Source organism: Miscanthus floridulus, chromosome 4 (assembly GCF_019320115.1).
Source record: "Miscanthus floridulus cultivar M001 chromosome 4, ASM1932011v1, whole genome shotgun sequence".
Classification (NCBI taxonomy): Eukaryota; Viridiplantae; Streptophyta; class Magnoliopsida; order Poales; family Poaceae; genus Miscanthus; species Miscanthus floridulus.
Window position 1 is genome coordinate 100,025,115 of NC_089583.1, and position 69,831 is coordinate 100,094,945.

Below are 69,831 nucleotides of genomic sequence, written 5' to 3' on the forward strand. Positions count from 1 at the left end.
TGGAGAGCAAGCTCATAAACTTGATCGGTGCATTTAAATGTGCATTTCATATGTTTGCTTGCATAGCACAAGTTTTTAAATTAATTTTTCATGCTTGTGTGGTGGATGCTAGTTGTAGGTTTGACTTGATAAAATAAAAAACTAGCATGCATAGGTTTAGTAACTAGACTTGAGTTTATTTTAACTAGACCCTTGCTTCTAATGTTGATCTCATAGGATATTCTAGTTTTTGTGGATGCCTAGTTACCAATGGTGCTAAGAATGATATATTTGGTGCACTCTGATTGGTATCACTGCTTCAAAGGTCCATCTCTTATACCTTAGCATCATTTGGTAGACATTACTCTCCCGCAACTCAAATCCATGCATATGTGCAATCTTTCAATCCAAACTATGAGCACATATGTAGGGGGAGCAAAAGCTACCAATGGGGGTTCATGAAACTTATCCAAATCCTTTACATATGGTAAAAATGCTTGGGCAAGTAACATGGATTTAAATTTGAATTTATTTCATATCTTTGTGAAGGTTGTCATCAATTACCAAAAAGGGAGAGATTGAAAGCTCTAGTTTGGTTTTAGATAATTGATGAAACCTAGTTGTACTAATCTTTGCATATAAGTGTATGATTAGATAAGATAGTTCAATCCAAGTGGAGGAGCTAGGTGGCACTCATGGATGAAGATGGCCACATGAAATGAAGTCCATGTTGGTGGCGTGGACATGTGATGATGATCGAGCTCCTGGGACTTGGAAAAGAAGAAAGAAAAAAACAAACTAGGCTCAAGACAAAGGTGATATCCATAGGGCCATTTTTGTTTTTGGTGTCCAAGACACTAAAGAGAGTGTGATCACATTTAGGATAGATGGTCATACTATTAAGAGGAGAGCTCTTATTGGACAACTCGATTATCTAGTGCCACTAGGTGTTAGAAAACATGCATATGCATTTTAGGCCTAGTGCACAATCGGTGAGAAGTGTTTAATCTTTGAAAAATAATTGTGAAAATGCTAACACACTTGCACGTGATGGTGAAACACTTGGAGTGTTAGCCCATTTGTAAAGGTGGTGAGAAAGGTGAAGAAATGGAGGCAAAACTCCGCTTAAGGTGCTGCCACTAGGGCACCGCCACCCCTTGTTCAGTGCACTACCACCCCTATGGTGATGACCGGCTAGGAGGACGAGAGCAGTGGGTTGCCCTGGGGGCACCGCCACCCCTAGGGCAGTGCCCACCTAGACATGGCAGAGCAAGGCTAGAGCTGAGGCTGGCAGCGGAAGGGGTGGTGTGCACCGCCACTGGTAGGATGGTGCACCGCCTGGTCACCGCCACTAGTGAGGCGGTGCCACCGCCGCTTTTCACCCGAGAGCGAGGAAAACCGAGCTGGTCACCGCCACGGGCACCGCCACCCTGATGGCGGATGCACCGCCATAAAAATCAAGAGATGGGGGGTTTTTGGGTAGTTGGTCGGGTGGTCACCGCCACCCTAGGGGCAGTGCCACCAGCCACCCTATCCGGTGCCCCTTGAAAAATGATCGTTGGGAGGGGCACCGCCATGTCCAGTTCCAGACACCGCCGTGTCCAATGCCCTCACAGAAAGCTGCTCCAAAGGGGTAATGGCTCTATTTGCTTGTAGGCATATAATAGAGCTAGTGGTCGGCCTTGGTCACTCTCTTGGCATTTCTAATAGCTGAATACACCCTTTGAGAGCTGAGCACACCACTGCACTCACTTGCACACTTGATTTCATCAACTTGAGTGATATTGGAGAGCCTCTAGTATATTGCTTAGTGTTCTAGCATCTTGTGGCACTAGTTGGACATTTTGGGCTGGTGTAGTTCTTATTACTCTTGGTGTTTGCCGACACCTAGACACCCCGATGATTGGTGGATCATCGAGCGGAGGAAGGTGATTGTCTCTGGCTCAATCATTGTGATTGTGAGGGGTGCTTGTGCCTTTCCTAGCGGAGCATCAAATGCAACTCTAGTGGATTGCACGTGGCGTGTGGATCCTCATCTTGTATTGGTTGTGCGGCACCTAGTTACGGGTTAGGCGTGTGATGCCTATTAACGCGTGAACCACCAAGTGAGTGAATCGCCACAACGGAGACTAGTTTGCTAACAAGCAAGTGTACCTTGGAGGAAAAATTATTGTGTCTTGACTTGTCTCTTCGGTATTCATTGATATTCCTCGATCGATCACTTGCCACGGTGGTATATCACAGTCTACCCTTCTCCCTCATTACTTTGTATTCACCTTGTGTAGCGCTTGTAGCTTGTGTAGCTCTTTAGTTGTAGTTATCTAGCTAGCTTTGTTCACCTAGGTATAATTTAACGACATAGTTCTTGTATGATATACTAGATATCATAGAAATTAGAATTGGGTAGGTGACTTACAACCCCAAGTGTAGTGCTAGTGCAAAATTCGCTTCGCCATCTTATTGACTAATCACTTGCTTTAGTGTTGTTGTAGAAATTTTTAATGGGCTATTCACCCTCCCTCTAGCCATTAGGATCTTTCACTTCTCTCTCTCTCTCCGGCCTCTCCAAATCTGGTAGGCATAGAAGGGGTTCTAGGGGAGGCAGGCTAGCCAGCGGTGGAAACAGGGGCAGGCGACTTCGGGTCCTGGCAACAGTGGAGGTGGCCAGACCAGGCCAGGCGGTGGTGTCGCGGCTGTGCTCGCCGGAGTTAGAGAAGATAGTGGAAGCGGGAGGGGGAGAAGGGAAGAAGGTGGCTGTTGCGCTACCGCGCCGTCGTGGGTGGTGGAGGGTGGGCGATAGCTGGCGGCTGGCGCAGATGCGAGGGGGAAGAAAGCGCGCAGACACAACAAAGAAGAAGAATAGTGTTAGGTTCATAAACCTGGGGTCCCTCATGGACCGGCTTTCTAGCAAAGGCTCGGCCCAGCAGACGACGTTGCGAACGACAATTAACTCCCGGGCCAGCCCAAATACCTAAACGATAGGCCAGAAGGGTGATCCAATCTCCAACTGGAAGGCCTCGCTAAGGAGAAACAACGCTCGCTTCTGACTTCGGTCCGCCTCCTCGACCAGAAGGCCTGGCCAAACACCGCTACCAACTTTGACCCGCTCTCCGACCGGGGATGCACCGAACCTCTGCTTACAGCTCTTCTTCGACTAGCGCAGTCTGAGCTGACTGGGACCAACCGATCGGGGACGCCCGCTCGGTGAGGACCAGAAAATGGACGGAGCAAGTAATGAAGGGCACTCAAATCGACCGTGATACCGAGGATCATACCCTACACACCTGCAGGACAGTAACCGACAGAACATGTCAGAAGGGTGCACTGCAACCTTTCAGGCATGCCAGAACCCAACCAGTGTTGTGAGCGTCGATATTTGCCCTATAGTGTTGTAGGCGTCATCAACTTCCATACCGGACAAACACAGTAAGGCTCCCCCCACATGTCTCTGGACATCAATAGTGTTGTGGGCGCCGTCATTTATCTTACATGGTGAATACGGTAAAACCTCCCACATGCGTCTGACAACAACAGTGCTATGGACGCCTACTATCATCTTGTACCCGACGGCGTGAGCAACAAGACTTAGTAGCATACTTACTCTCTCTCGCTTGTAAGACTATTTCCTTCATCTATAAAAGGGGATGCGCTCTCTCCCAACAAAGGGGATCAGTCCACGACAACTCGAACAACACACACGAGGATCTCAACGAACAACAAACATTCGAACACTTAGCACATAGCGGAGCTCTCGTCACTCTCGGCCCTTCAGACCAGAGTCCGACCGGACCTCCTGTACCCCTATCTTTCTCCCTTCCGTTGGTAAGCCCACAACAAACTTCGAGCACCTGGACTCAGGAATAAAGTCACCGACCAACTCAAACTGGATAGTATAAACCCCGTGTCATTGAGTGCTAGACCATATCCGATCACAACGTACAACAAAACTATAAATATTTATGTGTTGATCATTTTCTGCACCGACAAATAACTTACGAGCTAATCCAGCCATAAGGTGAAGATCTTGCAGCTGTGAATCGTCACGTGAAAGGAGGAGAAAATTCAGATGCCTCAATGTTAGCCCCCTCTTCTTCAGCACTACTCCAAAGGTAATTTTTAGTGAATAAATAGTATTTTTTTCATAATAAATTAGCAATGGCTAAATTTCAGCGAGACAAACAGTGCCGGCAAATCCCATAAATATAAATAAACAAACAATGCACGATTTATCAAAAAAAAAAAAACTAACAATGCACGAGGCGAAAGACGCGCTGCGCAGCACAAGGCTGAACCGCTCAAAGCCTTGACGTTGACGTGCTGCGATTGCGACTGCAAAGAAATCTGCTCTTCTACGACAGCGGAGCTCATCTCTTTGACCTCCACTGCAACTGCACTTACCTGCAGCACTCTGCTGCGCCTGCCGTGCCGCCCAGCCCAATGGAGAGGGCCGCCTCATTCCTCTCCTCGCTCCTCGGCGGCGGCGGCTCCGGGGCACTGGTGGCAACGGTGAAGTCCGTCCTCGTGTACCCCATCAAGTCCTGCAGGGGGATCTCCGTGCCCCAAGCCCCCATCACCGCCACGGGTACCTTGCCTCTGCTAGCTGCTCTTGTTCCATTGGTCGCGCCCTCTTCACCCCCTCGCTCGAAAAGATGCGCTTTTCCCTCGCTCGGGTTGAAATCTAAAATCTTGGCAAGCAGGGTTCAGGTGGGATCGCCAGTGGATGCTCGTCAACTCCAAAGGGAGGGCATACACCCAGAGGGTGGAGACAAGGCTTGCTCTGGTTGAGGTCCAGATGCCGCCGGAGGCCTTTGCCGAGGACTGGCACCCCACGCCCGACGACCACATGGGTATTTCTTGATTGCTGATCGTTTCTCTGATTCTAGCAGTACCTGCTGAGTTGCTATAGTTGAATTTAACTGCAGATTTCTTCAACAGTAAGAATAAATAATTTTTGAAAAAATGTTTCACTTCACAGCATTAGTAGAAGAAATTGTACTTGTACTACAACCTTGCTGCCTGAAATTGAAACGTATATGCAAAAAATGAGAACCGAAATTGTACTACAACCTTTGCTGCCAGTTAATTTGTTATTGGTCAAAGCAGTGTGAGCCGTTTTATTTTATTTTATTTTTCAGAGAACTGTTCTAAAGTTGCGATTTATGTTCAACCCACTACATGGTGCAGTTATCAGAGCACCTGGAATGGAACCGCTGAAGATCCCTCTTTCTGTGGAATGCGCCACAATCAATGATGTCTCTGTGTGGGAGTGGGCTGGCTCTGCTTATGATGAAGGAGCTGAAGCAGCTGAATGGTTTTCCACTTTTTTGGGGTGCCCAACTCGACTGGTGCGCTTCAACGAAGGTGCAAACCTTTGTTTCTTACAGGCCTTTCCATTTACCTGGAACTGGAATATATTGCTAGATGAGATCTTCTGCGTTACCTATGGAGAACTTTGATTTTACTGTATCTTTTAACAGATTCGGAAACTAGGCTGACTGACCCTGACTATGCACGGGGTTACAAAACCATGTTTTCTGATGGCTTCCCTTATCTGATAGTCTCTCAGGTGTTGTCTTGCATATATTTCATGATTTTCAGATAGATGCTATCTGCAACTCTTGCTAAACAAAGATCTTTACCTGACAATGCACAGCTGTTTTCAGGGCTCATTGGATGCACTAAATGAGATACTCAAAGAGCCTATACCAATTAACCGCTTCAGACCAAAGTGAGCTGCGCATAATGTGCGCTTGTGTTTGATCTACTTTCTAAATGACTTATTTTGGTTTAGTTGTTGTGGTTGTGGACTCTTGTGGTTGATAATAACAACTACAGTTGCCAAGCGAGAGCTTTCACCTGCCAATAGACAATAGTGCAATTGTTGTGCTTGCTTTAATTTTTACAGGAATAATTTCTTTTGACAGTATTTTAGTGGAGGGGTGCCGCCCATATGCAGAGGATTTGTGGAAATCAGTAAAGATAAACAAGTTAACATTTCAAGGTGTGAAGTTATGTGGCCGTTGCAAGGTAAAAATACAAGGCCAGGGTCCCAGGATCTGATCTCAAATATGTTCTTTGCTGCGTGGTTAGATCATCTATTGATTTATGTGATAAATTTATAATAAAGTAAATCAATAGTTTACAATAGTTAGTCGGCTTAGTTCTGCTCATGAAGTAATCTTCGTAAATTGTCATATAACTCATGGCAACTATAATTTCCAGGAACATTGAAACCAAATAAATTCAGTACTATGATGTGCACTGTTAACTTCAGCAAGCCAGTAAAATCTTTAACTATTCACTTTGTGCTGGCCGATTCAGGTGCCTACAATTAATCAAGACACTGGAATACCTAGCCCTACTGAACCAACTGAAACTCTGCAGACATATCGGTCTGGTGAAGTGCTGCTTCCTAGCCACAAAAACAAACGGCAGGTGATTGTTGCATGCGTCTTATCTGTGGAACTTGGTACTCCACATGCTGGCGAAATAGATTCATAATGGACTCTATCATTAAAACTCATGCTTCTGTCGATTTTTGTAGGTGTACTTTGGGCAAAATGCAGTCTGCAGGGAATCTCTGTCACTGAATGGCAAAGGAAGGATCGTCAAGGTCGGGGATCCAGTTTATGTTACACAGTCGTTCTCTTCGTCTGATGAAGTGCCAGCCTGAGTGACTGAATCAGGACCGGCTATGTAACAGCCACTTGTTCTATGTTGAGCGTGCAAAGACCATGAACTGGTTGGGAAATTGTTGGTATCAACAGCTGTGCTTACCCAATACGGATCGTACTGATGTACTACCTGTTGTCGTTCGGCAAGCGATGCCTGTCTGACAAAAGTTCGGACATGCTGACTGCTCAAAGAAATTCAGATGATTAAACCTGTTATGGAGTTGAGCAAAGCACGAGATACAGGTGCGTCCATGGCCGTCGGCGCCTCGGCCTCTTCCTTCCATCTCCCTCTTCCATTGCTTGTGTGAGTCGTGAATCGTCATGGCATTTTCTCCTCGGCTTACAACGCCGGCTTACTCAACAATCCTGGTCGTGACAGATGGGTGGTTTGAATTTCTCGAATAACAAAAGTTGTATGACTTGGGACGCACGCCACGATGCTTTAGTGGGCTTCTACCGAGATTAAAATAAAATCTATCTTTTATAACAAATTTCAATTTCTTCTGCAAAATGATCTTTAGAGACCGGCCACGTTACCAACCGTCTCTATTAGTCGATTTTTAAAGATGGTCACACTAACCGTCTTTCAAAATTGATTTCTAAAATCATTAATTTTAGAGTAGAGATGATCTCTGTATTATAAATAAAAATCTGAATTTCAACAAAAACAGTGGCCTTGTGTCCTGGGGCGTGAGATGCTGCACACTGCCCAGCCAGGCGTCACCGACTCACCTTCGCCCGTCGATAAGTAGGACAGAAAGAGAGAAACATTTTGACGCGTCAAGACACAAGCGCACTATTTTTGTTTTCTCTGAATGTTACTGGTGCTCGTCATCTAGGCGGTGTAGCCAAGAGGATGTGGACGGCCTATTGACGTGTCATGGCGAAAACCACAGGTCAGGCAAGGCTCTGTTCGGCTGATACGTAAGCCAGTCGATAAGCCGGCTGAAGCTGTTTTGTTGTGAGAGAAAAATATCATTGACTCTAGTTGATAAGCTGGCTGATAAGATCAAACGAATAGGGCAATATATATGTGGGTACATAATAGCTTTATATGATAACGTGGATAGCACAACATGATAGCTTTACATGATCTTGAAGTGGGTACATAAGACTAGCTGCTCTATATCGAATAATAGTGTTCCTCTCCTTTTCTATTAAAATACAAAAATAATATATTTAAACTAGCTCATAAATCATATTAGAGGTGCTCTAAGGAACGTTGACTTCATCGGTGACATTGATGACTGACCACATCATCTTATTTGATTAGCTAACTTAACTTATAATAGGCCTGGTTTAGTTTCGCCCCTAAAGTTTAGTCCCTATCACATCGAATGTCAGGACACAGTATTAAATATAGACTAAAAAATAACTAATTGTACAGATTGCGACTAATTTACGAGGCGATTTTTTAAGTCTAATTAGTCCATGATTTGACAGCGTTGTGCTACAGTAACATGTGCTAATGATGGATTAATTAGGCTTAATAAATTCGTCTCGCGGATTAATGAGGACTTTTGTAATTTGTTTTATTATTACTATCCGAACACTTCCACGTGACACTCTTATGGCCCTGTTCGCTTCTCTTATAATCCATCTTTTTCAGCTTGTTTTTTTACCCGGAACAGTATTTTTCTCTCACAACAAATTAGCGGGAACAGTGTTTCGGCTTGTTTTTTCAGCGAAGTAACACCCGATTTGACACTCTTAAACTTTAGCCCCTGAATTTAAACACTATACTCATGTAAGGTTTTGTGTGGATCAAACTTTAAGTTCGACTAGATTTATGAAAAATATTAGTAATATTTATATTTCTAAATAATTTTATTATAAAAACATATTTCATAATTAATGGATACTATATCTCGACCGGGGATTCTAGGGTACTCCTTTGTTTATCTTTTTCATACAAAAATGTTACTCCCTCAATTCCAAATTATAATTCATTTGACTTTTTTGACCCACCGCTCGTCTTATTCAAAAAAAAATTATGCAAATATAGTCAAATTCAAATCATTCTTGAAGATTTTTTATTAACGAGGCAAGCCACCACAAGAGAAGTAATATTTAGCATAAATTTTTAAATAAGACAAAAGGTTAAATTTAGAGAAAAAAATCAAACACACTATAATTTAGAACCGATTTAGTACGTACATATTTTTATCGTTTATAGTAGCCGAGCAAAACAAATAGTGAAATGCCGCCACGCCCATACCATCATCCTGCAGCTGTCAGGCAGCCAGGCATGGGTAGGTTTCATCAGCTCCCTCGTCATCTGCCGCAGCACTGCTAGCCAGTACACTCCGCGAGTACGACTCACGCCATCTTCCACTCCACCGACGCAGCTGCAAGCCATGGCCATGGAGAAGGCCGCCTCCTTCCTCTCCTCCCTCCTAGGCGGCGGCGGCGGCGGCGGCGGAGAGCCGGCGGCGACTGTCAAGTCTATCTTCATATACCCCATCAAGTCCTGCAGGGGTCTCGCCGTGCCACAGGCGCCCATCGCCTCCACTGGTGCCGTACCGTGCCTCCCCTCCGCTACCTGCTCTGCTCCATCCTCCATCTTCCGTCCATGGCGTTCTCTTCCTCCCTGGGACGATGCCCGTGTCTAATCGACTAATCTGGTGCTCCTCCGGCAGGGTTCCGGTGGGATCGGCAGTGGGTGGTGGTGAACGCCAAAGGGAGAGCGTACACCCAGCGGGTGGAGCCCAAGCTCGCTCTGGTCCAGGTGGAGCTGCCGCCGGAGGCCTTCGCCGAGGACTGGCCGCCCACGCCCGACGACCACATGGGTATTCCTGGATTCATTTATCCGATTAATTATTCTCTCCGCAACCTGTTTTACTCGTTTTGCTGGCCGTAATGGAATTAACTGTACAACCTGAATGGAACCAATTGATGCAAAAGGGAGAGCAGATTCTGCCGCTGCTTTCCCTTGCCATTTGTTCTTATACCAATTTCAAGTGCTTCTCACCCTTCATTGGGAATTCATGCTGATCGATCAGCAATTGTTAGCATTCATGTGCTGAAAAAGTTTCTTGCTCTGTTACATGCTTGCCAAGAGTTTATCAGTTCATGGACATGGCAAGCACAGCCTCAGGATGTGCACGATTTGCACTTTGGTTTCCATGTTTATGTTTCAGAGGACACTCCGAAAGACATAATTCTTATTCACACCTCTCAAATTCTTGCAGTTATCAGAGCACCTGGAATGGACACATTGAAGATACCTCTAGCAGCCGAACACACCACAATCGATGACGTCTCTGTGTGGGAGTGGTCTGGCTCTGCGTATGACGAAGGGGCTGCAGCGGGCGAATGGTTCTCCACTTACTTTGGGAAGCCAAGTCGACTAGTGCGCTTCAAAGAAGGTTCAGGCATTTACAATTTCCCCTGGAATAGGTTTGCACGGTTAGATGATCTTCTCTGTTGCTTATGGACAACACTTTTGCTGCTTTTTTTACAGCATCGGAAACTAGACCAACTGATCCAGATTTCGCCCAAGGTTACAAGATCACGTTTACCGATTGCTTCCCATTTCTGATAGCCTCTCAGGTCACTTCATACTTCTATTCGATTTTGTGACAAATGCCCTGTGTGAATGTTGCCAAACACAGAACTTGCACATCGTAATGCACATTTAGTTGTACTGCAGGGCTCACTGGATGCACTAAATGAGATTCTTAAAGAACCTGTACCAATGAACCGCTTCAGACCAAAGTGAGCATCATGCTTGTGCGCTTGTAGTTGTGTTTCCTGAGTACACTTTTTTGCTGGGTTATTCTATTGAGATTGACAGTTAGCTACTTACTACTTGTGTCCTTACCTTCTTACTAAGCTGATTCCTTTTGACAGTATTTTAGTGGATGGATGCCACCCATACTCAGAGGACCTGTGGAAAACCATAAAGATAAACAACCTAACATTCCTAGGTGTGAAGTTATGCAACCGTTGCAAGGTAAGATACCCCCTCGGATATTCGCTGTTACTCTTCTAGCTTCGAAGGTGATCATGCAGTTTATGTCTCAAAGGGAACATGATAGCTGATGAAAATAAATCAGTGGTTCAAGAAGGTGGCTGTATGGTCTGATGTTGAACTAATAAATCAGTGGTTCAAGAAGGTGGCTGTATGGTCTGATGTTGAACTACTTAATTGTGTGATAATCTAATACTGATCAACTTTTATGTCTACACATTGTCTATTAAGTACTTATCCTGTAAGTCAATTTATCCTAGCTGTAGACTTTAGTACGGTTATTAGTTTATTTATCTGTCAACTTGAAGTGACCTTGTAAAATTGAGAAATAATTCGCTGCAGTGGTGTTTCTTCCCTGGAACATAGAAATGGTACACATTGGATACAAATCATACAATGATGTGCGTGTTTACTTCAGCAAGCCAATGCATGCAAATTTATCGTTTGCTTAGTTATCGTGTTGGCTAATTCAGGTGCCAACCATTAATCAAGAGAATGGAATACCTGGCACTGAACCAACTGAAACTCTATTGACATTCCGGTCTGACCAAGTGCTTCGTCCAAGCCACAAAAATAAACGACAGGTATTTGTCTTGTGCATCTTCCTCATGTTATCTGCTTAGTCTGTGGCCTTGCAAGTTGCTAAGATCATCAGGATCACTGACAACGGAACGTTTTAATCGATTTTTCTAGGTGTACTTTGGGCAGAATTTAGTCTGCAAGGAATCTCTATCAGGAAAGGGAAAAAGGAAAGATCATCAAGGTTGGCGATCCAGTTTATGTTCTGCAGGCGTTTGCTTCTTCTAATGAAGCACCAGCCTGATTCAGGGCTAAAATTAGTGACAGTGTGTTCAAAAGAAGTGAGTTTGTTATGTGCCCTGGAGAAACAGAATCAGTAGGCTGTTAAAACTAGTCAGATGAGACAATAAAACACTTCCCGCTGCACACTAGTTATGAATTAGCTGTACCATCATCAGGGACTTATTTACCACTATGATATTAGTATATTACATACCTTATTCATCAGAATAATACAAAAACAATGAGTACCAAAAAAGGGTGGGAGTTAGAAGACTGTCTAAATAGGATGGAATGGATGGCTGATGGAGTCTTTTATACCCTATACAAAATCAGTGATCCACTGCAAGTTCCTTCAGTAACATCAGAACAGCATGTACCTCTAGTTCATGGGATCTTCAGGAAATGTTGTATCCTACTTCCAAAGCTTTTCAGGGCTTTAGGCCACAGTTGATAGCTAAAGAAATTGTCACAGGAACAGTGCAGTCACTTCCTTGTCGGTGGGACTAGCCTGATCACATCAAAATGTAGTGGCAGCCACCATAGCCTGAAAAGTAGAATGCATACATAGTTTACATTACATGCATTGAGCTGAAGAATTTGTGAAAATTTTATTGAATTTAGACGCAATGTGCATTGCGAGTAATCATCTAGAACAACGTTGGATGCCGCCGAAGTAAGGAGATGACTTACTGGGGTCCTTGGTGATGAGCATGGCGGTGCCGCCGAAGTCGCAGGTGGCGCCATTGGCCTTGGTGCGCTGCCAGTAGCTGTTGAAGGCGTAGGAGGCATGCGCCAGCATGGTGTCCGGCAGGAAGCACGGGCCCGACGGCAGGATTGAGTCGCAGTCCGCCCCCGAGCCGCAGGCGTAGTCCATGGCCTGCTGCACGATGGGGTCCGGCACCGACGGCTTCGCCACGCACCACTCCGAGCCCGTCGTCCCCGGCGGCGACGGCGTCGCGAACGGGGGCGGGAACACCACCGGCGGCAGGAAGCCGCCTCCCGGGGAGGGGACGGCCGGGGGGCCCGGCGGCTCCGGTGCGAACTCTGGCGGGCCAGGCACGGCCCCCGGCGGCTCCGGCGCGTACTCCGGCGGGCTCGGGACGAACCCAGGTGGTTCTGGCGCGTACTCCGGCGGGCTCGGGACGATCCCAGGCGGTTCCGGCGCGTACTCCGGAGGGCTCGGGATGATCCCGGGCGGATACGGCGCGTAGATTGGCGGGCTCGGCACGTACGTCGGCGGCTCTGGTGCATACTCTGGCGGGCTCGGCACGTACGTCGGCGGCTCCGGCGCGTAGTACGCCGGTGGGCTCGGCACGTACGTCGGTGGCTCCGGTGCGTACTCCGGCGGACTTGGGACGTAGGATGGTGGCTCTGGCGCGTACTCCGGCGGGCTTGGGACGTAGGTTGGTGGCTCTGGCGCGTACTCCGGTGGGCTCGGCACAATGCTTGGCGGCGTTGGTTCGTAGCTCGGTGGGCTTGGCGAGATCTCCGGTGGACTCGGTGCGACTTCCGGCGGGCTCGGTGAGATCTCCGGTGGGCTCGGCGAGATTTCGGGGGGACTGGGACTGGGATAGGGCGCGACCTCTGGTGGGCTGGGCGTGACTTCGGGTGGGCTTGGGTAAACGATGGGCGGGAGCGGCGTAACCGTGGGCGGTGGGCTCGGCGCGATCTCTGGTGGGCTCGGTGAGATTTCTGGTGGGCTCGGAGCGATTGCCGGTGGGCTGGGACTGGGATACGGCGCGACCTCTGGTGGGCTGGGGGTGACTTCTGGTGGGCTTGGGTAAACGATGGGCGGGAGCGGCGCAACCGTGGGCGGCAGGCTTGGGCTGATTTCTGGTGGGCTTGGGCTGATGTACGGCGGAGGGTATTCCATCTCCGGCGGCGGCGGGGACGAGTAGACGAAGGCCGGCGCCGGGACGGCGGTCGCCTTCGGAGGAGGCGGCGGCGCGTCCGGAGTGAGGACGCAGTTGGGAGAGCCGGGAGGAGGAGGATGGGGGTTTGTTGGTGCGAACACCTCGGCGTAGGGAGGCATGACCGGCGTGCTGTAGTAAGAGTAGTGGCCAAGCAGTATCTTCTCTGGCCTCAGCACTCTTGCACCTGCCCAATCAAATTTACTGTTAGTCACTTAGTCATCTGATAATCCATACTCCTTGTCACCAAATCAAAGAGAAGAAAACGTATGGAACGAGCAAGCAATGGTTGAAGCTTGCTTACTCAAGGAGTGATACTAACGAACGAATCTTTTGACGCTCATGTCAGAGTAGGCAGTGCAACAAGGTACAGTAGCATGTAGGTACACTAGCATGGAAGAAGAAGAAGAAGATGGAGCCTACATACCACAGCATTGCGCGAGGAAGGCGAAGAAGACGAAGAGCAGGCGCAGTGGTGGCAGCAGGTATCCAGTGCTCTCCTCCATGGCGTACATGGGGCTCTCAACGGATGGACGCATGGCGGCCGTGCGGGCCGTAGCTCCGGAGTTGTTATAGTGGCCATGCCCCAGCCCCGGTTAAACAGCGGCGACAAAAAGCGCGTAAAGCAGAGCTAGATGCGAGTGACGCGAGCAGTGAAAGAGTGACCGAGACAAAGGCATGTGTGAGCTTTCCTCATGTTGAGCTCGGCGAGGGCTGGGTAAAAGCGTCGTCCGAAAGGAGTCAAGGAGCATGGAAATGATTGGGATCCGCTGGTGATACTGAGGTTTTGGATTCGACTGCCAGCAGGTCGCCCTTTTCTCCTTTGGCAATCTTGGCACAGATGCTTGCTTCGTGCTCGTGCCCAGAGAATTGCAGATTGGGAGGCCTTGCTACCCCTTTCCATTTGCTTGGGTCTCACTCAAGATAGGCCCCACTCAGAACCGAGCACAGCATGCTGGGTGTACACGTTGTGACTTGAGTCTCTAGGATGTGACTTTCAACGTTCTTGAAAGATACCTGTAGCCATTAATCAATTCAAATAAATAACCAGCATATTCAAAAAAATAATAACCAGCATATGCCACTGCGAAAAAAAAATTGTTCTGCCATGTTAACGGTTGAAGAACGAATAGCCAAAGTAGTGGAAGGATATTCCAAGATTGCATCATACTCAATACTGTAGGGACAGAAATATTAAATCCGGTAAAATTTTAAGTTTGCTTTCCTGACAATGCACACCGTTAGGGTTGAATTGGCAATAACACATCACCAGGTTACAATCGTGCAGAAATTGCTGTGTTCATCAGCTGATTCCCAAATGAGGTGACAATTGGACCAAAATAACTCCTAAGGGCTACAATTTCATTTTCTTCTCGCTGCTGGAAACATAGAAAGAACAAAGGCTGGACACTCCAACAAATCAGAAACAACACATTCCTTTTAACTGCAGCAACTCCATTCGCTAACTAAATGAACAGGACCGACTGCTGCACAGCGATACAAGCTGCAGGCTGAGTCCTTCGGCGAACTGCAAGGGGGTATAATCTACCAAGCAAAGCCCAGCTTCTTCATAGGGCCATGCGTCCTGCCAGCCGACATTCTGATATTCTTCGATCAATTGCTGCGTCAACAGAGCTCATCTGTTCAAACAAATTGTGAAATAACAAACTTAGTGTTAGATATGGTTGGTGCCTCGGGAACAAAGATTCAAGCAGCATCTCAGGCTCACTGGCCAAATGAAAGCTGACCTGGAGCAAAACTCTTGCCACATTCTCGACCAAACTTAAGCTACAATAAATGCTACCGTATTGGCAGAACCTCAGCCACCTATTTTTGCTACAAACCCATATTTGCATGCAGTGAATTGGCAATGGATAAAATTAATGCTTCAATTGAAATTAAATACATACATATTTGCCAGCTGTCCAGGGCTTGGTCGATAACCCTCAAGCCATTAGCATAGCACCACAAAATTTGTCAGATTATAGAAAACTTACTAGTAGGAAGAACGATGTAAATACCTACTTGGAACTCCTGATGTGCGCGAAATCAGCAGGATATAGATGACCAATCAACACAACAGAGACATTGTGAAAATGTAAAAAAGTGGAATAGAATATCAATCATCACAGACTCACATATGCTATGACTTGGATGAGACTATTTCATATTCCCCTAAAACATTCAAGAATTACAAGTTCACAAATTCAGTACATTGTGAGCGTGCCACAAATTTAAGTGAAAATGAAAGGGGCAATTGTATATATGGAAGTTTGGAACACATGAAAATTGGTCATAAACAAGGTACTGTTTTAATTTGCATTTAAGTAATTGGCTAAAAAGAAATGTTTATATTATCAAATGCATCAGTTATGTCCATAGCAGATACCAATGAAAAGAAAAGGGCAAGTTCGTACATCACAAACAAGTTAAGAGTAGCAAAACCTTAATATGTTCGCTCACTCCTTATGCACAAATATATAATGCAAAAAAATGCATGGCTGATAGCATCACTAAATGTCTAAATGCAACAAACTGAGGTGATCCACCACCACTCCGCAACACAAAATCTATGGTCCCAAGCATGTTGGGCCAAAACAAACAATGAAGGCCATTGCTCACAGCCCATGTTCAGGATAACAAAAATGCCTTTGAATGCTGCAACAGCCTAATATTAGAAATCATCCCAGTACCCCTACAATGAAATGCTCAGCACCAAAGAAGATACAATCATGCATAGACTTTAGGTAAGAATTGGTTGGACACGTTAAAATATAATATCCCTATTGCTCAGTACCAAACTGCAGATTGAGCGATCAAACCCTTTTGTTTGAGAAACTACAACAATAGTAGAAACATAAAAAACACAACTTACCTGACTAGTTTCATCATGCACCTGATACTTGGGCAACGCCAACCTTCTTTCCTCCTACAGAAGACAACAAACATTTGAGATTATTAACATTTCAGTCATATCACTATAATGCACCAAAAGCACAAGTAACCTAAAAGACCAAGAGATACCAGTTAGAAGCATACCATTGACATTGCTTCATCATCCCACACCAGATAGACCTCATTCGTAGCTGGTTGGGCACCGGACGCCTTAGTGTTGGATACTGCAGGTGAAGATCCAACTGCTGGACCTCCAGTGCCTGAGCAGATGGATGCACATGTAAGTTCATTGAGAGCATACCTTGCACCATGGGCAAAAACACATACGAGATAGACAAGCATCGTTCACCTTAAGTCTCAAATGACAATATTGAAATTATAAAGTAACAAGGACAACATAAAGTACATTATCTGTTGAACTATTTTTTTTCTTTCAGGAACAGAAAAATCAAAGGCATTTTAAGAAAACATAAGAACATATTTATGTTCATTTTTTATTTCTTCTGCACAAATTCAACAATCCCTGTGCGGAAGTCACCAACTAAATGGAAATATACCACATTGCAGTGCATTGACAAAGGAATGGTTTTAAGATCAACATACCTTGGTTGTTGGCTCCATATCCAATTCCTGCAGCACCAACTGCTGCTGGAGAACTTGCCGGGATGGTTCCAGGTGCCACAGATGCCAAAAATGGGGAATTTGCAGCTCCATTGACAGCTGAAGTGTTAACAGGAAACAAAGGCTGGGAAACCTGAGGAGCAACAGGTGAAGGTACTCCTGGAGGGGCCATAGGAAATGATGTTTGAAGTACATTAGCAGGTGCTGATGTCATAGGAGTAGGCACATTGTGAATAGGAAATAGTGGCTGTTGTGGTGGGAGCCCAGCAACTACTGGAGGAACTGAAACTGCTGGTTGCTGTGGATATGCTGCTTGTTGCGGATACCAAGCTTGTGCTGGTGGACCAGGCCAAATTGAAGGACGGGCCATCAAAGGATTAAGTGCAGGATTATAGCTGCCAGCAAATGTGAAAGATTTAGAACATTTCCAAAGTGAGTGCACACAATGGTTACATACAGAATGGGGAACAGAAACATTAAATCGGTGCAAGTAGGCAGGAGGAAATAGAGAACATACATTGGAGGTGCCACACCATAAGCTGGTCGCGGAGGAAATGCCATGCCTAGCGAATTAGGCATAATAACAGGCCTTACCTGTGGCACTTCTACTTTGGCTACCTTTGCTGAAGGATCTTCCTCTGCACGTGAAACAGATGTGTCAGGTAAAGGGGAAAAGTTATAATGCTCTTTCTGGAATGATACAAAATAGCAAGTTCAGCTCTTAAATTCAATTTATTCCCCGCGCATGTACAATTCCATTATATTTTCTCTAACTGAGCCTTATATGCAGCTAGAGTAGTCCAGAAACCTACAATTTGAAGTAATTTCCTAGTGATAAGGATAACAAAACAACTGCTACTATGGAAAAAAATAAAAAAATTAAAAACTACAGAAACGGTGCCCTTCTAGAATCATCACAGTTTTCAGCACTCCCCGGTCATCCAAAAACATAAGGAAACATTTTACAGCAGAGAAATCGCCATACCTTCTCCATAATGTGCAGCCAATACATGTGCAGGAATTCCCTGCATTCCAAATATCTCTATCTCAGTTGACTCCCTATCAGGCTTTGCATTAGGAACCCTGTAGCCAAAAATAAGTAACAGGTTAGAATTGTTACCAGTGCAAAGGTTGTACTTGAAAATAGAACTGCACTGTTGTCAGAGTAGCAATTAATCGATATATACCAACACGCTAGCATATTCATAGATACCAACACGCTAGAATGAAATATGACATTAATCGATAAAACGAGCAAAGCATCAAAGTATAACACCCTATGCTCACAAGTACTCAATCATGAAAACCATGAGCATGATGGGATCCTAACACAAGCATATCACCCAGATTCCAGAATCACGCTCTACCTTTCTCGGTAAGAAGCCTCTCAGGCCATAATAAAAGTTAAAAGGTATAGCTGACATGCATTAATATCGTAATAATACTAGGAATTTCTGGATGCGCAGACGTTAATTTTTTTTTTCAAAATTCGACTGTCAGTAAGGCGCACGTGCAATCCATCGACTACACTACACCCCGCCAACAACAAGGGGATGCCAATAGATCAAAACAAGATGCACAGCATCATTATGGGGCGGCGGAGATTAGCAGAGCTAGCTCCCCTATCTAATCAGTCGCGCCGGATCGAGGCGGGCGCAGATCGAGGAGGGGAAGAGCCGAAGAGCAGAAGAGGGGGACGGGGAGGCAGTTCTCACTTGGTCACGGACTCCTTGTGGACCTGGAGGACGTGTATGGACATGCCCGAGGCGGTGGAGAGCTTCTTGTGGCAGACGTGGCACTTGAAGTGCTTGGCCTTCTGGTGCTGGACGAGGATCTTCTCGTCGTCGAACTCGCGGTCGCAGTAGTAGCAGAAGACCTTGTCGACGCGCTTCTTCTTCTTCCCCATCGGACGCTCTTTGATGCGTGAGTCCCTCTCTGGCTCTCTCCCTCCTTCCCTTGGGCGGCGGCGCGGCCGGGCGGGGTCTAAGGTAGGCTAGGGTTTCGGCGAGAGGTCGCAGGCGGCAGCGGTCGGGGAGGGGAGGAAGAAGGCGAGGGCGAGATGTCTCGGTCTCGGCTCTCGTCTCGTGCGGGCTTGGTTGGTGGGCACGGAGGGGGCTCGGTCGGTCGGTGCGGAATTCGAGAGGGGTTTTATGCAAATATCATGCGGAGAGTGGGGTCCCGGTCGGTTACGGAGCCTGACGTGTGGGTGTGGGGCAGCACGTGAGCTTGTCTTTTCGCGCTCACCTCCTGGATTTGTTATGGTGCGGCTGTTCAGAGAAAATTCCTTGCATTTGTGATGATGATTTATATAAAAAAAATAAATGACTTTCTAGTCTACTTTTCTTTCTTATTATATTTTTGTAACAACAAATCTAATGCAGGCTGATCATCATGCACACACAAAAGAAACACAATTTTCTCACAAAAAAAAAGAAACACGATTTGCATTTCCATTCTTGGTCTTCCTCACCACCTGCTGTTTCTATCGGACGCCGGACGCGTAGGTGATATGGCCATATGGGCCTCTGCGTTTTGGTTCTCGGCCCACCAACAAGGCAGCAGTAATCTACAGAGCTGGTTGTTGCACAACTTTTTTTTAAAACACAATGACAGGAGCTCCTACCTTTTAATTAAGAAGAATAGAATTTGCTTAATTTATAAGAGAAAATTAGGCCTAAAACCTTACATACGCACGGATTAATAACACAAAAAAAACCCCACATAACCATAACACAATAGCCCAGCCGACTAACCCATGGCAACCCACGTCGTTGCACGACTTTAGTCTAACCGATCTACCCATACAACCAACCAAATAGTATTTTTTCCATACCAATATATCCGCTCAGCTGGCATCCACTCATACAGGTTATACGATCTAGGGTTGTGAAAGCAACTAAATACACCAAAGAGAAGGGGAAGATATAAGAGAAGATCCATCGCGCGGTGAAGGAGAAAAAACACTCATTTGATCGTGGCATTTTACCACATGAGTTCTCTCTCGAAAAAGTATACTACATGTCTTTTCTGCTGGGCTTATTTTGAAACCTTCATGATCTGTAGTTTGTTTGTACCATAAAATTTGACCAAAAACTAGTCATTTTCTTTTGAATTTGTTGAGGTTGCTTTACGATAATGCTACTGATAGGGCGTCCGTCCGTCAGGATAGACCCCACTTGCGGAATGGATCCCGCGCGCGCCACCCTCGTTCGCATCGCCCGCTCACTCTGCGTCGCCCCTGCTCGCGGGATAGACCCCGCCCTCGCCCACGCCGCCGCGCGCCGCGTACCCCCGCCCGGACTCGCACCTTCCATTGCGGTCGCGCTCCATCCGCCTGTCGTGGCCCTTGTCGAGGTCTGTACCGCCGACGAGCTCCACATCGGCGACCTCCGCGCCACTCCGTAGCATCGAGCTCCACACCGGCGTCGAGCTCAGCGTCGACGAGCCTCCATTTTCGTCCAAGGGTAAAGTAGATGTTGCGCTTGAAAGCGCGTGTTGCAAGTGTCTGTTTCAGACATTTCAGAGGTATGTTATAAGTGTTTCATATAGGTGTCACAACATTAGATCGAGATGTTGCAATGGTTGTACACGTATGTTGCAAGCTTTTTATTCTCAATGTTTTATTTGTTTTTTGAGACGTACGTTGTAAGTGTGTTATTTGGATGTTGCATATGTTTGACACATATGTTTGTTAGTGTTTTTATCTGGATATTGCATATGCTTTTCAATGGTTTCAAGTGTTTTTTAGGAGCTTTTGCAAGTGTTTCAGATGCCTTATTTCAAGTGTTTCATCTGCCTTCAAACCTATGTTGCAAGTGTTGCATCTGAATGTTTTAAAAGTAGATCGGGTATTGCATCTCCTTCCTCGCCTTTTGCTACCTCGCCTCGGTGTCTCCTCCTCTCGGCGTCAGCTAGGCATCCGCCGCCTCCTCCCTCTCTTCTCGATGCTAGTGACGTCCGGTACAGTGTGGGCCCCACATGGGCACGAAACGGCGTGAAAAAATGACTGCAAGCGCAGGTGTCCGGAAGTCCGGGCGCTAGCAAGCCCGTTGACTTTAACAGGTCAGCATATTCTCGTACTAGGCTTCTTCTCGAGGTCAATTTCTAGTCATATTTGTTTCCCTGGAGAGGGGAAAAACAATGCCCTTTCTCGAGAGAAGAGATAGCAATGCACGTTGGTACAAGAACATTCAACCAAATGATCATAGGTATGAGATAGTTCAAAAAGCAAAGAGCCAATCGCATCGCATGCTCTCTAAAATCCCAGATTGTGCTTCATAGTAAGCAGTAGTCTGGAAAAGAACTGGAAATATGTCATAAATATTACATTGAAACAAGTAAAACGGCTTGCTCGCTCAACTGCAGAGTTTTTCTCTGACTTAGGTCAGGGGACCAGAAGCAGTTGAGGCTCCAGTCTCCGATGTTAGCACTTTCACTTGCATAGCAGCTCAGTGCTTACGAATGCAACTCTACCATCTGCTGCTCCCGGTGATTTCTTTGTAAGTGCTCTTGATTTTGCCGATCAGAGCTTCCCTGTAAATATATAATCCATCAGTGCACAGAACTTGATAAGAATATGAAAATCTACCAAACTATAGCTAGTTCCTCTTTTATGCAAGCATAGTATCGACAATTCTTTTTTTTTTATTTCTAGATGCACAGGGGAAGAGTTGTCTGTCTCTGCGTTAAGAAGATACAATTTGGTTAGGTAGAATTTTATAACAAAGAAATCGGTACAAGAATATCTAGGAAACAATATTCCTGAAGAGGTTATTTTCAGTAGAATGAAGTATAAATCATTACATCTTTTTGTGTCATGACATAACGTAAAGCCATATCTGTCCAATGCAAGACAAGACATATCTTGCATAACTGAAAAGTGTAATGATTCAGAAGATGAGCTATTTGATACCAGGTCAAGAAAAGGAACTCAATAATGCCCACAGTTAACTTGGTACTTGTGATTATTTTTACGTTTCAGGAAAAAGAAAGGAACGATATGATCTTTGGTAGAGGAAGAAAGATAAGGATTACAAGACCAAATTGTAACATATAAAGGGATCGCCAAGAACAGTGTGCCTCACCTGTCTGGCTGGAAGATGAGGTTACGGTATGTGAACCACTGCATCATCAACACATTCCACACGTTGATAAATGATCAGAGAAGTTCATCAGCAACATAGAACAGAGTCTCTGCAAATAGAAATGCTTGAGAACTTACCCCTGTATAGCCAATTCCAACTATCTCAAGGACACCAGGCAGAAGAGGAAGCTTGTCAATGGCCTGAGCGCGCAGAAAAGAGGATGCTTGTAACTTTATGTATTTGAACAATCAAGCGAAGAACAAGAAGTAAACAAACATGTAGTGTGTGCTTGTCTTGGTCATGTACCTTGATGGCACCTACTACCGTCCAGAGCGCGACGATGGCGGCGACACCGATGGTGGCCACGGCGTACTTGTCCTCAACTTTGTCCCACTGCCTAGAAACAACGCTCACGGTAATGCACATTGCGCAGCAAATTACGGCAGCAGCAACTCAACTCGCAAGGAAATTAATTAAAGATGTGAGGTAATATAACAAGGAAATGTGGGAATGCCGACCGCGTCCTGCGCAGCCTTGACAATCTCCGGCACCTCCTCCGTGGCGCCCTCGCCGCCGGACGTCGCCCTGACAGCAACGCCGCCTCTCGGGATCTTGGAGCCTGACGACCGAGCCAACAAGCAAAGTCGCTAATGGTCAGCAGCTGGCGTAAGCACTAGGAGAAGGAGGAGAAGAGCAGAAGAGCGGGATGCGGCGAGACGGCGGGCGGCGAAGGTGTTCGATCTCACCGCACTGGGCGACGGCCACGACGCCGGCAGAGGCGCGGCCGCGGGGCAACGGGGCGAGGCCGAGCGGCGCGGCGAGGCGGCAGGCGGTGGCCATTGGGCAAGGAGCAGCGGGAGCAGTCAGAGAGGCACCCTGAGGTCGCGTGGTGGGCGGCTCGCGTCCGCTCGGAGAGGCCGATGCTTTGTGAGGGGAGGGAGGGGACAGCGCCACAGTGGAGAGGCGCGAGCGCGACGGCGGGCTGCGATGTGGTGGAGCGCCGGGGCGGTGGATTTTGGGCGGTGCGCGCACCACACGTTGCGGAGACGGGAATCCGCCTACGGATAGTGTCTAACAGACAACAGACAAGACTTTGAGAGAAAACAAACACCAAACTGGTGGTACTGGGTGGATAACGGCTGCATCGCGTACTGTCCTTTTGTATTATATACACGTACACCCACATCCATTTCTAATCCAGTGCCTCCGCTAACTCGTCTTCGTCTAGACAGAGGTTGCGTCATATATCCGGATGAAATGGTGCAGACCGGTGGAACCGTATTTTATTTTTTAAGAAAAGATGTGCGGTGAGGTTTCATGGACGAATGCATAAAAATAGAATTAAGTTTATTTTTGGCCACTCAATTCTTAGCTTTGTCTAATTTTAACTCCTAACTATAAAGCCGTCTAACTGTTTGAATTTGACCCTGGAGCCATGTCAAAACCACTTAAAACCGTCTCGGCGTCAATTGAATGGTCTTGATAGTCGGGGAGCTAAAGTTAGACAAAGGTAAAAAAAAAATTGAGGGACCAAAATAGACTTAATCAAGTACTTTAGTTTTTTCGATATTTATGAAAAAAATTAAATATTAAATTTACTCATTGATAAATATTTATATGTATTAAAATATTTATGTACCCTTTTTCATTAGATTTTTATTATAAAAAGAAGTTTCAGAATTATCATTTCTTCATCCAAGTTAGTTCGAACAATTTTCAAAAAAATTGAATTTCAAACTATGAGAAATTCAAACATATAGATTACATTTGAAATGAATTGGATTTGTATTTAGAACAAAAAAATCAATATATAAAAAACCAAAAAAGTATAGATAAATATTTTAATACATATAAATATTTATCAATAAGTAAATTTAAATATGTATTTTTTTCAAAAATATCTTAAAAAACTAAAGTACTTGATTAAGTCTATTTTATCCCCTCAACTCTTGCCTGTCTAACTTGAGCACCTCAACTATCAAAATTGTTCAATTTTGCTCCGAGACGATTTTGAGTGGTTTTAAGATGGCTTTGGTGTCAAAATTAAACGGTTTATAATAGTTGAGTTGCCAAAGTTTGACGGTTTTATAGTTAGGGAGTCAAAATTAGACAAAGGCAAAAGTTATAGGCTGAAAATAGACTTAATCCTAAAATTAGGAAGATATTTGGTTGCCTCCATGAGTGGATGCAAAAGAGAAGACATGCGTGGACCCTACACTGCATTCGTCTAGTCTGGCCCAGCTGATACAACCAATTTGACCGCATCCCAGTTTGAAATGGTTGGCCTTAAACCACCCCAAAGTGTCACTTATTGGCCCTGTTCGTGATGAAATTTGGCTGATGCTGTAGATGTTGATTTTTTTTTTTTTTGTAGAGATAAACATTGTTCCTTCGCTGAAAAATACTGCTTAAGTAGTGTCCAAGAACCAGGACGATAATTTGTGATAAGAGGAGCATGAATGAATGGAAAACAAAAAGAGAAATAATGAAATATACCCCGGCGGATACCTCGCGAAACCACTGCCACCATCCTAGCCTTTTTGTAAGACCATAATCTGCAATCTCTCTCTGTCACCAGCGTTTAGCGGTTAACCTCCCTCCATCTCACAGCAGACGAGCACATTGGCTCCTACAACAAATTCTCCAATTTTTGCTCCATCAAGACAATCGTATTACATCCGCCTTTTTTCAGGGACCTTTCCAATGCTACTACAAAGCTCATCATGTTTACAAATGCTACCGTTCAAAAAATGAACAACTGCTATTCTGCACGGGGACTAGACAGACGCATGATTTACCCCCAAAAAGGAATAGCTATCGCTTTTCGGATTTTACAGGCACGCCCTTGTACATGCTTACACGCGGCCTGAGGTCATCCACGCGTGGCCTTGCAACCTTGTTGTTGGGATCAAAGAGTAGGACCTCCTCAAAGGCCTTGAGGGCCAATTTCAGGTCCTTCTTCTGCTCATATGCGTCACCCAGGTTGTTCCAAGCTGTCACATAGCCTGGCTGGAGCTCCACGGCCTTCTGAAACTGCTGAATTGCCTTGTCAAGTTTGTTGTCTCGCTTGTAGCTGACCCCCAGGGCATTGTAGACCTGACAAACAAAGCAACAGTGTCTTGAGAAAGATCTCGTGCAATGAGATATCTCGTGGACATGATTTTACCGTTTTGAATTCATAAAGCACAAATTATGTACAAGGTAAATTCAACTCAGATTACAACGTCAGGATATACACTGATTTCAACATTGTCGATCTGAGTCTAAAAGAGCTGCATATTCTGTATAAATAATTATTTAGTGTACTTCCTAAACACTATTGTACTAATACATTTGTCTTTGATCATAGCACACATGTGTTTCCATAGCAGTATCTGCCTGTATATATTATTGAAGATATCCTAGATTATCCTTTTAAATGAGTAACATGAAAATAAATTCGCTACCACAGAGCATTGGTTCTTCTGCGGTGCCATAAGAAGGTGATTCTACAGCTTATAGTGATTAACTCAACAAAAAAAAAGTCGTTGGCTAGACTCCAAAATATTATCAAACAGTTGATGATAACTAACCTGTGCAAGATCTTGCTCGTCTCTGTCCCATTTGTCAATTGCTTGCTGCAGATATTTGATAGCAGCTGGATAAAATTTTCTCCGTAGCATGACTGCTCCAAGCTCAAAATACTCAGTAGCAGTTGCATCACCACTTCTCACTTGTTCCTAGTAGATTTGTGGGCTTTAGCAATTAGCAAATAATGAAAATTACAGATCAACATTGGAAATTGGTAAACAAATCCGATTGTGATGTGAGGATCATCACTACAAACACTTCTGCCAGAACGAGTACCCGACGTTCGTTAGTATGACACGACAATACAAGGCAACTAACTGCTTGCTCAGACAATAAACTAGAAGTTGCAAAACCTGACCTGTGACATAACTTTAATTCGTCTTAAGAGAGCTACCCTTCAGGGAGGTATTCACACAACCTGTGAGCACCTGGGCACCAGGGTTCAAGCTGGGGGGTGAGCGCAGGCGCCGGGGGGGGGGGGGGGGGGGGGGGGGGCAGGGAAATTTTTGGAAGAAACTTAATTCGACATGGTTTTGGGGAATAGTTCTACAGCCTTCTACTCTATTTTATAAGTCATACATTTTTTGTCCTTATAAAGGATGATATTATGGCACCAATTGAAGAAAAGCTTGTCCAACACCGGTTGAGATGTATTGGACATGTCCAACGGAGATCTCCAGAGGCACCGGTGCGTAGTGGAATCCTAAGCCAGGATAGTAACGTGAAGAGAGGCAGAGGAAGACCGAAGTTGACTTGGGTAGAGGCAATAAAAGAAGACTTAAAAGGATGGAATATACCCAAAGACTTAGCCTTAGATAGGAGTGCTTGGAAAACAGCTATTCACGTGCCTGAACCTTGATTGCTTCTGCTGGGTTTCAACTCTAGCCTACCCCAACTTGTTTGGGACTTAAAGGCTTTGTTGTTGTTGTTGTTGTTGTTGTTGTTGTTGTATAATGTTAATATCTAAAGTACTGCAGTTCCTTTCATCTATGTCTCATCCCTCCTGCCTAGGTACTCAATAACTATGAAACTTAATTCGACATGGTTTGGGGGAATCGTTCTATTCTATTTTATAAATCATACAATTTTTGTCCTTGTATGTTCGCAAAAAAAAAAATTGTCCTTATAATGTTCATATCTGAAGTACTACAGTTCCTTTCATCTATGTCTCATCCCTCCTGCCTAAGTACTCCATACCTATGAATACACCAAACAAAAAGTGAGGATGGAGTATTAAGGTTTACCACAGAAAAAGAACTCTATGGTACAGGACAAAAGGATGATATTATGTCCCAATTGATGTTCTCACTAGTTTATACAGTATTCAGTATGTACATTAAACAAATTTTTTACACTTCAGAATCACAGTCAATTTAGTAGCATTTTGAATATAAGATTGGTCTCTTGTAATCTAACCATAAACAAAAGTTCAAGTGGCTTACTTGCAACTCTTTGGCAGAAAGATCAAGCTCCCTACGAACGAGAACCTGACGGATAACAAAAAATGTACCAGCTCCAAGCAGACCAAGAAGTATGAGCAGATACGACAGCTGAATTCCCAGTTCAAACAGCTCCCCTACCTCATAAACCATATTTAGCTTTCCTCCGACACTAGAGTGTGCTAATTGAGCAGTGCTCAACCACGCCATAGTGCAACATGGGAGTGCAACGAATTGCAGAAGCAAATTCCCACCTCTCCTTTCATCCTTGCCAGGAGGTTGAGAAGAAATTTCTGGTATGTAAAGACAATTCATACATCATATATCAGGGAAACAATTGTACAAAAGTGATTCCTCACTTGAAATACTACTATAGTATATAACAACTCTCTCGTTTCCATTCATTTGAACTACAAAAGATGGCATGTTTCAAAAAAGAAGTGTATGATACATGGTAAATTGCATTTACAGCAGCTGGCATTTTAGCTTAGGTAGATTAGCAACCGCGAAGGGAGACCATTTATGCTACCCAGAACATCGTATATTCATTAAATGGAGGTGTCATATCGGTTACATGTGTCTTTTGTTATTTTTCTCTGTTTACCAGAGATATTTGTTGACAGGCAGTAATTATAACTTTTGTTTTTCTTTGAGGCAACATGACAGGAGCACTGCCTTTCATTAAGGAAGATAGAAAGGTTTACAAAAAACAAAGTAGCCTGCACGGGCCAGGTTGAAAAAGGTGACATTTTGGTGAATATGCTGTTAAACAGGTAGCCACTACGAACAGGACAAGGAATAGAATAGACGACGACATTGCTACACCTTATTTGCACACTTTTACAGAAGAGTAAAAGTGTAAAACATGAATAATTTTAATTAAAAAAGTCTAATATGCCTGTCATGATAAGCCTAATGTGTCATGTGTGCCTTTATAGGAAGAAATTTCATTAGGAGCACGAACATTTTGATATGAAATGACTGACCTTGTGCATTTTCTGCAGCAAAAACGACCCCTACTCTCTTTGATGATCTGCCTTCCTTAGCAACAAACGAAGAGAATCCAAAATAAGTAAAAAGTGGTGAGATAATGGTACTTCTAGACTTGTTGTTAATGAACGAAGAAAGGAAATAATAACACATAGCACCATTACTTAATTACTACTCTCTCTGTCCAGAAAAAAATACAATTCTAGTACAGTGCCACGTTACAGTGTCTTGAGTTTGACCAATTATAAATAAAAAAGTATCAATACTTATGATATCGAATAAATACTATTAGATTAAATATGAAATGTATTTTCATAATAAATTAATTTGGAGCCATAAATATGAATATTATTTACTGTTTCTACTTTTACTGGCACGCACTCAATAGTTGCATTCTCTCGTGGACAAAGGAAGTAATTGGTTAAAAATTAAGAAAAGCAGCAGGGGATATATATAGCCCGCTTGTAGACTCAGGCGCTAGTTCTCAGAAGATAGCCAGATATGTAGGGCAACTTACAAGGAAGAAATGGGTGGTGGGTCCAGTAAAGGGGCGGTGGGCAACGGCCGGGAGGAGAGACGACTCCGGCGCGGCGTGGCTCGGCGGGAGGAGGCCTCGACCGGACAGCACGGGTCCTGGAGACCGACGGGTGGATGAGGAGGCGGTGGCCAGGATCGACGCACGCTTGGGATGGGAAGAGGAGCAGGCACGCCATGGAGGTGGAGAACTGGAGGAGCTGCTGGAGCAGCTAGAGGAGATGTTAGGCTTGGCTTGCTGCCGTGCAGATACGGCGGAAGACGCGCGGGGCAGGGCGCGGCCGGGCTCGCCGGCGGTGGAGGCTTGGTGCGACGCGCGGCCGAGCACCACGGCGTAGAGACGCGGGCGCGCGTGGCCGGTTGGGGACGGGGAAAGGGATAAGGGCCAAGGGATGAAAAAGGAAAAAAAAAATGACAAATGGGACCCCACCTCGGACGAAACAGAAAACGGGTCAGATCTCGTCCACCAACAGAAAGAGAGAATTCCTTATTACTTCCTTTTTTTTTTTTTTTTGGCCCTCAAAAAAACGTTCCATATTTGACACCGAGTTCAATTTCGTTCCTTATACTACTCTCCGTTGGTTAACATCGTGAACCGTTAACTCACACGGAAAAGACGATTTTGCCCCTGTGGGCCCCACCACCCTCCCTCCTCTCTTCCCTTTCTGGCGGGAGGCAAGGGATGGCAGTGCCGCTCGTGATGGAGGATGTCAGGGTGTGGCGGCGTGCTCGCGATGGAGGAGGCAGGGAGGGCCGCAGCTTGTTGGTCTGACAGGGGAGGGGGCGCCGCTGGCTAAGAGCCGTCTGAGGTCACGAGTCATGCGGGAGGACTCACGGAGGTCGGCGCCCATGGAGGGAGGGCTCAGCGAAGTTCGGCACCGGCCATGGCGCGGTTCAGGATGGGCTCTCGCGGCGCGGGATGCGGGCGCGGCCGGAGCTCGCGTGGCTGGTGCAGCCATGGCTCCCTCTCGCGAGGAGCTCTCGCGCGCCGGTGGCAGGCGCGGGGCTGGCCGAGGGCGGCGCGCCGGCTCCACCAGGTCGCAGTGCGGCGCGGCGGTCCGAGCTCCCACGCTGCCATGGCGGGACGGAGCGCGAGGTCGGGAGGGAGGGCGCAAACCTCGGGGAGGACAGCGCGCGGCCGTCGCGAGCTCGGTGCGGCGGGCCGGGGCGAGCACGTCGGGGCCGTCGCGGCTATGGCCGGGGAAAATCTCGCGAGGAGCTCGCGCGGGGAGCTCTCGCGCGCCGGTGGCAGGCGCGGGGCTGGCCGAGGGCGGCGCGCCGGCTCCACCAGATCGCGGCGTGGCGGTCCAAGCTCCCATGCTGCCATGGCGGGACGGAGCGCGAGGTCGGGAGGGAGGGCGCGACCTCGGGGAGGACAGCGCGCGGCCGTCGTGAGCTCGGTGCGGCGGGCCAGGGCGAGCACGTCGAGGGCCGTCGCGGCTATGGCCGGGGAAAACTCGTTGAGGGTCGTCGCGGCCATGGCCGGGGCGAGCTCGTCGAGGGCGGGGAGCGGCGCGGCCATGACCGTACGTGGGGAAGAAAGGGAGGAGAGGAGGGTGGTGGGGCCCACAAGGGCAAAATCGTCTTTTCACGTGGCAGTTAACGGTTCACGGATGTCAAACCCAACGAAGTGTCGTATAAGGAACGAAAGTTGAACTCGATGTCAAATAGGGAACGGAAATTTTTTGAGGGCCAAAAAAGGAACAGGTCCATATTGTCTGTGTGTCACATAAAGAAATTCTCTCAACAGAAAATGGGCTTGTCCCCGTCCCAATACACATAGAGATAGGGATCGTCGTTCCACTCATCTTGCCCAACCAAACGCTACCTAACAAAGAGCCTTCTCCTCAGACCTTTCCTTTCTGTACTTGACTGTCTTTTATAGTTAGCAGACTAATATACTGTCTATAAAGAATATCAATCCTGAGTTTATAAAATATAATTTGTAACTCCAAATAATTTTATTATAATATTATATTTTACTATTAGACACTTATTAAGTATCCTAAATAATAATAGTTTTATATATTTAGTTAAACATAAAATTAATTGACTTGTTAAAGATGTTATTTTTTAAGACCGAGAGAGTGACTATTAGCTCAAGTTTGTTTCAATCCATTAGATAACATGTGGCCAAAATTGATTGATTGCCCATAATGTCCCTCCACTCTCTCAGTCTCTCTTTCTCTCTTTTCGTCGTTGCAGCTTGCAGGTTAGATTTCTATCCCCATCCTCGGGGGCGAGAATTTTCTCCATCTCTATCCCCACGAATATCATCTAGGATCATTTCTTTCTCATCCCCATCTCTGATGAGAATTAATCCCCAAATCCATTCCCACGGTCATTTACCGATTTTCAGCCTGTTCGTTTGGCTGTGGCTTATCGTAAACGATCGTAAATTTTCTAGTCCGAACTGATATTTTTTCTTATACATAAACCAGCCAACTAGTACTTCTTTACGAACCAGCAATGATATAAACCAGCTAACCGAACAGACTGTTTGGATCGAGCGAATGATCGAGAGACTCTCCACCATATGTTGCTCGTTGCATTCTGTTACACGGTTCCGAGCCAGAAACACGCACGTGCTCGTTGCTTTTCTATTACACGGTGCATCCATCTTTCTCTTTTTTTATTTTCTCCCTTTTTATTTATCTTTTTATTTTTTATACATTAATCTATCTATTTTACATGATTATATATTATCCATATCTAGTTGTAGACGAATAATATAAATTAGTGCATCATGTTTTGTCTTTTTTATAGTTTCATATTTCTTTTAATATACTATGATATTAATTTATACATCTAAGTTCTTATATATAATTTATAGATCCAACTTTATATCTAAGTCAGTCAACAAGTTATATATCTATGTTATACAAATAAGTTATTATTATAATATAAGGTTATCAATGTTGATTTGTACATATAAATTTATTCATCTAACTTATAAGTTATACTACATAGTTATTTTCGTACGTAGTTTTCATATTTCTACTAATATGTTATTATATTAATTTGTACATCTAAATTCTTAAATATAACTTATACGTACAACTTTTCATTTAAGTCATTTATCAAGTTATATATCTAAGTTATACAAACAAGTTATACGTAAAAGTTTTGGGTATAATTTTTGTACCTTTCTCAGAAATTATGTTGATAAGTTTGTTCTATAAAATATTATACATAAAAGTTATGTGCATAATTTTGTCACATAGTAAGTTACGTTGAAGACATATGTTAAAGTCATGTGTATAAGTTATACGTTGAAATTTGTTTCACAAGTTATACATAAAAGTTGTGAGTATAACTTTGTCACGTACTAAGTTACGTTGAAGATCTATGTTAAAAGTCATGCATATAAGTTATTCATTGAAATTTATTCCACAAGTTATACGTTGTGAATATAGCTTTGTAACTTTCCAAAAAATAAAAGTTGCGGAAATAATTTTTTTTTACAAAAAAAAGAAAGTTGCTGGGACGCTGGATTCTAAAGATGGCAACAGGCCCCGATATCCGATACCCGATGGGTATTTGATCCATTAGGGGATGGGGATATGATCATATCTTTACCCGTGGGCATCTAAATGAGCAAGAATCCATCCCCGACCGGTATAGCGGGTACGAGAATATTCCCTGTTTACCCGTCCCCGTTATCCGTTAGGGAACTCGACTATTTGAGCTGCAATGCGAGTATTAGGCGCAAAGAAGCTCAACATAGTTATTTTGGTCCTAAACTTGAACAATCATATATATAGTTTGTGTGTTCTAGGAACACTAGTTAATTTTTTCTCACCATCTCCGCCAGCAGCACAAGCACTGCCTGTCATCACTGAGCGCTCGTGCCCCTCGCTTCCTCAGTTCAGTCTCTCTGCCATCTTTGCTCGTCCTCCTCGCAACCTTGCTCCTTCTCCTCGACATCTCCGAGACTCCGATACTTATACTGGGTAAAGAAGAAACGTCTCCGATTGCAAAGCTGCGACCCCAAGTGTCCTTGTTTATCTGTTACCCGATCGATGTCCGACGAGTACGGGGACAGGCAAGAATCTATACCTGAGACAGTTAACGGGGACGAGGACAAGATAAATTCTCCGTAGCGGAGAAGAGAACGTTGTGGCAATACCCGACATACGCTGGATCGTTAATTCGTTGATCCCACGCGTGCGCAGCGCAGCGGAGCGTGCAAAAACAGAATGAGCACGCGCAGCACCAACCAAATATAGAAAAGCGGTAGATTTTTTTTTCCCAAAAAGGAAGCAGCGGCTGTCTAAATTTTGTTCGCTTGATTCGATTCCAATGAACGTTCGCGGATTAGTGTCGCTGGAATTAATCTCCATGAGGATTTCCGTCCCCGCATAAATTTCTCACAAAATCAGCGATATATCAACGACCAACAAATCAACATGGTCATCAACTCATCATAAAAAAATTATTGATAGATCTTCATATATCTAGTACACTACAGATTTATGAAATATGAAATAATAGATTGGTACAAAGATTTCACTTATAAATATAATTACAACATCGACAGATTGCATAGCCCCATCAGAATGAGAGTTAAGTCACACACAAAAAAAAGCCATCAGAACGAGAGCACGAGACACGAAATCTATCGGGGACTATTCTTCTCCCCATTTCAAACCTCACGGGGGCTAAATTGGCACTATCCCTATCCCCTAATATGTAAATTCCCACTGGAAATCGGGGATCAAATCCCCCTTGCCATCTCTAGACCAAATTAGGGCCAGCAATGTGCCAGTACCTACAGCTAATAAGGGTTGGAACAAGGTTGGATGACGGAAGAGTATTTCGGACAATTTGCTATAGCTGGGTTGCCTAACTAATAAGATACTTGTTACCTATACCAAGTAGTATTAGTCAGTGTTAGCTGAAACCCTTTGATTAAATTGCCTCCTTTTTAGAGATTATGGTCATAAAAGCCCTATGAGCATTAAAGTTTTACAGGGTGAACAAGTTAATGCGTAATAATCTATAAGGTGCAGCCACACTTAACTTAATGTGGCTTATTTCCCAAAAACCTAATAGATCACAGCGTACTGCTGAATAACTCCCAGCTTGTTCCAACTCCTTATTCTCTTCTCACAGAATACTATTCAATCAATGCACAAACATTCCAAAATTACTATGAATACACCAGCCGTTAAACATGAATTGAGATAACATTGTTACACGTCAACGCCACAGTTATTAGATTATTAAGGCTAGTTTTAGTGAAGGTTTCATAAAAGTTTTATGGATATGATATAGTATAAATAAAGAGAGATGATAAACACTTCATGAGATGGAATAAGTTTGGATAATCTACATTGTTTTCAACACATGAGTCTTAAAAACTAGGATATAAAACTCGCACTGAGGCTAGCTTAAGTACAATGACTAGTACCTTAACACTTCGGCAACATGATTGTCTGTTTCATAAATTAAAAAGAAAGAATAAAATCATCATTGCAGTCTATAGGAGCAGAAACACCAAATTCCCAAAGTTACACAGAGACTAGACACGTATATTTGTTCGAAAGATGATTACATATTAGTCACATATATACTACAATAGATAATATGAGTTATTGTATAAATTATTTTGAACATTCTAAATAGCATCCATTATTAAATGGCATGTGGTCATACATAATACTCCATCCAAAAGTCTAAACCATCTTAGCAAAATTGATTTTTTTCAAAAATCGAAATCATCTAAGCTTCTCTCTGCCATTTTACTTGATTTCCGGTACTCACAAGTCGGGTTCCAGGCTGAATCAATACACGAGTGCTCTCCGGTTGAGTCCGTTACCTTTATTTATTCTCTCCGTCAGGTCTGTTTTTCATCTAGAACCTCTGCATGCACCTCCGCATGCAACGGCATGAGAATATCTGTTTACATGGGAAAAATAAAAGGACGCTAAGACATTAACAGGAACACGGTGATCAAATAAAAATAGCACGCTTAGAGTCCTCTTTGGTCACTGTGCTAGTTCTACAGTAGATAAAACATTGTCAATAGGAGATTTTTCTGTCATGCTCACAGACTGTCTGTTAACTACTCGTTCTAAATTGTAAGTCGTCCTGACTTTTCTAAGTACACAGCTTTTTATAAGCACCTAGATATAATAGAAGCTATGCATTTGAAAAAAGGACTTACAATTTAGAACAGAGAGGATAGATAGCATCTGTCTCCATTTCATGTGAAATAAATTCGTACCTGATACCTCTTCTAGCCAGAGGATGTCACCCCACTATACACGCCCTCGAGATCAAACACTTGGGTAGTTGCGTGTGACTGTGATCCCCCGCTTTGTTCCTCATACTGGTCCATGGCACTTTCCGCGTGTATCAACCACTCAGGGTCAGCATTAAAATAACCGTTTTCTTCCTGTACAGAAATGGATCGGTATACTAGCATAATTCGACAACTCAATACTAGCTGAAGCAAGACCAAAGACTACAAACCAAGGTACACGAGCTGGGAGCATGATCCATGTTCTCGATGCTGGCGTCAGATATCACTTCCTATGCATAAATGGATCAGTATACAAGCACAGTTCGACTATTCAAGACTAGCAAAAATAAACAACAGTGAGTACAAACCGAGGTACACGAGCTAGGAGCATGATCCATGTTCTCGATGCTAGCGTCAGATTTCACTTCCTGTGCATAAATGGATCAGTATACTAGCACAGTTCGACAATTCAAGACCAGCAAAAATAAACAACAGTGAGTACAAACCAAGGTACAAGAGCTAGGAGCATGATCCATGTTCTCCATGCTGACATCAGATTTCACTTCCTGTGCATAAACGGATCAGTATGCTAGCACAATTCGACAATTTAAGACCAGCAGAAGCAAAACAAGGACTACAAACCAAGGTACACAGAGCACGATCCATGTTCACGATGCTGTCCGCAAATTTCACCACTTCTTCCCACCATTCAGGATCCTCCGCACCAGCCTCAATGATGGATTTACCGTTCATGTTGCCGTTTTCAATGTTGCTTTCCACGACATTGCCCTGATATTCTGTCTGGTATGATTCCATCAGCTCAGGAATCACATCCCAAGGTACAGGACGCAAGGGAGAACGGTAACCTACTCCAAGACATTCATGTCATGACTAAGGATAATCTGCGAACTGTTAACCGCTGCAATAATGGCCCTCGCTTACCTTGACAATCAGGGTCATGACACTTTTGGTAGTATGCTGCTCTTTGGAAATCAACAATGTAAAACACTGGTGCATTTCATGACACAATTAGTGATAGGATACTGGGAAAAACTATCAGGGTATTTGAGACAGCTGATGCTGCAGGAAAAGTTATATGTTGTTCTTCTAGATGTTAAAATGTTATTGTTACCATGATTGCTCTTATGCTCTCTTCCAATATTCTCACAGTATCTGCTCTTTAACGTGTTATAGATTATCAAACTCTCCTGAGAAAACCAGAACCAAGATCGAATTTTCCCTGCAATACAACAGAATATCAAATTTCAGTTGCTATCTTGTTGTTTGTTGCTTTTTGTTGTTGCGTGGCCCATTTGGGGTCCTACTCTGTTGTAATGCCCAGTTTGGGTGTCTTCTAATTAATATAATCAGCAGCTCCCCTGCCTGATTCTTAAAAAAAATATGTTTCAGCTAATAATATATATCTAGCTGTACCAATACTGACATCATAGAACGAAGCATTTATTTGCCTTCAACATTAACTAAGAAAATATGGTAACATAAATTATGTCGATATAATGTGCTCTTAATCTGCTCTAAGATTAGCTTCTGTATCCCACAGAATGCCAACAATGTGCTCTCCTCTATGGAGTCAGGCAGAGTTTTCGATGTTGTTGTCCCCTAGGTATAGACAATGAGGTAGTGGATATTTCCTAAAAAAAAAAAGAGGTAGTGGATAATAAGCCAGCTCTAGGGGAAGTATCTATATTTGGTGATACACACAGGCAGTTGTCTGTTTTGTTGGAAAAAGAAAAGAAAAATATTGGACAAGATGTCTCTTGGACATGGATACATGTAAGCGGAATCAACTTGGATTCAGGTACTCTGCAAAACTGTTTGAGGTGAATGCACAACAGTTTCTCAGCCATGTTTTTTGATAAATAGGATTTATTTATTTAAAATAAAATTCCAGTCTCTAAGCGGTACACACGGCCATTACAAATAAAATAAAAAAGAAAGAAAGAAACCAACAGGGGGCTAGGGATCAATCAAGCCTACCATTCCACTCTGGTAAAAAATAGACATCATATAGAATTAACTGCCATAACATGACTGCACATGGCATGAACATCCATTCCAACATTTGGAAAAGTCTAACGCAATAAACATGGCAAACATCGTCTTGTGGAATATACATAAACATATATTAGTCAAACAAATAAATGACTATCAGAACAAATTGAAAGGCATAATCATGAGGAAGACTGAACCTGAAACATTTCCAAAAGAAGCGATGGATTCTATAAAGCCATCCAAAGCTGGAAAAGGAGATTTTCCATAAGTATATGCATGAGAAAAATCACTTCGATATGTAGCAATACGGTCCCTGTAGCTCCTTCCTTGAATCTGGTCATGGCAAAATACAAAAATATATACACAAAATCAGCCTATACTAAATTTAAATTGATTTTCTTAAGGAGAGAAAGGCAGACAAGCACCCTCTCAGTACCTCTCAAGGACAATAAAAAAGCTTACTGCATAACAACATTTAGGCACAAGCACATTTTTCAAGCTCCCAAACTTGAATACACACAAGTTTTCAGCATAGTGTTCAAGATTATTGCCATCAGTTTATACTTTCCCCACAAACCAAGAGAGTGACAAGTCCAAGCAGCAGAGGCCCCATGGTTCCTTGCACAATGAGTCAATGAATTCAGGTGACTGGTATTGAAGAGGCAGAATCAGATGGCAAGCCGGAATAGGAGGGGCCACACATTTCCAAGCGAAAGGTGAGCTCCTCCATGAGTTAGTTTTGAGGTTTAGGTGGTTTGTATTCAGTTGGACATAAATGCCCCATCTACTGAACGCAATTTATGAGTAGCAACACAGACATCTCAGGGCTTTCAGGCCACCATGCTCGCAATACGTGCAGCTTACATGTCCAAGCCAAGGCTACTGAGGTACAAAAGATTATGAAAAGAAATTAAATGTTGCCACTTCAAGATAAAGATCTATAATCTCTGGTTAACTACAACAGAAAAGGTCATGTACTGTTTTTTAAAGTGCTGCACTTGTGAATTTAAAAACTACTTCCTCCGTTCCAAATTATAAGTCGCTTTGACTTTTTTTGTTCATCCATTTTGCTATGTATCTAGACATATTATTTATCTAGATGCATAGTAAAATAGGATGTACCAAAAATGTCAAAGTGACTTATAATTTGGAACAGAGGGAGTACGTTACAATCTCCTTCCTCTCTTAATTGAAAAGAAGAGCTCCTGCCATTTTCCTTCAAAAAAATTGCCAAGAATTCCTAAGTATCAATAATTGCTTGCAGGTGCAGAATGATTTGTAATACTCCCTCCTGTTTCCTTTTTTAGGACGTATTAGGATTTGAGGAAGTCAAACTTCAAAAAATTTGACTAACAATTGCATGCTTACTGTATGAAAAATATATCAATACATCGTGATAGACAATAGCCTAACAGGCTTAGATTCCTTGAATTGAGTTTACAGAAGAGATTACATATAAAAAGAGAGGAGGAGGGTGACCCAAAGGGCCAGCCTTGTCCCAAGAGGCCAGTCGAACCCCAAGGGGCCAGCTGGGCATTAACTCAGCACAGCTAGCTAGGCGATTAAAGCTAGGATATTACACAAGTAACTAGGTGATTAAAAGTAAATAGCAATTAATTCTAACCCCCCCCCCCCCCCCCCCCCCGCAGTCAGATCGTCGGTGGAGCGAACGTTTAGACTGGAGCGAAAATCCATGAAGACAGAGGAAGGGAGCCCCTTGGTGAAGACATCGGCGAATTGCGACGTGGTGGGCACATGAAGAACCCTGGACTGCACCCATGGCGACACGTTCACGGAACGAAGTGAAGGTCGATTTCCACGTGCTTGGTGCGCTGATGTTGAACGGGGTTGGTGGAGAGGTAGCAGGCGCTAACATTGTCGCAGTAGATGAGGCATGCGGAGTCCAGGGGATGGTGAAGTTCCTGGAGTAGTTGCCGCAGCCAAGTGGCTTCAGCGATGTCGTTGGCAACAGCCCGGTACTCTGCCTCGGCGCTGGACCGGGAGACAGTGGGCTACCGCTTGGAGGACCAGGAGACCAGGCTGCCTCCGAGGAAGACGGCGTAGCCGGAGGTGGAGCGGCGGGTGTCCGGGCAGCCGGCCCAATCAGCGTCGGTGTAGACACGGAGCTGTGTTGGGGCTGTTCGAGGAATGACCAGACCATGGCTGAGGGTGCCCTGAAGATAGCGAAGGATCCGCTTGGCAGCGGCAAGGTGAGTTTCCCGCGGATCATGCATATGAAGGCACGCTTGTTGGACGACATAGGCAATGTCGGGCCTGGTGAAGGTGAGGGTACTAGGAGGGCACCTACAAGGCTGCGATAAGCAGTGGGATCAGCAACAGACGGGCCGGCATCAGCTGGTACCTTTGCACAAGTGTCAACTGGAGTGGAGCAAGGCTTGCAGTCACTCATGCCATGGCGAGCAAGTATGTCCAGAGTGTACTGACGCTGTGAAAGGAGAACAGAATCCCTGTGGCGCTGAACTGCAACGCCAAGGAAGTGATGTAGGGGTCTAAGATCTTTCATGGCGAACTCCTTTTTCAGAGCAGCAATGACATGGTGAAGGAGTTGCTGAGATGAAGCCGTAAGGACAATGTCATCCACATATAAGAGCAAGTAGACTGTCTCAGTGCCACGGCTGAATATGAAGAGAGATGTGTCTGACTTGGCTTCAGTGAACCCTAGAGAGATCAGAAAGGAGGCAAAGCGGCTTGTACCAGGCCCGCGGGGCTTGCTTCAAGCCGTAGAGGGATTTGTTGAGTCTACAGACATGATCTGGAAGTGCAGGATAGGCTGAGAGCAGTATACTGTTTCTGAGAGAGTCCCGTGGAGGAAAGCGTTCTTCACGTCAAGTTGATGAATCGGCCAATCCCTGGAGTGTGCCACCGTGATGACTGTCCGAACAGTGGCTGGCTTGACAACCGGGCTGAAAGTTTCATCATAATCAACACCGAGGCGTTGAGTGAATCCCCAAAGTACCCAACGAGCCTTGTATCTCTCCAATGAGCCATCGGCATGGAACTTGTGTTTGAAAATCCATTTTCCAGTAACAACATTGGCCTTGGTGGGGCGGGGGACGAGGTCCCAGGTGTGGTTGTCCTGAAGAGACGCATATTCATCTTCCATGGCCTGGCGCCAATGAGGATCAGCAAGGGCATCTCGACAGGACCGCGGTAGGGGAGACAAGGCCTCGGTATGCAAGGCGAGGCGAGGCTGCCGGTAGCCTGTTTTTCCACGGGTCACCATGCCGTGGGAGTTGGCGACCGGCGGAATGGAAACAGCACCAGCAGGAACCGGAGGATCGCTCTTGACATAGCGAGGTGGAGAGGGGACCATGCTGGAACGTCGAGGAGGCGCTCCTGCCGGGCGCTCGGGTAGCGGGGCAGGAGCAGGAGCACGCCTGCTGTAGACATGAATAATAGGCGGCTTCTGAGGCGCAATCACCGGGGGGAGCGTGCCTGGCTGTAGACGTGGACGACGGGTGGAGCCGGCGCCTGTATAGGGGCGCCTGTACAGAGGACGCCGGGGACCCCCGGGACACAGCTGGTGGTGCCAGGGGTGGAGGGCGCTGGCAGCACCGGGGCCCTGGACGTCGGCGTGCCTACGCGTGCCAGAGATGGTGCCAGAGGCACCAACTGGAAGGGGGCAGCAGCGCCGGGTGTACTTACAGGAAGGGGAGACACTGGAATGGTGTCGTCGTCAGTTAAAAAATCAAGTTCCTGCTGAGGAGGGGATGGCCGGCTGAGGGAAAAAGGAAACGTTGTTTCGTCGAAAACAACGTGGCGAGAAATGATGACGCGGTTGGTGTTGAGGTCGAGGCACCGATAGCCCTTGTGATCCGGTGAATAACCAAGGAAAGCACAGAGGGTGGAGCGGGGGGCAAGCTTGTGAGGAGTGGTGGCAGAAAGGTTGGGGTAGCATGTGCACCCGAAGGCACGAAGATCATGATAGGAGGGGAGGGTGCCATGGAGGGCGAAAAAGGGGGTGCTCATGTTTAGAGTTTTGGTGGGAAGGCGATTGATGAGATAGGTGGCAGTGGCTAGAACATCAGCCCAGTAAGAGGGGGGGCATGGAAGCTTGGAAGAGGAGGGTGCGTGTGATGTTATTGACGGTGCGGATCATGCGCTCGGCTTTCCCGTTTTGCTGGGAAGTATAGGGGCACGACATGCGGAGAGTGATGCCGTGAGCAAGAAAGAAAGCACGAGAGGCGGAGTTGTCAAACTCAGCGACCGTTGTCACATTGGACTGATTTAATGGTGCAGCCGAATTGGGTAGACACATGAGCGAAGAAATTAGAAATCGTGGGGAATGTATCGGACTTAGCGCGAAGGGGAAAAGTCCAGAGGAAATGAGAGCAATCATCAAGAATAACTAAATAATATTTGAAACCAGAGGCACTAACAACAGGAGATGTCCACAGGTCACAATGGATTAAATCAAAATTCTTGGCTGCTCTAGATAGCGAAATAGAAAAAGAGAGACGAATATGACGCCCAAGCTGACAAGCGTGGCAGAGGGAGTCATCTTCAGGCTTGCTGCAGACAATGGAGGAGGACTGCGCAAGGGACTGAAGAGTGGCCTTGCCGGGGTGACCGAGGCGCCTGTGCCAGGTAGTTGGTGAAGGAGTGGCGACAAGGGCGCAGGAGCCAGTGGTGGATGAAGGGAGCTGAAGAGTGTAGAGAGGCCCCGTGCTGTTACATCGAAGGAGGGTGTTCCGGGTACGGAGATCCTTCACAGAAACACCAAGAGGGTCAAACTCGACAGAAACACAATTGTCAGTAGTGAATTTTCGAACCGAAAGGAGATTTCTAATAATGTCGGGAGCTACAAGGACATTGTCGAGACGAAAGGGTCCAGGAAGGACAGAATAGCCGGTGCCAATAACAGGGAGGGTGGCCCCGTTGCCTACGACAATGGAGGAGGGAAAGGAAGAGAATGGTGTAGCGGTGACCATACCAGGGTTGGCAGTGATGTGGGAGGAGGCGCCCGAGTCGATCACCCAATCCGAGGAACTCGGAGGTGGGGTGAGGGAGACGGTGCTGAAGGCGCTAGCGAGACCCTCGGGCGTCCAAGGCGCCCAAGCAGGAGGTGCCTGAGGGGGCTGCGGGTAGTAGGACCCGGAAGCCGGTGGTGGAGCGAAGTATGCCGATGGCACGCCGGCCACCAGAGCCTGCTGCAGAGGTGCAGGCTGGACTGCGCGTGGTGGAGGGCCACGGGCGCCTGCCGGCGGTGGACCCTGGCCACATGTGGATAGAGCCGGTCCAGGGGTTGAGCAGCGAGGGCCACTGTGGTGTGGCTGGTGCAGTCCCGCCCTGTGCACTGCTGTGGGAGCCGCCAGAGCCGCGCCCGCCGCGGCGGCGTCGACCGCGGTTGCCACTGGATTGCTGTCCAGCAGCAGCATGCTGTCCAGCAGCAGCTTGATGGCCAGCAGTGGCCTGATGATGGCGTGGAGGCGCAGGCGAGGACGAAGTGGGCGGCCTGATGGAGGGCGCGGCGACGAGAGCCGAAGGAGAGGCAGAGGGCGTCCCCATGTTGAGCTCGGCCAAACGGAGGTCAGCACGAACATCGGCGAAGGACAGGAACGGCCTCTGGCGGGTGACGAGCTAGGGACATGAACTGAAAACGTTCATTGAGACCCCGTAGAACGTTCAGCACCAGAGTTCGGTCCTGGATGGGCTCGCCGAGGTCGGTGAGGGCATCCGCCATGCTCTTCATTTTGCGGCAGTAGTCATCGATGGAGAGGGCACCTTGGCAGAGAGTGCGAAACTCGGCGTCGAGGAGCATGGCGCAGGGACTCGCGATTGTTGAGGAACTGTTGTTCAATCCCGAGCCATGCTGTCCGGGCGGTGAGGCCGTCGTGCTCATGGATGACGTCCAGGAGGTCGGCGGAGATGGTAGTTGAAAAGCCAAGAGAGGACGACGCAGTCCATGCGTGACCACGCCGGATCGTAGGGGCGGGAGTCGTCGCTGAGGACAGTGATCCTTCAAGGCGAAACGGCCGAGGATGAGGAGGACTGTAGCCGCGCCACTTGGAGTAGTTGGAGGATTGAAGATCAAGAACGATAGGGATGAGGTTCTTGATGTTCTGGACGGCAGCAGCTTGAGTGTGGAGGTGGGCGATGGCTGCTGCTTCAGAGGAGGCGGAGTGGACGTCGTCATCCTTAGGATCGGCGGCGGCGTCCGGATGCTCGGGGCGGAGGCGATCCCGGAGGGACCGCGGCCTGCTGCTCCAGGGTATCTGCCATGCGCGCGCTCTTTGTCAAGAGCAGCAGCAGGCGGCGCGGACACGCTCCTGGGCGGCGGCAGTGAACTTGAGAAGGGCAGCTTCTTCCTCGAGCTGCTGGCTGCGCTCTGTGTTGGTGGAGCACAGAGAGGAGGCCTCATCCTCCAGGCGCTTGGCAGCAGAGAGGGCTTCGGTCGCGGAGCTTGGTCGCGGTAGCCATGGCGGAGGAGCTGGAGGTGGCCATGGGCGCGCGTAGCAACCTGGGGTGGGTGGAGTGGGAGCGGAAGCAGAAGGATCGATGGTTTAGTCTGATACCATGATAGACAATAGCCTAACAGGCTTAGATTCCTTAAATTGAGTTTACAGAAGAGATTACATATAAAAAGAGATGAGGGTGACCCAAAGGGCCAGCCGAGTCCCAAGAGGCCAGCCGAACCCCAAAGGGTCAGCTGGGCATTAACTCAGCACAGCTAGCTAGGACATTAAAGCTAGGAGATTACACAAGTAACTAGGTGATTAAAAGTAAATAGCAATTAATTCTAACACATCGGTATCTCAGATTTTGATACAACATTGATTTTGTAGCAACTCATGACATGTTGTAAGAGATCGATGTCAAAGCACGCTTCAATTTTTCCACATGCTAATACGCCTTGTAAAAAAGAAATGGAGGTTTTTCCACATGCTAATATGCCTTGAAGAAAAGAAATGGAGGGCGTATGAAAGCAAGGAAATATACTAAGTTTCAGGTAATTTTCAGAAAAGTACACTAGCAGGAAAAAGTAATGCTGTGGTCCAAATTGCAAACACTTACTTGAGGCATGCTGATTTCAGAGTCAAAATACAATGTTTTCTTGCATTCCAAGTCTAGTTTGCATATCAACAGTTTTTCACAGTTATCATCCAGTCTACAAATAAGTGACTCCATAAAGACATCTTTATCATTCTGTAATAATAAGAATACGATGTCACATGTAATAGGTGATATCGATATCAAAAGTTCATAAGCTTTTCAATAGAATGACATATGCAAACAACTATTTGATGATGCCACGACAGAGATTTTGTAACAGATACATGAAACTGGAGATCATATATAGCATTGCATCTATTGAGCAGATTTTACATTCCTCCAAGCAGCAGAAACAAAAGTGTGGACTTCTACTTAAATTGTCTATTACAATCCAGGATTAAGATAAAATACCTCAAAAGCATTTAGAACATTATAACAAAATATTATAGCAAATCAATCAGAAGTTAATTGTTTCTAAACATGATGAATTTTATCTTTGGCGCTAGAAAACATATTCACTTAGTATAAAAAAATAGACCGTTTGATCAAGGGCTAACCATTTCCTGGCATTTGAAGCGTTTGGTCGGCACAAGAAATGATTTCTTCCCAGACTTTGATGAGAAAACTAAACGGAAACAACGATTACGAGAGTAAACTGCAGTATCCATAAAGAGCTGATCAACAGGACCTGAGCTGCTTTCTTTTGTAATATATAGTTTATCAAGGTCAGGATTGGCTGCACGCTGAGCTGCGATTTGTGAACAGACCTGCAGGTAAGAATAAAATGTCATTTGTAAATCAAAACAATATTTTGTTTGTATTCCAAGATAACATATATCGAAATACAACTAGTCCAGATGTGCAATAAAAACTAAGATAATTTACTTTTTTTTTTCCCAAATACGCAAAAGATTTGCGCATCATTGTAATTAAGGTAGAAATGTTTGACCACTAGTCCAGATGCGCAATAAAAACTAAGATTTACGCAAAAGATAATTTACTTACAATTTTGATATGGACAGTGCTATTAGACAAGAAGACAAAAGGAAGTCTATGATGAAGCACAGCAACACACACTAATTAATGGCTATTAGGAGCCACATAACTGAACCACTTGTCAAAACAATTAATACAAAAAACAAGGAGAGGTCACCAGTAGACTAGTTCACTTGGCATAGAAAGCAAGTTAGCATAGAAGAGCCAAAATTTTCTTTCAACAAATTGAAACTTCTCTTGGCATTACTTGACACTTTTGTTGCAGTACTCAATCACGACCTTCCTAGACTATATCCTTCTAATAAAACTTGCAGCAAAGCTTTTACCGTCCTTTCAAGAGAAAAAAAATTTGATATGGACAGTGGATATGAGGAAACAGAAACACTACTGCAGAACCCATAATTCACCAAAACCTCTTTAAAGTTTAAATACAGATATAGCATGAATCCTATTATCAGCTCCACAACAGTGCAGACAAGTTAGGAGTCATTCTTGGTTCTTTTTCAAGACAAGAGAAACCTATCAAGGTCAGACGAAAAGAAAAATGGACGATTTTGTGATATGGCAATTTTACTGAGTCAAGCAATTACCCTAAAGTTACACAGTGGTTGTACACAGTTTCTCCAAATAGCATTATATTAGAAGCACACTACAGCATATAAACAACAGTAATGTTGTCGGGGACCTAATACCGGGGTACCCCAGAAGGTGGAACCAATAACCGCCGAACGTGAAAAACTTCTGGACGCATAAGGGCGCTGTTTCATCCCTCGTTCGAGTAAACAGGAGTTTGGTTCCGCCTCGCCCGACGCCTTTGGGAGATAACTCTGCCTTGCCCGAGGGCTCAAGGTTAATCTCCGTCTCGCCCGACGCCATTGGGACAGGCTCGGTCTCGCCCGAGGGCCAAGGGATAAACTCCGTCTCGCCCGACGCCTTGAAGGCGGGCTCGGTCTCGCCCGAGGGCTGAGGGATAGGTTCCGCCTCGCCCGACCCCGGAGGGGCGAGGTCGGTCTCACCCGAGAGATAGGAATTGGTCTCCGTTTCGCCCGACGGCAAGGAACGAGTCTCACCCTGCTCCATATCTAAAGATTGGATTCATCCTCCCTGACAACTTCTCCCCATTCCCTCGAGATGATAAGTACAGGGTAAGACAAGACGTTCGGGTCAACTGTGGCTCCAAGGACCATACCCTGCGCCCTGGCAGGAAAAGTACTGCCAGGGGATGACAGGACAGGTGCTTTAGACCCTTCCGGGCGCCGCAGAGCCCGAAAGTTTGTACAGATGCGTGCTCCTCGCCCTATAGAGTTGTAGGCGCCGCCTTCAGCTCTGGGACACGCAACCCGACGAAGATATACGACAACCGCTACGCTCCAGAAAATGACTTAATATCTCCACGCACGACGGACATTCCATCATCATACTATGGACCTAAGGGAGCGGCACCCACTTCCCGACCCCTCAGGTCCGCCAAGTCAGAAGGCCTTGACCACGTCGTCGCTCCGGACCCCGACCCCTCGTCCCTCCGACGAAGACTCACAGGAACCAGAAGGCGTGCGGAGCAAGGCTGGGAGAGGCCAATAAGTCAAAACCACAGTACTACAGCCCACACCCTGCGCAGGGCAGCATTCTGTAATCGACCTGACATTCTACAAAGACATCAACAGTATTGTAGGCGCCTATCTTCCTTCGCACTCACCAGAATGAAGGAGGAGGATTGGGTAGACGTGAGCCACAAGACTAAGTAGAATATACATCCTTAACCCTCGCCCTTGTAAAAGCAACCCCCTTTCTCTATAAAAGGGGATGCGCTTCCTCCATCAGGGGGACGGACAAAAAAGACCGAACAATACGACGCACTCATACACACAGTCAAGCGGCTACGAAGCTCTTGACCACCTTTCAACCCTTCCATCAGAGACTTGGGACCAGTCCCTCTCTCGATCGTTTGTACCCCTTACTACAGACCGTTCACGGTGCTAATAACACGAGCAGCAGCAAACTGGACGTAGGGACATTCGGCCCGAACCAGTATAAATCTTGTGTCCTTTAGCGCACCATCTGAGCCTAACGCGCATTACTATAAATTTACTTGCCGATGCTTGTACGAAACACCGACAAATGTGTACAGCAGGTATCAGCTCATCAATACAAATAGATTTCTATTTTCATATGAATGATATGGCATAATCTAGATGCCATCCATTTTGAATCCTTTCTTCAAGATTCTGGAATGTGCACAGGTTATCTCACCTGCTCACCCATTTGTGTTTTTGTGAGACAGTTTTGGTTCAGCCTTCTGCAGCAGTTTGGCCTCCAGACAGTGGGCACCTTCGCTTGCTGATCATTGAGTGGTCCAATACAGCAAGCCATCAACTCTCATCATCCTTGGTGCCTCGACCCTCTGGAAACTGTGTTTTTTATGTTGCTGTATTGTTGCACCAAGTCCGGCAGCCACCTTGTTACTTGCTGAGGAGGGTAGAATGTGGTGTTTGACTGACACTCGAGGACTGTCTTTCTTGGTTGCCCTCTGTGTGGTTGTGTATTTTTCATAGCACAAACACTGCATGTACATTAAGAGATAAAGGGAGTGAGTGCGCGTGTGTTCTCAGGGTTTCGGCTTTTGGCCTTTGGTCTGAGTGTATGTGTACTCAAGGTTTTGAGTTTTGACTCTTCTTTAATACAATGATATGCAGCTCCTGCGTGTTCGAGGGGAGAAAAAAAGGAGGATAAAAAGAAAAGAAGTTACAGGATTTCTACCCTGCATTAACCAAAAGAGGGAGAAACAGATAAAGTAAAGCATCAGTTCATCTTCTTGGCGTTTTCGAAAAGAGTTCATCTTCATTGGTGGGTCAAGACTGGTTAGAGATTATAGAAAATACCATTATTTTTTATGTTATTTTATTTTATATCTAAGATGTGGTGATATTGCCTTATGCATCTAGGATATCCTACTCTAGAGCCTATGAATTAAGTGCATAAATTCCAAATATTATTAATAATGCAACACACTATCCACTAAAACATTTTATTTCCATTGCTACACTCTATACAAAATATTTCTCGATTTTTTTTTTAAAGCATGCTTGCATATAACCAGTAGCACAACAGTAGTGGCAATTAAAACTAAAAAAAATACCACTAAAACTAAGAAAAATACTGATAATGGCAAAAATGAAGATGGAGATTGAATAATACCTCACAGACAAACGCACCAACATGGGAGTTGTCTTTGAATGCAATCTTGGGTATACGGATGATTAGATGGCGTGAAAACTTTTCTACAAATAGAAAATGATAGCAGTTGTCATGTGACTACCATTAAGCAGTATAGAAGATCATTGTGGCGAAGGACTGGCCTAGAATGTAAAATACTATGGAGTTGGAACTAATAGAAACAATTTGTAATAATGGAAGGTTTTTCTACTTCCCTGCCATTTTGAAATGCTAGATGAACAAAAAAAATGCATGAAAGTGCATGAAAAACATTGACTTGAGCAATATTGACCTCCTAGCAAATAAGTGCATGGAACTTAGCTGTAACTTTACTAAAACTATTTCTCTATGTCTGAACTTCAACATGTTGTATAGATTCATTGCAGTGCCACTGTTCCAGGTAGCATTAGAATGTAAAATTCTTCCACGTTTTTTTTCTTAGTTGTTCTCTCAATGGTAGATTTTGAAGGATTTCTAGTAAAACACCCCAAAGGCTGAAATTAGAATTCAATCCTCAAGCCTGGTTTCCTCAAAAGAAGGAAAATCAGTTGGTAGCCCCCTTGCTAGAGAGTAGGGGAGCATCTAGGGTTCGAACCCGGGCCTCCGTGGCTTCTAGGTGACGCGGTATCTCTAGTCTCTGCACTCTATTATTGTTCATCTAAAGTGGTGCACAGTTACATGTTTAATCCCTATTAAAAGGTACGGTTCCATTAAATGTCAGCATGACAATTGTACTAAAAAAATTATAGAAATAAATCACTTCGACCAGTAAGAATTGACAAAACACATGTCACATATTGTCAAATTTTGCTTGTAGTTTGTTTTAATAGCAACTTCTTAGAATAAAATCAAACTCAATTATTTGAACCAAGTAGAGAGAATTGAGCCACCTTCAGTGGATGAGTCTAACTCTGTGATCCACTCTTCATGTCCTTCAATAGAATATTTATCACGCAAGGCACTGAATACAACAGCAATCAATATATCCACCATTTCATCTGTATCTCTCTTCTTGTTTAATCTTGTATCAAACTCAAGATCAAAGTAAATGTGGCAAGGCGAACCCTGTAATCAAGATGTTATATTGGGCATTGCAGTGAAGCCAAGTTGCAATTTGTGAAAAAAAAATCAATGGCGTGAGTGTGAGTGAACTGATTCATGTAACTTTAAAGGAAAAATAAATTTTATGAAACTAGAGATTTAAGGGATTATATTAGGAAGTACAGATTTAACAAAAGAATTGTAGCCAATTGCTGATTTGAGGCTCCATTGGAGTAGAAAAGTTCAAAAGTGGTCGCTTTTTCCAGTTATATAAATTGGGCAAATCACTTGGGGACACAACGCTACATGGACAGACAGGCTGGTAAGTCAAGGAACATGTCTGAAGCAGTAATCTATTGAAAATGCTGGACGCTTAAATCTGTACTTTCACAACAAAATTTGTTAAACATGTTCTTTTTACCCAAAAATCCTTAATATGTATGGGAAAAAATGGGTAAATATATAGTTAAAATTCCTTAAATCTGTAGTTTTGCTATAGCTTGGCCAATCATTAGTCATTTTGCAAAATATACTCTTAAATATAACAATATAATTTCATGAAAAATGCAACCCTGTCCCTGGTGAAAAAAAGGCACAAATAACCCTTGAATTACCTAAGATTAAGGCAAGAATCATTTTGAAACAATTTGCCAGCCCAATGAGTATATGCACTATACCGGAAGGTTGAGGACATTTATGTGCTTTACCAACTGATTTTCTTACTCCACGTCAAATCCAGGAATAGAACATGAAACCAATGTTTGAAAAAGACTTGCTTGCAAGACACCGTGCAAACCATTTCAGCATGGAATCAACAAACGATGGCTTACCTCCTGGATAACCTCATAATGGTGGCGAATGTTGGAATCCATATCATTGTACCTACAAGAATACAGCAATAAGGAGTGGTTGACCATTTAGGAAAAAAAAAAGAAACAGAACTTCACATTAGCCAAGGAGCAACAGACCCATTTTCAATTGCAAGAATGCTGCTATGCACGCACAATCATGGAAGTGAAATGGGGTACAAAACATGCTGTTTGCTAAGGACCCAACCTTTTCCAGAACTCCTCGTATGTAGACACAAGGAACCTTCTTGTCCCGGACCTATGATCTTGATAGCTAAAGACGTTGGTATGCGTGTGTGCCTTAGAGAACCTGATTGCCCCATCTTGCCTAGGAAATGTAGCCCAGACAACATCCCTGTATAGCAATTAACCAATAACCATAGCCAACGACAAACAGTAAGTCAGACTAAAACGAGCGTTATGTGCTATCAAGCAGAGCACACAATGCGGCGTGGACTAAATGCCACACCTGGGGATAAAGTCCGTTTGCTTCTTCAGATCAATGCGGATCACGTGCAGCAGCTTCAAGAAGCTCTGCGGCTGTTTCACTTGGACGCCTTGCGGGGTACCGTAGAACACGACTGGGGACATCTGCTTGCGGCCTGTAAATTTGCTCGCCGACGACGACGGCGCCGCATGCTATCAAACACAAGGATTGGCCGAAACAATCTTCAGTTTTGTTTTGGTCTGGAAATTAAGAAAAGAGACATGCCTCGGCCTCACCTTGTCCGCTGAGGCATCCGGGGTGGAATCACAAGACGCAGTGGAATCTGGCGTGGAATCATCGGAGGAGCTCCCGCCACCGCTACTGGCAATCACCGACACGGGCGAGCCCCGCGACTTCTTGGCCTGCGGGAGCGGCCTCTCCCTGAACGCCGATTCTGGGCGCCACAGAAAAAAGCGGAGCGAATTATGGATCGACGGTGAGAATGGGGACACATTGCAATGTGTGGAAAAATGAAAAGAGCAGATCTTGGAGGGAGGGAGCAGCGTACTGGGAAGGGAGACGCCGCATTTGAAGCAGGCGAAGAGGCGGCTCGACGTCGTCCTTGGGGTCGTACGCTGGCATCGCCCTCGCTCGATTCGGGCTTCGCCTTCTTTCGATCGCCCGCCAGCGTTGACGAGATCTGGTTCGCTCGGTTTTGGAAGTTTATCTGACGAAGTGCTCGTGAGTCGTGAGCGGGAACCCGGTGTTTCGCTATCGCTGAGACTATCTCCACGACACACGCCTGAGGGCATGTTTGTTTCCACCTCTCCTCGCCAAGCTTGATTATAATCTAAACGAAGATTTTCTCGTTTCTCGTTTTTTACTTCTTGTAGTTCAAATCTTTGAAGCGGCTTATCACATAAGCGAGAATCGGTGGAAGTAAGCAAAGCGTTTGACGGGATTCTCGCTTATTTCCACCGACAAGCCGCTTATAAGCGAAAACAAACGGGGACCTGAATCGAACATCATTGGCTACTTTGGCTTGTACAGTAAAAAAAAAGTCACCCACCCAACCCTCGCGTTCTCCAACCGCCGAACCCAAAATCCCGTCCCTCTCTCCTCAGTCTCTCTCCCCCGCGCCGCTTCCACCTCTCCCAGCCCAACTTTCCCTCTTCCTCCCCAACCTTCCTCTCTTCATCCCCATTCATCACCTTCCCGCTCATCGCCGGTGTCCGCATCGAAGCTACGCGCGGAGCAGCAGACCAGCGGAGCGCGCCGCGACGGGGCCGCGCCGGCGAGGCAACGGGCTACATGGAGGCGCCGCCCGGCAACGAAGCGGCTACCGCTAGGGTTCGGATCCACCTGCCGCGCGGATGACGAGGAGGACACCACCGCTGGGAGCAGGGGGCGCGGCGCCGTGGAGACGGACGCCATGGACGAGCGCGAGGCTCGCCGCTCGCGCGCTGCGGTTGGAATCGTGCTCGACGGCTCGACCTCGGATCCCGCTCCCCGACGGCCGCGCCCGCTCCCTGCCTCAACGCGGTACCCACTAGGCCGCGCCTCGAGGCGTACCTCGCCGCGCCGGATCCTCACCGCGCCGGCTCCCCACAGCGGTCCGCCTGGCCGTGCCTGGCCGCGCCCCGCTCCTACGGGCCCACCACTACGACGCCGCCAGAGAATTGCGTTCTTCTTTCTCGACGACACACATTTGCAGTTTGGCAAGCCTCGTACCCAAAATGGGTGAGGTGATTGGGTCTTCCGTTGGAGCGATGTTTTTGAAGGTAAAATACTGTGCACGACGTATTTTAGGTTTGGGTCACCGTTTGCCTACCCTGTTGGAGATAGTCTGAGAGCGGGAATCGTTAGTTGCCGTGGCAGAGCCAGATTTTATTTTGTTTTTTTTAGCCGGACCCTGTAGTTTGTACTGCTGGGTCGTGGCGGGAGGTTTTAGGCCGTTTAGAGTTGGAGTTTTTTCTTTTCTTTTCTTTTACTAGCGAGTGTATAAATCCAAGATTTTATATTTGTGTAGAGAGAATTTTTAACACTTTTTTTCCAGAGTTGTTAGCGTCCGGACGTCTGATCCGAGCGCTTAACGTCGGACGGTGCAAATTCCGCTTGCAACATACGTTTAGAAACAGATAAAACATTTTGAACAAACGCTTGCAACATGCCTCTGAAATACTTGCAACATACACAAACATGGCCATGTTCGGCTTACCCCATATTCGGCTTGTTTGGCTTGTTTTTCAGCCGGAACAGTATTTTTCTCTCACAGCAATTCAGCCAGAACAGTGTTTTCAGTCAGTTTCAGTCAAGTTTCAGACCAGCGAACGGGGCCCATGTGCAACATCCGCTGATCTATTTTTACAACGTACATCTAAAACGTCTGAAACACTTGAAATATACATATGCAACATACGACAGAGGAAGGCTATGCTGGTTGATTTCGATCGTCGGGGTTGGAGACGGCGACGAGCAGCTGCGCACGAGCACCACTGCCACCAGCACCACCAGTACCGGGTTTGGCTCGACGACGACAGTGGGGGATGAGGGGCGAGGAGCACCATGGCCTGCCGAGGTAGGAGGAGCTCGGTCGCTGACAGGACCAGGGTCCTAGGGGTTCTCCATGGGGGTACTACTTGAATGGGCCCTGGGGTGGCCCACGATCTGTTGAAGGACACAAGATAAGGTGGCGTGGACTTAGTTATTCCAGATCGACTTAGTAAGTTTACTATGAACACTAGGTTCTGTAATAGGACTAGGACTTTTCTTTTATAACCGACTAGGACTAGATACGTGCCCTTACCCTCTCCCTTATGTAAAAAGAGGTACGGTGCACCCCTTATAATCATAATAACCATACAATCAATCCAACGCAAAAGGCTACACGCCGACTAGATGTAAAGGCTATTGCTCGACAAGAGAACCCGAACTAGTATAAATCATTCATTTCTTTGCGTTTACCGTCGAGTTTAGCGTACGCCAAAGCCCTCTGAACACCGTCCTGGGTACCCTCGTGATGGGTTGTTGGTCATCAAACACCGACAGCTGGTGCGCCAGATAGGGGCTTTCGACGACTACGCGATCGAGAGCTCGGCGGACCTCGACGACATTATTTTTCTCGGTGGGTGTCACTTTCATCTTCAGCTCCTAGATCTGCAAGGCTCACGACAATGGCAAGTTCCAAAGTTGTCTCATGGAGAACCCGACGCCTCAAGCCTTACTAGACATCTCGACAACCACGCTGGATCAACTCGTCGAGAAGTTTTCGCACCTCTCAATTTCTGATTAAACTCGAGCTAAGGAGGTCACCATCAACCACGACTCCTGCTTAGACATGTCGCCTTTGTCTGGGCTGAAGATCCCATCTGAAGTCCAACACGAAGACCCAGTTTATTTTTATAGGATCTCTAGTTGGCCTAGGGGGTGAATAGGCCTTTTAAAACAAACACTCAAACTTTTATCAAATTCACCCTACGGCGCTGCTGCTCTAGAGGGCGGCACAGCCGGACTGCGGCACTGTCGCACCTACAGACCACTTCGAGTCACAGTTCAAAATCCATGAACGAAAACTTAGATCGGAGAAATTTTCTAGCTTACTGTAGGTATGACAATCACAGATTAAGAGCTAGAAAGTAGTAGGAACACCACACCAAGTAGATCAACTAAAAACCCTAGAAATCACCTCAACCACAATATGTCATACAAGTAATATAAATCAAGCACAAGTGACAGAATGATTTATCCCATGGTTTGGCTCGCCCCAAGGCTTGCCTACCTCCACGTTGATGAGGATTAACCACTAAGGCTTGATATGAGGGATGAGTTTACTAGCTTCAAGAGATGGTTACAAATCTCTCAGGGTCTGCCACACAAGTTAGCAAGCTCCACGGGTGATGCTCTAGCCAGTTAGGAGCCAAGCTCCAAGAGTAACAAACACAATCGCCGGCCAAAACATAACCAAGTGCTCTTTTGAGTTGGGAATCAATAGAGTTGCTCTCTAATCGAGTTTTGGACCCTTTTCCCTCAAGGATTGATAGGGAAATCAATGAATTTGCTTAGGGGCTTGAGGTCAACAATGGAGAGAGATAGAGAGCTCCTGCTCTGTTTTGGGTGTGCTGAAGTGAGGAAGAAGAGGCAGTATACCGTTGGGAAGTAAGGAGAAGGGTATAAATACCCCCCTAGCCCCCAACGATCACTTAAGTCATGGCAGTGCCGTGGTTCAAGTGTGGCAATGTCTCTCTTCAAGTGCGGCAGTGCCGCACCACGCAAGATAGCAAAGGTAAGAGTGAAATATAGACTGTCTTGACTGTGAATCCCAGTATGCATATGTATGTTTGAGCACTTAGTAGCACATGTTAGCTTAAGCATTGTGTCCCCCTTTATAGTATGGCTTTTCCTATACTCAAATTCAAAATATAAAAAAATTTAAACCTCCTTTGAGTTTAAAGCCATCTACATTTGTAATTAGGGGCTCCTCTGTTTCGTGTAGCATCCTCAAACATGAATTCCCTACTTATCATCTCGATAAATCTCATTAGTTCTCTAATTGCGTAGTCATTATCATCAAACCCACAATTAGGGCTTGATTGCACTTTCTATCTTCCCCTTTTGGTGATTGATGACAACCCAATTAGAGCTTACAAAAGATATGAAATAAATACTGAGATTTTCTGAGCCATGGGTGTAGAGCCTCCCCCTAAGTATGTGAATAGATAATTGAATTCTCAAATTAGCATAAGAAGCTAAGATTCATATTTTAGTGAAAGTGATGGGGCTCCCCCTACATCCATGCTCCTATAGGGTGCTGCATACTGTGTTAGGTATGTAAAACGTGATGCAAATGACAGTTTATGCACAATATAGTTTGTTGTTGCAGCTGGGTGCAGCACTGCCGCACTTGCTGTAACAGCATAGATCAGATCAAACACCACACATCATGTGATACATATAAAGATATACATTCTAGCACAATTGTATCATAATCGACAACATAGATTAACATATGTCCATATCCCACACATATAAAAAGTACTTAAATAGCATTATTACATAAATAGAGTTTCTAATGGACTCTCAAACTCTCACCTAACGAAGACTACTCTAAATGGATACGAACATGACTCTAGCTGCAGCAACCCCTCCATGGCGTCGAAAAAGTTGTTGACCCCTCTAATTTCTCCCCCTTTGGCATAAAGCACCAAAAAGAGAAGAAAAAAAGAAAGTCAAACACTCACTCCTCATCCTCTTGGATGGTGTCCCAATCGACATCATCCCCACCAGCAGCTCCACTAGCACCTGCAACATCCTCCTCTCCACCACCATCATCATCATCGCTAGAGGAAGAAGAAGACACCATCGCCTTTCCTTGGTGATGAGTGGTCGAAGTGTGGTGCTCACGCCTGGTGCTCCTCCTAATGGACAGCAAGGTGGACTTCAAACTCATGTGAGGATCAAGCTCTGGCTACTCCTGCTCCTGCTCCTCCTCCTCCTCCTCTGAATCTATATCAGAAAGACTAGGGAGGTCATCAAACCTCGGCGGTGACTGAACTGGAGAGAGACGTGGGCGGCTCTCTAGCCTCCCGGTTGGCTTCACAGTTCTCCAACCAGTCCTAATATGCGGTCCTTGCTGCATAAGTGCATGTAGTGAAGATGGCCTTAATCCATCTGCCAAACTTCTCCATCTTCTTTTCTTTGTGAGGCCTAGAGCGGGACGACTCAGGCACATCCTCAACTGATGGAGATTGTCTCACTACTCTGCTAGCTCCTACTCTCAGGTCTTCTCAATCATGTAGACGGTGTGAAGACCATCTATCTCAAATCTGTAGCCAGTGACCCTCTCAGTCATAAACATGAGATATGGGGCATAGGGTATCCCCTTTCTCCCATCCTCCATGGCGTTCCTCAGCTCACGCCACATGAAGCGAGGGGCATTAAACCTGTCACCTTTAGGAGCAAATCTAGCAAGCACATTCCTAACATAGCCATTAAGATTAGAGGCTGCTCCATCCTTAGGATTAATAGTGTGCCTAATCAAATTGTTTAGAATGTAATAATAGCTCTTTAGGCCACTGACCTTCCCATCTGCACTCCTCCTGTCAATCCACATATATGCAATGTCGCGGATCTCAGCTCTAGCCTCATCATGAATGTAAGTGAAGCCCCGCTCCTCTTCTCCAAAACCAAGGATCCGACTAAAAGTCACAAAATCAACTCTATAATGACATCCCTCAATCATCCAGTGAATCTCATCAGTGTAGATACTATAGAAGAAAGTGGTATGGAACTGCACCAGCACTTCCTCATTCTAATTATATTTAAAGCTCATAATATCAGTGAGGCCAAACAACTCACAAGCCTTGATCATCTTATTGAATTCTAGCTCATTCTTTGCCTTCATCTCCTCCCAATCAACATACTGCATCTTGACAACTTTGGATTTCTTGGAGTTGAAGTTCACACATGCATAGAAGTTGGAATAAAACTCATTCCAAAACATGTAGTCTATCTCCAAATCCTTTGGCTGCTCATAGGGATTGTTCTCACGTGCTTCCTCCACCATCTTTAGCTTTCCCGCATAGTTGAGCACGGGATGAGCACGTGTGTCAACAGGACACCTCATGACTACATCCTCAGAATACTCTTTGATGGAGCTCCTGTCAAATTCCTCAAGATGGGGTAGAGTATCTAGGCAGACACCTGGAGGAATAGTGTGGCTAGCCCTCTCCAAGTTCTCTTCCTCCTGGATCATCTGATCTCTCCTCCCCTATCTCTGGCAACATCTCTGCCTGCTACACTATTGCTGTCCCCTATGGTCCTTCCTTGACCACAACGAGGCATCTACTTATCCTAAGGCTCTGTCATCTTCCTCTTCCCCCTCCGGTCATCATCACCTCCAGAAGCCATCTATGCAAACAAATATAAGTACAAATAAGAAACTGTACATAAGGGGTATAGAAGAACACTTGTAAAACACTCTAGATAGATGAGATGATTCAAATCTCGGGTTAGGAAAGCACCATGAACCAAACTGGTTAGAGGGTGTGGCATTGCCGCACCTAGTGCTTCACCGCTCCCATGATTTATTTCTTCTCAACTATTCAGACTATTTCTCAAACATTCTCCTAAATCACTAGACAATCTCAGAATGAGCAGACCTAAACAAATACATGGTGTTATCTACAATGTAGGTAAAGTGGCTATATGTTTAAGATAGAAACAAATCTGCTGCACAAATCCAACCAAAATAGAGAGTCATCGATGGAACAACAGCTACATTTACAAGTTCAATCTGTTGAGTGCGGCATTGCCGCACCCAAAATGCGGCACCGCCGCGGGTGCAGATGAGGCTCAACCAACGAATCATTGTTTTGATTCAATTCGTTCATCAAACTAGTTTCTACCCTAATCATGCAGTCACTAGAAATCATCTTCCAACAAATATAGAACTCTATGGCATAGATTGGGATTAGGTTAGGGTTTCACCTTGATTTATGTGGATTGAGGACAAAAGGAATGAATCGGCTCCATCCACGAGCTACTCTAGCTGCTGGCAGTGAGGGGGGAAGAGCAGTAGCGGGCTCGGTAGTGCCGTAGGTGGTGGCCCGATAGGACGGGCGGTGTCGACGGCTGTCGGTGCGTGCGATGAAGAGAGGGGGGCAGCGGTAGCTATGGTGAAAGAGGGAGAGTTACCCTAGGGGCTAGTAGAAATAAGAGGTAAGATGGCCCCCACTGTAATAGCTGATATGGGCCGAATTTCTAGTGGAAATTCAAAGTGCGGCACTGCCGCTCGCCACACGTGGCACTACCGTAGGGCAGGCGCGGCACTGCCGTATTTCCCAGTACAACAAATTTAGCTACTAACTAAATACCTCTATATATAGGATATGGACACATATCTCAAGCACACTATGATCAACAACAAAAATCAATACAAATAGTTATAATAATGCACTTGTTTCTTATGATAAAACATTTTAAGCATAATATTTGTACTTTTATAATTCATTTCTCCTATCCATATTAGTTCATCAATCAAGGTGTGCTATAGTTCAAACCACATTACAAGAATCAAGAATAGTTAGCTCACTTCACAAAGCATAAAACCTTGACTCATCAAGAGGCTTAGTGAAGATATCAGCTAGTTGCTTTTTAGTTCTCACATGGCGAATTTTAATATCTCCTTTGGCTTCGTGGTCTCTTAAGAAATGATGTCAGATGTCTATGTGCTTAGTTCTTGAGTGGCTTATAGGGTTGTTGGCTAACTTTATGGCACTTTCATTGTCATACAAGAGTGGGATTTTTGTGAAGTGACATCTGAAATCTTGAAGTGTTTGCCTCATCTAAAGTAGTTGAGCACAACTACACCGACTGCAACATACTCAACCTCGGCGGTGGAAAGGGCTACACAATTTTGCTTTTTAGAACTTCAAAACACTAGGGACCGTCCAAGGAATTGACATGTCCCCAAAGTGCTTTTTCGATCTACTTTGCAACCGGCATAATCGGAATCCAAATACACAAGTAGATCAAACCTAGAGCCCTTAGGATACCGCAAGCCAAGGTTAGGAGTGTGTACTAAATATCTTAAGATTCTCTTAACAACCACTAAGTGGTATTCTTTTGGGTTAGCTTGAAATCTAGCACACATGCACACACTAAGCATAATATCGGGCCTAGATGCGCACAAATAAAGTAGAGAGCCGATCATGGAGCGATATACCTTAGTATCCATGGCTTTCCCTTCATCATTGAGATCTAGATATCCATTGGTTGGCATAGGAGTTTTGATAGGCTTGGCATTCACCATGTCAAACTTCTTGAGCATATCATGGGTGTACTTCATTTGGCTAATAAAAGTTCCATCATTCACTTGCTTGATTTGAAATTCAAGGAAGAACTTTAATTCACCCATCATGGACATCTCAAATCTCTTGGTCATGATCCTACTAAATTCCTTATAAAAAGAATGATTAGTACTACCAAATATTATGTCATCGATATATATTTGGCACATAAATATATCTTTGCCAACTTTGTGTGTGAAAAGGGTAGGATCGGCTTTGCGTATTTCAAAGCCTTGTTTAAGCAAGAATTCCTGAAGGTATATACCATGCTCTTAGTGCTTGCTTAAGCCCATAGAGCGTCTTTTGAAGTTTGTAGACATGGTTGGAAAACTTGTGATCTTCAAAGCCCGGTGGTTGCTCAACGTAGACAAGCTCTTGAATAGGGCCATTGAGAAATAAACTCTTCACATCCATTTGATATAGCTTAAAGTTGTGATGAGCGGCATAGGCTAGAAGCATTCGAATTGCTTTAAGTCTTGCCACCAGTGCATATGTTTCTTCAAAGTTCAAGCCCTCTACTTGAGTGAAACCGTGAGCAACCAACCTTGCCTTGTTCCTTGTCACAACTCCATTCTCATCTTGCTTGTTGTGGAAGACCCACTTGGTGTCAATGACATTGGTATTGGGTTGTTCCACCAAAGTCCACACTTGGTTTCTTTCAAAGTTGTTTGGCTCTTTTTACATGGCCATCACCTAATCCGGGTCTCCAAGTGCTTGTTCTACCTTTAAGAGGCTCCAAAGAGGAAACAAATGAGTAAATTTAGCAAAAGTTTGCTAAATATGAATGAGTTTTTGCCCCCTTTCGAAGACTCCCAAGGATGTTGTCAATGGCATGATCCCATTGAATTGTTTGCCTTAGCCTTAGATGCTCAATGGCCTCTTGTTCATCTTCTGGATCTTCATCATGATCTTGCTCAAATATGGGTTGTAGGTTTTGTCCTTGAGCTAGTCGAATCAGCTGCTGCTGACTGTGTAGGTGCGGCACTACCACCCTCAAGTGTGGCACTACCATGCTCTAGAGTTGCAACAGATGCTTGCTATAGTGTAGCATCAGGTATGTCAGTAGAAATAGGTGCAGCAACAACTTGAGGAACCTCCACTTCAGTGACTTCTTCTTTTTGTGGTCTAATACCACCAATAGCCAATTACTTGATTGCTTCACATGGTGGATCCTTCTTTCCTACAACACTTGAATCAACTTGCTCCACTTGAGAGTCATTAGATTCATCAAATATCATGTCTACCACAATCTCAACTCTCTTGGAGGTTTTGTTGAAGATACAATAGGCATGCTCAATTGATCCATAACCAAGAAGAAAACCTTTATCAACTTTAGGTGCAAACTTAGAGATTTTGGGTTTCTTGTTAAGTATGAAACACTTGTACTCAAACACTCTAAAGTAAGACACCTTAGGCTTGTTACTGGTTAAAAGCTCATATAAAATTTTCTTCAACTTCTTGTGTAGGTAGATGCGGTTGATGACATGGCAAGCGGTGTTGATGGTGTTACACCAAAAGATGTCCAACATCTTGTACTCATCTAGCATTGTCCTTGCCATGTCAATGAGTATATGGTTCTTCCTCTCTACTACACCATTTTGTTGAGGGGTGTATGGAGTTGAAAACTCATGCTTGATGCCCTCTTCATCAAAAAACTCCGCAGCTAGAGTATTCTTGAATTTGGTCCCATTGTTGTTTCTAACTTTTTTTATGGGAAGACCAAACTCCTTTTGAGCTCTTCTAACAAATATCTTCACCTTCTCTTGAACTTGGTACTTGTCATGCAAGAAAAATACCCAAGTGAAATAGGAATAGTCATCAACAATAACAAGACTATATTTGTTACCCCCGATACCTAGGTAGGCGACCGGTCCAAAGAGATCCATATGTATTAACTCCAATGGTTGCTTGGTGGTCATGATGCTCTTTGGTGGGTGAGGTGCTCCAACTTGCTTTCCGGCTTAACAAGCACTATAAATCCTATCTTTCTCAAAGTAAACATTTGTTAGTCCAAGAATATGTTCATCTTTTAGAAGTTTGGCCAAGTTCCTCATCCTAACATGGGCTAGTCGGCGATGCCAAAGCCAACCCATGCTATATTTTGCCACTAAATAAGTCTCAAGCTTAGCTTTACTTTTGTTGAAATCAACTAAGTAAAGCTTATTCTTTAATTGACCCATAAAGACAATAGAGGAATCCTCCCTTTTAAAGACTTCCACACCCTTATCCGAAAAGAGACAATTGTAGCCCATGTCACATAATTGAGAAATGGACAACAAATTGTAACTCAACGAATCAACATGTAATACATTTATAATTGAAAGCTCAAGGGTTATAAGAACTTTACCAAGACCAATCACACCCCCCTTTGAATTTTCTCCAAAGACAATATTTTCATTTGAGTGCATCATCGGGGAATATGATGAGAACATACTCCTTTCTCTAGTCATATGATTTGTACATCCACTATCAAGCACCCAACTTGATCCGTCGGAGGAGTATACCTACAAAACAAGTTTAGTTGCTAGATTTAGGTCCCCAATTTGACTTGGGGCCTTGCATATTAGTGACAAGAATCTTAGGCACCCAAATAGAAGTATTCCTATATATGTTGATTTCATTTCCAACATATTTTGCAACCACTTTTCTACTGCTGTTGTTTCTCAAAACAAACCATGATGTCAAGCTTTGTCGAGGTGCATAAGTCTTTGGTTGATAGGCATACTTATTCTTGGTGGCCCACACTAATTTCTTATTTTTTCTAGAAACCTATTTCTCTTGGTACACCTTCTTGGGCTTAGTTTGACCAGGAACAGAATTAGTAGCCTTCCCAATTTTGTGGGGCGTGGCACTACCGTCCTTCACCGTGGCACTACCGCTGCGCGGCACTGCCACTCGAGGACGCTGCACTGCCGTGGTTTGTGCAGGCTGATCTATACCAATTTTGCCATTTCTTTCAAACTGCACACACTCATAGCCATTCACTATCCTTCTTCCATTTGTCTTGGCTCCTTTTGTGTGTCCAAGCCCATGCTTAATTGAGGGATGCCTTCCTTGTTTGAATTGTGGCCCTTTTGATTCATTATTCTTCTTATCATTGGATTGGGTCTTACCTATCCATCCTTTCCCAATGACTTCATTGAGCCTAGCAATTTCCTTTCTCATAGCCTCCTATGACAGAACCGCCCAATTTATACAAGATCAAGTATGGTTGTCCCCGCTAACACGTTGACACACCCATACTTTCACTCATATAAACCCGGTAGTCCGTCGAGTGTCCCGAAAGACCTCGGTAAATCAACATCACAACCAAGATCGCGTGATTAAGCAAATACACATCACATACATCGGGTTGCAGCGGAAATAATATTGCAAAGGGGTTAACAAATAATAGTACAAGTTTGGGTTTCAAAATCGCTTAGTGAAAACAACATAGCTTTCAAATGATTACATTAATATAAGTTCCAAATATATTGCTAGCATAGTGACATCATCCGACAAAAGCATATAGATGAGAAGTAAGTATAGAATCACCGAGCCCACCGGTGGTTAGCCACCATCATCAACAGGTCGAGAACATCACCTGCAACAAGGTGGGATAAACCCTGAGTACTCGAATGTACTCAGCCAGACTTACCCGTCGTAAACCAGAAATAAAGTGACACCAAGGATCATGCAAGGCTTTCTTTAGTGGGCTAGCTGACTCGTTTGCGAAAAGCATATGTTATCATGAATAAACCATTTTTAAATACTTTGCATCATCTTTATTATAACCTATCCATCTAGGTAAGCACCTATACTATAGCAATCACTTGATTAACCAATAACATTCAGTTACCAATTTAGATTTAGCATATCCCATACCATCCATATAACCACCATTGTTCCATAATAATTACTACGATGAAGTAACTCGAGTCAAGTGCTCACTATCCAGGAGCGATGGCGATTCGAATCGATTCCTAACCAGCTGGTGATTTATTCCTTACACAAACCTCACTCACCCGCTAAAGTGAGATATTGATCACCGAGTCAACTTTCCAGGAATCTCGAGTTTGCCAGGAACCACATGTACCCGGGGGCTGACCGACTGCACTTTGGTCTTATCATCTCGCCCCCATGTCCTACCACACCTGCTCCGGCACAGTGCGTTGCGGGCAATCTACTCGGCCCAAAAAATCTCCCAGCTTCGCGGTCGGAAGGTACTTTATCCGGCCAGCTAAATGTAAGGCATGCGTTCAGCATGACTCGAGGCCCAACAACGGTCGGTCCTTAATCGACACAGACAGAAACTAACAGCACCCCAGAACCCTGTCTGGTTGCCTCCAACTTTTTCCGTCCGGTCTCCAATTATCCATCACACATGGTTAATTCCAGGATATCATTCTTTCCATAGCTAAATTCTTCCAGTAACCACCTATAAATGTAGGTGACCGGATATCACCGATCGCTACCGGTCTAAGCAAGGCTAAGCAGTTATTCGATCCTGACCTAACAGGGTAAAAAGGTAATAAGGTAGGCAAGGATAGTAATAAATGCATCAACGGTTTCAATCAACTCCTACAACTTAATGCAACAATATATAACTCATATATAGAAAGAATTGCTTTTATAAATTAGGAGACTTAAAATGCTCCGGGGCTTGCCTGGGATCCACCACAGTCAGTTCAGTTAGCTTGCACCATCCTGGTGACATCTCAGATCCTAGCAAGCGCTTAGTCCTTCCATCTTCGGGATAGATCCATCAAACACCGTCTTCGGGTTTGGCTCCAACATCACGTCCTTCACATGGTTCATCTAGCGTACCTAGATGAGATGTAATATGCAAGTGCATAAATATGAAAAATAGTACCATGAGACACATCACAAAATAGCAAGCAAGACAAGCATAGTTTACACTAACACACTTAAGTACTTTGCGATGCTTAACTTAAACATCACACAATCTATCATGCTAAGATGGCAAAGAAGACGACAACACCAATCATGACACAAGTTTCCCAAGATCTCAAGTGCTCTAACTCAGTCATCATTCAAGGCATACGTCACACTTAACAATATACAAGCAAGCACTATAATTGGAATCTGCCAATTTCTGGACATGCAAACAGCAGCTATAAGATTTAGCTATAACTGGAGTTACACAAATCCAAATGACTTGCAAGAAGACATTCTGGAAAGCTTATGAAATTTTATACAATTCATCTTTAATCATCTTAGCATGATTCTCAAGTTAACTAAGTTAAACAGGCACATTTATCAAAGCTGGTCCAGCAATTCCAGAAAGCTACAATTTATGAAGACCAACTTAGAACAGTCATAACTCACAAACTACTTGGCCACATGCCATGAAAATTTAACACAAACTAGTTAGGTGAGTTATCTACAACTTTCTTATTATCATCTTAAGATGATTCTACAGTTAGAAGGGTCAATTAATCCAATAATTGCATCTCTGTCCAAAACATAGACAGAAACTGACATGCCACTTTAAACAGCTATAAATGGAGTTATACATATCCAATAAATGTGGTTCTAGACTTTTTAGAAAGCTTATCAAATTCTAAACAACTTTGTTGTAAACACCTAAAGCAAATTCTACAATTAAGAAGGCCCCACAATACTAACAAGGTAACCCTATCAGAGTTTGGGCAGAAACAACCACTGATATTTAAGCAAGTATAACTCAAGATCTGCTTAACCAAAAATCATGATATTTAGCTTTTTGAAAAGCTTAATAAAATTACTACAACTCATGTATTATCACAAAGTCATGATTCATAACCTAACTAGGCCAATTATTTAATCTTGCAGGCCTATTCAGAATAAAGGTAAGGCAATACAGGCAATTTGTTATTTTTATAGATCTTAAACTATCAAGCCTAAAATACTGAAATTTTTACCAGACATCACTAATCACATCAGTAACACTCCATAAAAATTTCACATTTATTTGAGTAAAATAACTGCAGTTATAAAAAGAACAAGACATGACTAGCATTGAGAACCTAACTGCTTAAATCTATTTTTACAGCTAAACCTTTAAACTAAAGCATGTAATATTATTGATCTAGTACATAGAGAATTTTACAAGGATTCCAAAAAGTCCTCATTTTCTATTTTATGATTTTTGTACGAATTACTATGAATTATCAAAGTGGAGCATTCAAATATGCAAAAATCAGAAAGAAAAGGAATCTAAATCTTGCATCGAGGACCCTGAAGTTTCCACAAATAAAACCCGAACGAACGGATCCTTTACTACACTATTCATCAGAGTCACTGTCTGTTCACTTAACCCCCTGGAAAAGCTCCTATTCATGCACGGGGTCCTCTTTCTTCTTCCTCAGGACGGCAGCAGGGAGTGGCCGGCCAGCTCGTGGCTCCGGTGGCCATGGTCGTCGCCGGCGGCGGTGAAGTGGCGGGGAGGGTACCTAGGCCTGCGTGCACACGCTGGTGGCCTCGGATCAGCCCGAGGTGGAGCGTGGACGGCTGGCCACGTGCGCATGCGGCTCGGCTGCGCATAGACTGACGGCGGCGGCGCTGTGGGGCACGACGGCGACGAGTGGCTTCAGGCGAGGGGTGCGGGAGTTGCGGCGTGAGGTGAGGGAGGTGGTGGTGCAGTCAATTTGGGTGGAGGGAGGCTAGAGACGAAGGAACAACGACGGCCAAATCTCGAGCTCACGGCGGCAACCATGGCGGCCGCGTTCCGGAGCGCGCGCAGCACCAGAGAGCGAGGGAAGGAGAGTGGGGAGGCGAGTGAGTGCTCGGGCAGCTCGGGCGTTCGCATTTGGAGGCGCAGGGGCAGGGCAGCGCGTGGCGCGGAGGCGGGACGCGCGGCGGCAATGGAGTGCGCGCTCTGTTGCATGGCTGCCACGGAGACAAAACAACGAACACGTGGCGTGCGTCTCTGTGCCCGACTTGGGGTCCATTTTTGGGCCATCTCTGCTCCGAATTGGGCTATGGGCCTTGAAGCAAAATTATTCTCCTTCTGATGCTCTACAAACTTGATTCAGGGTGCTCGGCCATTAGGCTGTTGGATTAGCAGATAATTAGTACTAAACTTGATAGTGTCAGTGATTTGACAGCGACAAGCAAACATCCAAAATTGATGGTCGAAATGAAATGCAACTGGTGCCATCTTCTTGTATGTTCTTCCCCATCATGTAAGCTCCAACTTTTACATTTGGATCAACTCAAGTTGCTTAGCAAAATTTGGAGAACGCGGAATGCCAACAGCGATGACAATGGATTCCAGACTTAGAAAATTTTCTAAGTACTGAAAACAGCTGTTAATTCAAAGTTCGAGCCTCGATTTGACTTAGTTCCAAGTTGATCTGGCTCTGGGTCCAAAAACAAAGTTTGTTCTACTCCACTCAAACTTCAACTTTTATTAAAGGCCCAACTTCATAACAGGTGCAGAAGCTATAGTTCCACTTTGATCAAAGAAGGACCACGATAAAGCTTAAATTATCCGTTGTGACCCATTGTGGCATTTTCTTGGCATTTGCTCAACATGAACCTTTCATGACTTTTGTTGTAGAGTTAATCTAGAGTCATTTGGGCAAGGTTGCAAGGTTTGGTTGATGATCGAGAATTCCCTTTACTTTATAAATAATTCAAGCAACGACATAACTCGTCATTTCATGTGACTTCTTGATTCCAAACTTCACGAAACTTTTCCATGGATCAATATAGGTGGTTATTGATGTGAGACACACGAAGATATTCCAATAACACCACCCAAGCATATATCTTGAAAAGGGGTCTATAGGCGAGGAAAGGTGAAATCTCCAAGTTAAGGTTGGGGCTCGTTTCTATAGGTTTGACCTTGACATCTTCATCATCACTTAATATACCATGTTTTAGCTCAAACCCATTGCTTAACTAGTGGCAAACACCTGGGGTGTTACAGCCCTCCCCCCTTAAAAGAATCGCGTCCCGAGATTTAGGACGAAAGACTTTTATGGAAGAGAGACATGCTACCAGTTTCCAATATCAGCCATAGCTTTAGGCTACCTAGCTTCAAGCATAAGAGAGGCTAATTTGGTCAAGACACTTTCTGATACTTGTCCTTGGTAGTAAGTTTTGTCTGAAGAATTTCCTTCGTTGGCCTTCATGATGTATTGTTACTTTGGGAGGAATCCAAGATAGCAATGTCCTACGTACTTCGTCCTTGATGTACGAAGAGCGATACAAACGTAGACTAAATACTTACAGCATCTACTTTCCAAGTGGATATAGCATAGACCTTATGGACTTTGCACTAGACCGTAGTCGGTTGATGGATATTCCTTGTAACGATGCTATATTTGTTCCCAAGGTTTGAAAAGCAGTTCTCTACTAAAGTGGCTTGAGCACAACTTCTCATAAAGGATGTGATCATAGATGGGGTAAACATCCTTTGAGAGTATGAGAAGCTAGTTAACCAATATCCAAACTGGTTGTAGCGGTGCAATCACTTAGATGTCAACTGATGAAAAGCTACATAATGTTCCATGTGCGTAGTGCTCTTTCTTTGATAACAATATTATATGGTCTGAGTCTGCTGAGTGAGTGGTAAACATAGTAGCTGACTCTGTCGGCTCAATGTTCTCGATGATCATTCCTTAGGGAGCCTTCGTATCCAAGTTGCAACAGTGATCTGGGTTGAATCTGATGCAACCTCTTGGGTAAAAACACATATAAGGTACCAAAGGCATGTCAGCATTAGAGAACCATTGACGTAGAAGGATGTTAGCGAGGCTTGGAGGACAACACAAGTTGCAAGTAATTCACAAAACTAGGGACTAGTTCACTACCAAGCAGGTTGAGTACAATTTGCCTTCGTGGTGCAGTTGCACAGCAAGTTGGGTTGACTTGCATCGTAGCAAAAACCAGCTTTCTTGAACTATATTTGACATCGAGGCTTCCATTCTTAGGCCAATCAATATCTCAAAAACCATAATCCGAAAATCTGCGGTTTGACACCTTTCCAATTGCTTTCGAATTGCAAGGGCACAATTTTGACTTCTAGAACACTTTGACTGCTTACGCATTGCTGATCTAAGAGGGCAAAAGCAAGGCACATAGGGGTGCAATTAGTCTTCTCAAGGGTATGGAGGGTTGTCTAATCAGCAATATACCTACAAGTTGTAATTCCTTGGCATGAATTACAAACACAACCGTCTAATGCAAGGGATGATAGCAGTCACAGCGAAATCACAGATTCTGTACCCTTTTATTTTCTATTCATATCTCACAAACTACGGCTCCCATATGCACAAAATTTGGTGGGCGGGTAGATCCATGGGTCTTCTAACTACTCACCAAAATCAACTCAACCGGACACCGTTGACCATCCAAACAATTTCATCTACCAAAACTGCTCTGTTCTGAAATGACAGCAAACTGAGCCGACAAGATATCTCTTAAATCCGATGTTTTACTCAACCAATACTCAAACCAACTTAAGACATTGAAGGGTCCTAAGCAAGGAATGAGATCACCAAGTTTGGGGTCAATCCAACTTCGTTTGAGTCACTAATCGCCGGCTTGAAGATAACCGGTTCAGTGCCACAAAATCTAGATAGATTTCGTGTCCTCCCTTTTCTTTGCTCCACACATTGAGGTGTGTGTTTTGCACTCTCTAACTTTTCTCGTAGCAGCAGCAGTCTTTCTCTAGCTGAGGATGGAGGCTAGAGTTTTCCTCACATGCTTCTTAGGTAACAATTTCCGCCGTTGATCTAGATACCAACTTGACTATGCACAAGCATTGGACTTGTGGGCTGTTTTTATAGGGCACAAAACATTATTCCACATGTAGGGCATTTCTACATAGACAAGGAACCATTCCTATATATCCTTCGACACTTCATCTAATAGAGTCCGGACACATGTGTAATTGGCACCTTGGGGCATAAAGATGCTAACTAAAATCAGGGACGTGCTTTCACTAGCTCCTACCTAGCCGATACCACGTCTTGTACTATATACGTGATTGTCCAAGATGGAATTGACTTGATAGCACATTTGGAGAAGAAGTAGCACTTTCATGGCGGGGCTAGGTTTGTTGTTTCCTTGATCAACATTGTTCTGTGAGATCTGGCCTTCATAGTTACCAAATAGTCGTTACCTAACTGAAGACTAACTTTCCTCCTGGTACAAATCAGTTGTCCCTCAACACTAAAAAGGTTCCAAATCTTCACTCTTGATAATAAAAATTGTGGTCGAAGCCTACAGATGGTCGCCATTGAAGTCAGCAGAAAGGGGTCACACCAAAGAAGGTCGGTTGATCACTAGATGATCGACGTCATTATAGGGACAGTCACATCGAGCAGAGTCACTTGTCTACCCTCTTGCAGTCTATTTATGTTCCTGTTAGTGACCTGTTCTTCAAAGGTTAACCGTTGGACGACTTCACAAGGGAGTCCTATTGCATCTAGTTCGACATATAGATCGCTTGACATGATAAGGAGGGATAACCAAGGAAGAGCTCACGTGAAAATAACATGTCGGTGTAGTTCTATAATGAATCATGACTAGAAACCTCGATACCAGCGCGTGCCGAGCAGCACAGCCTTGTGTGTGCACCCACAGGAGGCTCTCGGTTTCATCATGGCACCGTAGATCGCTAATTGTGGCACCATTACTGAACATACAACCTACAAGAAATCTCACATGGCACAAATTGGGTTGCATAGGAGGAAGCACTATGCGAAGGAGGGATAGCAAACA

General features: G+C 44.9%; 6 protein-coding genes and 1 pseudogene across 9 annotated transcripts; 2 read left to right on the forward strand and 5 right to left on the reverse strand.

Moving 5' to 3' along the window:
* The first annotated feature begins 4,350 nt into the window (after positions 1–4,350).
* LOC136552311 (uncharacterized) lies at positions 4,351–6,869 on the forward strand. Its single transcript, XM_066543842.1, has 8 exons — positions 4,351–4,561; positions 4,677–4,826; positions 5,164–5,340; positions 5,457–5,545; positions 5,643–5,707; positions 5,904–6,006; positions 6,301–6,414; positions 6,524–6,869. The coding sequence occupies exons 1-8, from the start codon at positions 4,417–4,419 to the stop codon at positions 6,650–6,652; spliced, it is 972 nt and encodes a 323-aa protein (XP_066399939.1). The 5' UTR covers positions 4,351–4,416; the 3' UTR covers positions 6,653–6,869.
* A 2,016-nt stretch (positions 6,870–8,885) lies between these two features.
* Positions 8,886–11,646, forward strand: LOC136550136 (uncharacterized; annotated as a pseudogene).
* A 190-nt stretch (positions 11,647–11,836) lies between these two features.
* On the reverse strand, positions 11,837–14,395 carry LOC136550133 (extensin-like). Its single transcript, XM_066541619.1, has 3 exons — positions 13,765–14,395; positions 12,118–13,524; positions 11,837–11,971 (listed from the first exon to the last, which is right to left on the reverse strand). Exons 1-3 carry the CDS (start codon positions 13,874–13,876, stop codon positions 11,940–11,942), a joined length of 1,551 nt encoding a protein of 516 aa, XP_066397716.1. The 5' UTR covers positions 13,877–14,395; the 3' UTR covers positions 11,837–11,939.
* Positions 14,396–14,531: 136 nt separating this feature from the next.
* Positions 14,532–18,974, reverse strand: LOC136550134 (protein SUPPRESSOR OF FRI 4-like). 3 transcript variants are annotated; one of them, XR_010782162.1, is made up of 8 exons: positions 18,569–18,974; positions 17,839–17,936; positions 17,371–17,491; positions 16,836–17,248; positions 16,377–16,492; positions 16,213–16,266; positions 15,086–15,371; positions 14,532–14,977 (listed from the first exon to the last, which is right to left on the reverse strand). XR_010782162.1 is itself a non-coding variant. In XM_066541620.1 (7 exons), the coding sequence occupies exons 1-7, from the start codon at positions 18,757–18,759 to the stop codon at positions 14,906–14,908; spliced, it is 1,065 nt and encodes a 354-aa protein (XP_066397717.1). In that variant the 5' UTR covers positions 18,760–18,974; the 3' UTR covers positions 14,532–14,905. The 3 variants fall into 3 exon arrangements, 1 of the variants encoding a protein (XP_066397717.1); XR_010782161.1 differs by having other exon boundaries at positions 15,086–16,266; XM_066541620.1 differs by lacking the exon at positions 15,086–15,371.
* A 2,054-nt stretch (positions 18,975–21,028) lies between these two features.
* LOC136550138 (protein CURVATURE THYLAKOID 1B, chloroplastic-like) lies at positions 21,029–22,920 on the reverse strand. The gene is made up of 6 exons (XM_066541624.1): positions 22,684–22,920; positions 22,456–22,556; positions 22,244–22,330; positions 22,075–22,137; positions 21,938–21,975; positions 21,029–21,386 (listed from the first exon to the last, which is right to left on the reverse strand). Exons 1-6 carry the CDS (start codon positions 22,775–22,777, stop codon positions 21,323–21,325), a joined length of 447 nt encoding a protein of 148 aa, XP_066397721.1. The 5' UTR covers positions 22,778–22,920; the 3' UTR covers positions 21,029–21,322.
* A 1,639-nt stretch (positions 22,921–24,559) lies between these two features.
* LOC136550137 (tetratricopeptide repeat domain-containing protein PYG7, chloroplastic) lies at positions 24,560–28,862 on the reverse strand. Of its 2 annotated transcripts, none has more exons than XM_066541622.1 (5): positions 28,454–28,862; positions 27,933–27,987; positions 26,950–27,239; positions 25,510–25,656; positions 24,560–25,033 (listed from the first exon to the last, which is right to left on the reverse strand). In XM_066541622.1, the coding sequence occupies exons 3-5, from the start codon at positions 27,154–27,156 to the stop codon at positions 24,752–24,754; spliced, it is 636 nt and encodes a 211-aa protein (XP_066397719.1). In that variant the 5' UTR covers positions 27,157–27,239; positions 27,933–27,987; positions 28,454–28,862; the 3' UTR covers positions 24,560–24,751. The 2 variants fall into 2 exon arrangements, with proteins under 2 accessions (XP_066397719.1, XP_066397718.1); XM_066541621.1 differs by having other exon boundaries at positions 27,933–27,983; positions 28,454–28,794.
* A 5,095-nt stretch (positions 28,863–33,957) lies between these two features.
* LOC136550139 (uncharacterized) lies at positions 33,958–51,034 on the reverse strand. The gene is given in 19 exon segments (XM_066541625.1): positions 33,958–34,371; positions 34,700–34,870; positions 34,948–35,007; positions 35,086–35,145; positions 35,224–35,283; positions 35,360–35,583; positions 35,660–35,725; positions 35,850–35,957; positions 36,928–37,063; positions 43,766–43,897; positions 44,302–44,511; positions 47,936–48,018; positions 48,844–49,018; positions 49,825–49,876; positions 50,051–50,197; positions 50,312–50,481; positions 50,566–50,723; positions 50,838–50,877; positions 50,879–51,034. Coding segments are annotated over 18 exon segments (2,073 nt in total). The 5' UTR covers positions 50,912–51,034; the 3' UTR covers positions 33,958–34,371; positions 34,700–34,711.
* Positions 51,035–69,831: the final 18,797 nt, after the last annotated feature.

Excerpts from the sequence above, each read along its gene's own strand:
- LOC136550133 (XM_066541619.1), bottom strand. The coding sequence starts at position 13,876 with ATGCGTCCATCCGTTGAGAGCCCCATGTACGCCATGGAGGAGAGCACT. Across the intron at positions 13,525-13,764 it reads CTTCCTCGCGCAATGCTGTG|GTGCAAGAGTGCTGAGGCCA; the intron begins GTATGTAGGCTC and ends TTGATTGGGCAG. Across the intron at positions 11,972-12,117 it reads GCTCATCACCAAGGACCCCA|GCTATGGTGGCTGCCACTAC; the intron begins GTAAGTCATCTC and ends TCTACTTTTCAG.
- LOC136550134 (XM_066541620.1), bottom strand. The coding sequence starts at position 18,759 with ATGGGGAAGAAGAAGAAGCGCGTCGACAAGGTCTTCTGCTACTACTGC. Across the intron at positions 16,493-16,835 it reads ATATGGAGCCAACAACCAAG|GCACTGGAGGTCCAGCAGTT; the intron begins GTATGTTGATCT and ends CCATCTGCTCAG. Across the intron at positions 14,978-16,212 it reads TGCATGATGAAACTAGTCAG|ATGAGCTCTGTTGACGCAGC; the intron begins GTAAGTTGTGTT and ends TTGTTTGAACAG.
- LOC136550138 (XM_066541624.1), bottom strand. The coding sequence starts at position 22,777 with ATGGCCACCGCCTGCCGCCTCGCCGCGCCGCTCGGCCTCGCCCCGTTG. Across the intron at positions 22,331-22,455 it reads TCAAGGCTGCGCAGGACGCG|TGGGACAAAGTTGAGGACAA; the intron begins GTCGGCATTCCC and ends GTTTCTAGGCAG. Across the intron at positions 21,387-21,937 it reads CTCATCTTCCAGCCAGACAG|GGAAGCTCTGATCGGCAAAA; the intron begins GTGAGGCACACT and ends ATATATTTACAG.
- LOC136552311 (XM_066543842.1), top strand. The coding sequence starts at position 4,417 with ATGGAGAGGGCCGCCTCATTCCTCTCCTCGCTCCTCGGCGGCGGCGGC. Across the intron at positions 6,007-6,300 it reads AGTTATGTGGCCGTTGCAAG|GTGCCTACAATTAATCAAGA; the intron begins GTAAAAATACAA and ends TGGCCGATTCAG. Across the intron at positions 6,415-6,523 it reads GCCACAAAAACAAACGGCAG|GTGTACTTTGGGCAAAATGC; the intron begins GTGATTGTTGCA and ends CGATTTTTGTAG.
- LOC136550137 (XM_066541621.1), bottom strand. The coding sequence starts at position 28,649 with ATGGCGTGCCTGCTCCTCTTCCCATCCCAAGCGTGCGTCGATCCTGGC. Across the intron at positions 25,657-26,949 it reads TTTCTGCCAAAGAGTTGCAA|GAACAAGTGAGAAGTGGTGA; the intron begins GTAAGCCACTTG and ends CAAATCTACTAG. Across the intron at positions 25,034-25,509 it reads ACGAGCAAGATCTTGCACAG|GTCTACAATGCCCTGGGGGT; the intron begins GTTAGTTATCAT and ends TTTGTTTGTCAG.